This window comes from Mus musculus, chromosome 16, assembly GCF_000001635.26.
Source record: "Mus musculus strain C57BL/6J chromosome 16, GRCm38.p6 C57BL/6J".
Taxonomy (NCBI): domain Eukaryota; kingdom Metazoa; phylum Chordata; class Mammalia; order Rodentia; family Muridae; genus Mus; species Mus musculus.
Window position 1 is genome coordinate 17,544,051 of NC_000082.6, and position 69,430 is coordinate 17,613,480.

The 69,430-nt window shown below is 47.3% G+C and overlaps 3 protein-coding genes and 1 long non-coding RNA gene across 25 annotated transcripts; 2 read left to right on the forward strand and 2 right to left on the reverse strand.

Moving 5' to 3' along the window:
- Positions 1 to 414: 414 nt before the first annotated feature.
- On the reverse strand, positions 415 to 17,278 carry Lrrc74b (leucine rich repeat containing 74B). Of its 6 annotated transcripts, XM_011246037.2 has the most exons (10): positions 17,029 to 17,278; positions 15,687 to 15,829; positions 15,196 to 15,328; positions 14,119 to 14,325; positions 9,056 to 9,165; positions 8,074 to 8,189; positions 5,728 to 5,806; positions 4,641 to 4,736; positions 3,527 to 3,593; positions 1,552 to 1,592 (listed from the first exon to the last, which is right to left on the reverse strand). In XM_011246037.2, the coding sequence occupies exons 1-9, from the start codon at positions 17,159 to 17,161 to the stop codon at positions 3,555 to 3,557; spliced, it is 1,056 nt and encodes a 351-aa protein (XP_011244339.1). In that variant the 5' UTR covers positions 17,162 to 17,278; the 3' UTR covers positions 1,552 to 1,592; positions 3,527 to 3,554. The 6 variants fall into 6 exon arrangements, 5 of the variants coding, with proteins under 5 accessions (NP_083329.2, NP_001138907.1, XP_006522740.1 ...); NM_029053.3 differs by lacking the exon at positions 3,527 to 3,593 and having other exon boundaries at positions 415 to 1,592; positions 17,029 to 17,197; XM_006522677.3 differs by lacking the exon at positions 3,527 to 3,593 and having other exon boundaries at positions 1,373 to 1,592; positions 4,596 to 4,736; positions 17,029 to 17,275.
- Positions 17,279 to 17,816: 538 nt separating this feature from the next.
- Positions 17,817 to 27,965, forward strand: P2rx6 (purinergic receptor P2X, ligand-gated ion channel, 6). Of its 3 annotated transcripts, NM_011028.2 has the most exons (12): positions 17,835 to 18,133; positions 18,671 to 18,821; positions 20,906 to 20,977; positions 23,388 to 23,463; positions 23,656 to 23,749; positions 23,823 to 23,903; positions 23,983 to 24,124; positions 24,211 to 24,320; positions 26,308 to 26,401; positions 26,483 to 26,548; positions 26,689 to 26,766; positions 26,880 to 27,962. In NM_011028.2, the coding sequence occupies exons 1-12, from the start codon at positions 17,964 to 17,966 to the stop codon at positions 26,913 to 26,915; spliced, it is 1,170 nt and encodes a 389-aa protein (NP_035158.2). In that variant the 5' UTR covers positions 17,835 to 17,963; the 3' UTR covers positions 26,916 to 27,962. The 3 variants fall into 3 exon arrangements, 2 of the variants coding, with proteins under 2 accessions (NP_035158.2, NP_001153033.1); XR_003951768.1 differs by lacking the exon at positions 24,211 to 24,320 and having other exon boundaries at positions 17,817 to 18,133; positions 26,880 to 27,965; NM_001159561.1 differs by lacking the exon at positions 23,823 to 23,903.
- Positions 27,966 to 27,967: 2 nt separating this feature from the next.
- Slc7a4 (solute carrier family 7 (cationic amino acid transporter, y+ system), member 4) lies at positions 27,968 to 32,840 on the reverse strand. Of its 15 annotated transcripts, none has more exons than NM_001359891.1 (6): positions 32,590 to 32,840; positions 32,031 to 32,153; positions 30,902 to 31,915; positions 29,896 to 30,536; positions 29,506 to 29,614; positions 27,968 to 29,402 (listed from the first exon to the last, which is right to left on the reverse strand). In NM_001359891.1, exons 3-6 carry the CDS (start codon positions 31,881 to 31,883, stop codon positions 29,227 to 29,229), a joined length of 1,908 nt encoding a protein of 635 aa, NP_001346820.1. In that variant the 5' UTR covers positions 31,884 to 31,915; positions 32,031 to 32,153; positions 32,590 to 32,840; the 3' UTR covers positions 27,968 to 29,226. The 15 variants fall into 15 exon arrangements, 8 of the variants coding, with proteins under 8 accessions (NP_001346820.1, NP_001346822.1, NP_659101.2 ...); XM_030249071.1 differs by lacking the exon at positions 32,031 to 32,153 and having other exon boundaries at positions 28,896 to 29,402; positions 30,902 to 30,951; positions 31,567 to 31,915; positions 32,590 to 32,695; XM_030249072.1 differs by lacking the exon at positions 32,031 to 32,153 and having other exon boundaries at positions 28,896 to 29,402; positions 30,902 to 30,951; positions 31,567 to 31,918; positions 32,590 to 32,694.
- On the forward strand, positions 31,829 to 32,707 carry LOC115488657. Its single transcript, XR_003951946.1, has 2 exons — positions 31,829 to 32,164; positions 32,364 to 32,707. It is a non-coding gene; the product is annotated as an uncharacterized LOC115488657 (long non-coding RNA).
- Positions 32,841 to 69,430: the final 36,590 nt, after the last annotated feature.

Below are 69,430 nucleotides of genomic sequence, written 5' to 3' on the forward strand. Positions count from 1 at the left end.
TTTGGTTTTCTCATTATGTCCTGGATTTCCTGGATGTTTTGGGTTAGGAGCTTTTTGCATTTTGCATTTTTTGACAGTTGTGTCAATGTTTTCTATGGTATCATCTGCCCCTGAGATTCTCTCTTCTATCTCTTGTATTCTGGTGGTGATGCTTGCGTCTATGACCCCTGATCTCTTTCCTAAGTTTTCTATCTCCAGGGTTGTCTCCCTTTGTGATTTTTTTTTTCGAGACAGGGTTTCTCTGTGTAGTCCTGGCTCTCCTGGAACTCACTTTGTAGACCAGGCTGGCCTTGAACTCAGAAATCCGCCTGCCTCTGCTTCCCATGTGCTGGGATTAAAGGTGTGCGCCACCACTGCCTGCCCTCTCCTGTATTTCTTTAAGGGAGTTATTTATGTCCTTTTTTTTTTTTTTTAGATTTATTCATTTATTTTATGTATATAAGTACACTGTGGTTATCTTCAGACACACCAGAAGAGGGCATTGGATCCCATTACATATGGTTGTGGGCCACCATGTGGTTGCTGGAAATTGAACTCAGGACCTCTGAAAGAACAGTCAGTGCTCTTAACCACTGAGCTATCTCTTCAGCCCTATTTATGTCCTTCTTAAAGTCCTCTATTATCATCATGAGATGTTATTTTAAATTAGAATCTTGCTTTTCCAGTGTATTGGGGTATCCAGGGCTAGCTGTGGTGGGAGAACTGGGTTCTGATGATGCCAAGTAGCCGTGTTTTCTGTTGCTTACGTTATTGCCCTTGACTCTCAAAATCTGGTTATCTGTAGTGTTAGCTGGTTTTGCTGTCTCTGACTGTGACTTGTTCCTCCTATAAGCCTGTGTGTCAGCACTCCTGGGAGACCAGTTCTCTCCCGGTGGGATTTGGGTATGAGGAGCTGTGGCACAGGCTCAGCTCTGGATGTAGACGGAAACTGGAAGGATCTGTTCACTGGCTGTTCCTTGGTCCCTCTTCAACCAGGAATTTGAGCAGAAGTGGTGGTTTCACCTATGCTCTCAGGTGTGTCAGCACTCCTGGGAGACCAGCTCTCTCCCAGCGGGATTTGGGTATGGAGAGCTATGGCACAGAGTCAGCTCTGGGGCACAGATGGAAACCAGAAGCACATGGGTGATTTTATAATTCAGAATGTAATGATCAGTTGCCTTCCAATGAGTTATGACTGTCTTCTTGCAAGAGAGCTTGGGAGATCCATTTGCATATCTCCTTTATGTTTTGTTGAACTGAGTCACCAGAACATGAAGATCTGGATGACAAGAATGTCATGGACCTTGTGTTCAGTGTTGTTCATGGGCAGCTTTTTGGTTGAATGAATGAACCACAGCAAATGAAGCCAGATTATGGAAGATGCCAGAGAGCAGAAAGGAAGATACACATGTTGTGTATTAAATGGCCAGCACTGTGAATGTTAAAGTAGCATATTAGAGACCAGAGTCACTTGGTGCAGATGCTGGCTGGGATGGTGTAGAGGCTTGTGGCCAGTCTTTTCTTCTAGAAGTATAACGCTTTATACAGAGTCCTGGAAGAATTTCACTCATGGAGCTAGCGAGGTCCTCACATTCTCTGCTTACTTGGATATCCTAAGAGACCATTGAAACATGGTTATAGTCCTTCTGAGGATTTGATTGTTCTCATTTGCATTCCCAGGGCTCAGAGAAGCTCTTTCAGGTATTTTCTCTCTTGTGGATGATAATCTCATGACCCCCCTCCCCCAACTATTAAAATAGGAAAGTTAAGAGTGACCCTTGGAGGCTCATATACTTGCATATTTGATCCCCAGTTGGTTGAATTGTTTGGTAAAGGATTAGGAAGGTCTAGCTTTTTTGGAGGAGTTGTATCACTAGGGGATGGGGAGTTGGGTTTTCAAAATCCCACACTATAACCAGTTAGCTCTCTCCATGCTTCACACTTATGCACAAGGATGTGAGCTCTCAGCAACTGCTCCAGCATCATGCCTGCCTACCTGCTGCCATGCTCCCTGCCATGGCGGTCATGGACTCACTGTCTCTCACTGTCTGAAGCCATGAGTCCAAAATTAAATGTTTGCTTTTTATAAGTTGCCTTGGTCATTATGTTTTTAAGCAATACAAAAATAATTAAGACAGGTGTGTTCGACTTCTTGATCTGGCTTACTCACATGAGGGTATGCTTTTTGATAACTCTATTTAATCTATGTGTAGCTTTTGATTCAATTTTGTTGTTTGTTTTCATTTGTTTGCATTTGGAGACAAGGTCTCGAGTAGTGTAGTCAGGCCTCATGCTCGCTATATGGTTGATGACAGCCTTGAACTCATTCTGAACTGTGCACTTTTATACCTGCCTCCAAGTGCTGGAATTGAACCATTAAGTTATTAAAGCAATGCGTTGAAGAGAACAGTGCTGATGCAGTCTCATGTAAGCATGTTCCTCTTCCTTATTTTATTATTATGTATGCATGAGTTTTTTCATTGCATGTATATCTGTTCACCACATCCATGTCTGGAAAATGGCATTAGACTCCCTGGGATTAGAGTTATGGATGGTTGTGAACCACCGTGTAGGTGCTAGGGATTGAACTTGGGTCCTCTGTAAGACCAATAAGTGCTCTCATCTGCTGAGCCATCTCTCCAGCCTCATGTAAGCCCTTCCTACAGTTTTATCAGCTCATCCCAGGCTTCCAATTTTAAGTGTTTTTTGTTTGTATGTTTATTAAGACAAGGTTGAAAATCCTTTAAAGTATAAAATAAGGGAAGACTAGGGATGGCTGAGCAGGTAAGAGTGCTTGCTGCTGCCAGGCATGGTAGCGCATGCCTTTAATCCCAGCACTTGGGAGGCAGAGGCAGGCAGATCTCTGAGTTCGAGGCCAGCCTGGTCTACAGAGTGAGTTCCAGGACAGCCAGGGCTATACAGAGAAACCCTGTCTCGATAAACAAAACAAAACAAAACAAAACAAAACAGTGCTTGCTGCTTTTGCTGAGGACATAAATTTGATTCTCAGCACCACATAGCAGCTTACAAGAGTTGGTAACTCCAGTATATGGTGCCTTCTTCTGGCCTCTGGGCTCCAGGCATGCAGACAGTGAACCTACATACATACATGCAGGAAAAATACTCATAATAAAAACAGATAAACCTAAAAAATTATATAATTATTTTGGCTATAGGATGTCACTATGTTGCCAAGAATTCTCTGGAGCAATCCCCTGCCTCATTTGTGCCCTTCCCCCAGCCGTGAACTAGCTAAACCAGACCTTGTTTTGCCACAGTTGCCTAGCCCAAAATGTTTATGCTTAAACATTCTTACAGCTACAGTTAGGTTGTCTCCACTATACCAGAAATGCAGATATCAGGGATTGTTCCCCGACATGTGCGCTAACAAATAGTTCTATCTTAAAGATCCCATGTCATCATAATGTCACTTGCACTGTGGCCTTGTACCCTTTGTGAGCTTTGGTGTCTTAGTTGCTTCTCTATTGCTGTGAAATAGCACCATGATCATGGCAACTTATAAAGAAAACATTTAATTGGAACTCACGGTTCTGGAGGCTTAGAGTTCATGACCATCACGCGGAGATCATAGCAGCAGACAGGCAGGAATGGTGCTAAGCACCACAAGTATGGGGTGCAGAGAAGAGGGCAGGGAGAGGGAGAGGGAAAGAAAGAAGAGGAAAAGAGAGGGAGAAGGATGAGAAAAGGGGAGTGGAAGAGGGAGAGAGAGCATGCTAACTGGGATAGTGTGAGTTTTTGAAATTTCAAAGCCCAGCCCCAGTGACACACCTCAGCCACACCTCCTAATCCTTCCCAAACAATTCTACCAGCTGGAGACTAAGCATTTGAACATATGAGCCTATGGGGACTGTTCTCATTCAAACTACCACATTCCACTCCCTGGCCTCTATAGGCTTTTGGCCATATCAGGACACAAAATGCATTTAGTTCAACTTCAAAGGTTCCCATAATCTTTCAGTCTCAAGACTGTTTAAAAGCTAGGTGTGTTAGTCTGCCTTTAATCCCAGAACTTGGAGACAGAGGAAGACAGATCTATATGAGTATACAAAAAAGTATATAAGACTAGCCTGGTATACATAGTGACTTCCAGGACAGCCAGGGCTACATAGAGAGATTGCATCTCAAAATAAAACAAAACACTCAAGCAGGGTGTGGTGGCACACGCCTTTAATCCCAGCACTTGGGAGGCAGAGGCAGGCGGATTTCTGAGTTCGAGGTCAGCCTGGTCTACAAAGTGAGTTCCAGGACAGCCAGGGCTATACAGAGAAACCCTGTCTTGAAAAAAAAACAAAAACAAAAACAAAAACAAAAAACAAAAACAAAAACAAAAACAAAAAAAAAAACAAAAACAAAAAAAAAAAAAAAACCCCAAAACACTCTTTCAAAATCTGAAGTCTTTCAGAGACTCAAGGCAATCTCTTACTTGTAACACCCTGTAAAATAAAATTTTAAATTGTATATTTCTAACATACAATGGCACGGAGTTGGAGTGGCTTTCTGACACACATGCCGGAGTTGGAATTCAGTGCATCTGGGCAGAGCACTGTAACTAACTCCCACTTCATCCCTCTAATATGGACATGTCAGTAGCTCACAGAGCCTCTGGCAGCTCCCGGATGAGGCTAGCAAGAAGCTCTTACAGACACATCCAGCAGTTCTAGGGCAGATGATTTGTTGTTCCGGACAGACTTAAGGAGGCCAACACAGCCGTCACTGCGAATAGGATTCTTGGAAATCTAAGGAAGATGCACACAATATATCACTTGACCTTTTATGACAGCACCCACAGTCCCAGCACTCAGGAGGTAAGAACAGGAGGATTAACAGTTCCACACTAATTACCAAGTTAAGAGGCCAGTCTAGGGGTTGGAGATGGTTCGGTGGCTAGGAACACTGGCTTCTCTTCCAGAGAACCTGAATTCAGTTCTCAGCATCTACAAAGTGGGTTTCAACTGCCTGTAACACAAGTCTCAGGGGATCTGACACCTTCTTCTTGCCCCCAAGGGTACCGGGCATACATGCAAGCAATCCATGTAGGATTCTGGGACTCACTGTGACTTGGTGATTGTCTAGCAGATGTCTGAAAAATGTGGACCCAAGCTAAAAATAGGTCTTGGTTCCAGTGTCACAGGAGGTGAAATTGCTAATGAGGAAAGCTAGGAGTGGGAAGCGAAGGACCATGCAGAGCCAGGTGCACCCATCCCCAATGCTGGAGATACCCCGTTCTTTTCAGCTCCTTGCCCCACACATGTTGGTATAGCTGAGACCTGCTCCGACTCATTTGGCTCTTTCCTTTCAGTCTCTGCTATTACTGTGTCTAGGGTCCCCTCTCATCACCAGCAAACCTGAAGAAAGGAACCTCTGGATACAAAAGGCATGTCTGAACTGTGCTCAGTAAGTACCACCCAATCCCCCTCCCCCGGTTGATGCTGGGTTCTAGCAAGGACAGGAGTGTTACAGGGGAGAAGATGAAAGTAAACCAAGGGGCTGTGCTGCCTGCCTTCCCCACAATGCAACTTCTGAGAGTAAGGACTGCAAGGCGTTGGCACAACAGCTGGAAAAGAGTGGAACAGAGGAGTTGGAGGTAGAAAGTGGTCATAAGAAGCCAGGAGGCCCCTCCCAGAGAGCCTCATCTGGACACAGGAGCCCATCTGTGGGTGAAAAGACTGTATGAAGAGACACAGGGCCAGTCTGTACTGGAGCCTCCCCTACCAGGCTTGAACTTACAATAAGAATCCGCAGCGTCTGATTGACTTGCAGACCCAATCCCAACTTCAGGGCTCCTGACACGGAGATTCGGTTGTTCCTGCAACAAGAGAGACATATGTATCATAGTTAAAACATGAGGCCATGGGCTGGAGAGGTGGCTCAGTGGTTAAGAGCACTGACTGCTCTTCCACAGGTCCTGAGTTCAAATCCCAGCAACCACATGGTGGCTCACAATCATATGTAATGCTATCCAGTGCCCTCTTCTGGCATGTCTGAAGACAGCTACAGTGTACTTAAATATAATAAAATAAATCTTAAAAACAAACAAACAAACAAACAAACATGAGGCCAGCCAAAGTGCCCAGTGATAGACGGATGGATGAATCAATATACAGTGTACACTCAACAGTGTCTATTCAGTCATGAAGGAGAGAACACTGTGTCATTTGAAGTGAATGGATGGGGTGGGGGCATTTTGTTAAGTGAAATAAGCCAGACAGAGAATGTGGAGAACAAGTCAAGTTTTCTCTCATATACAAACACTAACAGCCTGGAAAATGTGCTCTTAGCAGTTCTTAGAAACTTGTGCTTGGAAAGGACACAAAGAGGAGAAAAGGAAAATCAATCAATCAGTCAATCAATGGAGACTGGATGGGGTCAGTGCTCTCTGCAGGCATGTATGGAGCTATTGCATCTAAGCCTATTGACAATGTTAGACCTGAAAATATGTCCGTATTACAGCTTACCAGTTCACGAGCTCAATGCCTCAGAGCTCCTGCCTGAGTTGCTACACATCTGGCAGCCCAGGTTTCTGAGCACAACCCTCCACTCATGCCCAGGCCCCCGTCGACAGCTACAGGCTGTGTGTGCTGCCCCATGTGGAGTGCCCTCCCCACAGTGGAGATGAGGGGTTGCGCCTAGGCTTCTTGCGTTCAGAAGATCTCCCATGCATTTTGTGCCAGCCGGCATCACCACAATAGTGTATGCTCTGGAGCCTGCTTCTCCCTCCCCTTCAAAGTTTTGTTTCTAGAGCCAGGCCATTGGGACAGTAGGGTGCTGATCCCTGGGGGTAAAAAAATCAACGGTAGTGATAGATAGATCAGCTGGACATAGTGGTGCATGCCTCTAATCCCAGCACTTGGGAGGCAGAGGCAGGTGAATCTCTCTCTGTGAGTTCGAGGCTAGCCTGGTTTACATAGCAAGTTCCAGGATAGCTAAGACTACACAAAAACTTGTCCCCCCAAAAAACCCCAACCAACCAACAAAACAAAAACAAATAAGTAAACAAACAAACAAACAAAAAGATTAGCATGGCTGAGATAAGACCTTCTGTGCTTCAGAGACAAAAGGGAAATATTCTCTCAGGGTCAGCACCAGAAGCTGATCTCAGTAGGCCAGGCTACACCTCAAGTGGCAGAACTTGGCAGTATCAGAAGCAGGGTCCATGTAGTACTGGTTTTTGAAGGCGTGGTAGATGCTTGATTGAAAATGTCCTACAGCGCAGCTGAGACTTTGCACCTTGTGTTCAGAGTCCCTGTAGTGAGGCTCACAGAGACCACTGATGAAGGTGAGGCCTCAGTTGCAATGGAGACCTCAGGCTATTTGAAATGTCTGGACTGTGGTGTCTACAAGGAGAGATGCGGGTTTTGTGTGGAGTCAGCCTAGGAAGAGCTGTGTTTGCTGCAGATGCCAAAGCTGCAGAGACTGCAGGGCTGCCCAAGCCCACTGGAGTCTAGCAGATTGTGAGTCTCAGATGCTGGGTATGACCACAGGCTGGCCTTTACACCACTGGACATTACTTTTGCTTGGCTGTGATTGTTTTTAATTCCCCAGTTGTTCCCACTTGGAATATGAATGTTTAAGTATGTAGCTTGCTTTTGATTTTTATAGGAATCTAGTTACAGACTCTGAATTTTTAAAGGTTTTTTTTTCATTTTTAAAATTATGTTTGAGTGCAAGTACCTTGGAGCAGCCCTGCGCTTGACTGTGCATGTGATGAGATTCTCTGAAATGCCCACCATAACTGGTACTGCAAGCTGAATAAACCAGTCCTCTAAAGCTGCGTTCGATCAGACTGTTTCACCACAGCAACAGAAATGAAACCAGGAGTAAGATACCAGTCCGAATCCATATGATGCTGGGACATGAACCCACATCCTTCACACATGCTAGACAACACTCAGCCAACTGAGCTGCATCCCAAGCCCCCAAGCAACAACCTTGAAAGAGAAGGACAGAGTGCTGTAGGATTGCAGCTCAAGCCACAGGACACATTGTGAACAGCAGCCAGACCACTGCATGTGGCCCTAAGAGCCCCTGCGCATGTGCATGCGAATGTACACAGGAAGAACCCGTGTTTCTCACCTCATATTCAGTTCTTCTAAAACATTGTTGACCCTGAGGGCATCACCAATCGCACTGGCACCAGAGTCTCCAAAGCCATTATGAGAGATGTCTAGGACTTTCAAGAATATATTTGCCTAGGACACAAAGAGCAAAGACATAAGCTCGCATCTGATGGTGCAGAGAGCAACAGGGCCAGGGCTACAACGTCAGAGCCCAGGAGAGTCTGAGCAGTGACTAAGTACAGAGATCAGAGGTCTTGAGGCAGAGTTAGTAAGAACTCTCAGGCCAAACAACCCAAAGATCAGCAGAGGATGATGGGCTGGCTGTGGATACTTCTCAGAGATGAGGTGCAGTGACCAGATCCTCACCTAAGGGAAAATGCTCAAGGCAGGCATCCTGGGTCACAGAGACAGCACGTGCCCATTGACTTGGTGGTGGGGTGTTATATGAAGCCTGTGATGGGGTCAAGAGTGAGTGTTCTGGCCAGAGGTGGGTGCGGAGCGAGCTGGGACAGAGCAAGAGGGAGAGAGTGCTCGGACTTGCCACCTTGACCAGTAGGTCAGGAACCCCAGCAGTTAGGCTCTGTAAGAGGGGAAAGTAGTGACTGTTATTTCCTAAGGCCCTTGTCAAACCCTGGCAGGGCTTGATCAATACATTTTCAAGGTCTGTAAACTTACAGGGAAGCAATGAGAGGGGTGTGGAAAAGCATCAGCATGTGCAAACAGTGATGCCACCAGATGGCATGGGTGTCCCCTACAGTTGACTGTGATTTCTGGAGGAGGCAGCTGATATTTATCTGTGGACCCCTTAGGAAATGAGATGAGAGTCAGTGCAGTGTATTATCACTAGATGGGGGCAGGAAAACAGGTCATCAAAGATGCACATGTACATCGTGCTGAAAAGGGCTGAAGTTCATTTCTGAAGAGTTACAACACCAAGAACTGGCTCAGGGAAAACTTTCCAAAGGACAGGCAGGGCTGACTGGGCGAGCGTCTCACACCTCCAGGCCTCGGGCAAACGCGGTGGCTCCCAGACCTCGCAGGTGATTCCAACTGAGGTTAAGCTCTGTGAGTCCTGTGTTTTCTGCCACAGCAGGTCCAAGTATCTCTCCTGAGGAGCACCAAGAGAATTTATAGCAACAAACAAACAAACAAACAACCTAGCACCATCACAACAAGTTCAAAAAGTGATGTAATGCTCACCGTGCGCCAGAACTTCAGTAGTGTAGGTGGATCACAATATCCAGTGTGTACCTGGATCACCTCCAAGGAGTGTGTATGTGTGTGTGTGTGTTTAGGGTCATGTCCTACAACACAGACAGGTCTAGAACTCACTCTGCACCCAGACTGGCCTTAAACTCCAGATTGTCTTATTGTTACCTCCATTGTGCTGACAATGCACACAAGAGACACTATGCCCAGCAAAGAATCCAGGTGTGATTGGGAAGGTATAAATTTTTTTTAAGATTAATTGATTGATTGATTGATTGATTTATATGTATGAATACGCTGTTGCTGTCTTTAGACACACCAGAAGAGGGCATCAGATCCCATTACAAATGGTTTGTGAGTCACCATGTGGTTGCTGGGAATTGAACTCAGGACCTCTGGAAGTGAGTGCTCTTAACCACTGAGCCACCTCTCAGCCTGGAAGGTATGGATTTTAAACTAATGAGATTCCAGCTATTCTAATCTACAAACAAAAAAGGGTAGCGATGCAGTGGTCAGGTTGGTGGGATCTGGAAGTGAGGATAGAACAGGTAACCTAGAATCAAGAGATCCACATGTCTGCACACATGGTGAAGAGAGAGGGAAAAGCAGCTCAGCTGATGCTGGAGTTGGAGAGAGGCGGGAGTAAGCAGGCGCAGGAAGAAAGGAACGCCCCAGGGAGCAGTTGGTGCTAAGCCAGGAGCTCAGGTGTTGCTCTCTGTGCAGTTGAGGGCCTGGAGGCTGGCTGAGTACCCCGGCAAGATTCCTATTGGCTGGGGAGTACCAGCAGAGACCGAGCCCTCCAAGTCACGAGTTGCTAAAGGAAGTGGGTGGAGCCATGACAGATCCCTAGCTGTCTCAAGGGCAGAGGTGCACCTTACAGCCAGCCTGCTTTCCATTCCGTTAGCACTGGTGGGCGTGACTTGCTGCCAGTTCTCCACAGCCGCAGCTCCATCTATGTCCCACTCTGGTTCTCCATGCTGGTACCCTGAGGGGCCGTGGGTGTAGGGGAAGAGTGGGGAGGGTGAGAGCCCGCGTCTGGCTGGAGTTCCTGTGCTCTGGGTGGGCAGACACGGGAAGACTGCCGGACACTTTCCACGAGGCCCCGGGTGGGCATCTGGCTGTGTGATGCCACTGACCCCACACGGTGGGGGGTGGACAAGGGGCAGTCCCTGTTACCAGGTTCTCAGTCTCTGGCATCCCATGCTACAGCAGAAGAGCTGAGAACAGAATAGGGGCCTCAGGGAGGCACTAGGCCCTGGAGGGCACTGGGTGGTTCCCACACAGGCGAGAGTCTTTAGTCTGGGCCTTGAAAAACAGAGACAGTCTATGGTTTTAGAGCTTTATTGTAGAAAGGCAGGGGGAAAGAGAGAGACCGGCCATGGCCAAGAGGAGAGAAGGGGGAAGGGAAAGAAAGAAAGAGAGAGTAAGAAAGGTGAAGGCTTAGAGAGAGAGAAGTTAAAAACCTAGAGACAGTAAGGAAAGTAAAAGCTTAAGAGAGCGAGGCGGGGCCAAACAGCCCCTCTTATAGTGGGCTTGTTATCTTGCTGTTGCTAGGTAACTGTGGGGAGGAGTCTAGCCAGAGGGCCAGAAGCCTGGGACATTGTCTACTTGTCTGAACTCCACGAGCCTCTCCTGTGGGGGCTGTGGGGTTGGTAACTTCAACAGGAGCCAGGGGTCCATGAGACATGAGGGAACGCCTTCTGTCCCATGTAGGTGAAAATTACCACCACTGGGCACCACTGGGGTTCAAGACCTCAGCTCAACTGGAAACCAGGCTGTCTGTGCATAGCCCATTTCCCCACAGTATCCTGTTCTCCGCCTGGCCAGCCAGGGCTCAGCCTCATAACCTGGGTTTGCAGACTTTGTCCTAGCTAGGTGGGCTCCCTCAGAAGCCATGTTTACTGTCATTCTATCTTCCCACACTAATCTAGCCTTGTGACCCCTAAGGCCTCCCCTTACGCTGCCTGGCTGATCTCTGTGGCCAGAATGGAGTCCCTTGGGAATAAAGTTTGGCCTCTTCTCATTTTCTTGGCTGCTAGAGAAGAGAAGCTGGTTTGAAGTGCTCAGAGGGGTTGTTGTAGTGGTCCATTCCTGTTATCCGAGCATACAGAAGACTGAAGTCAGTCTGAATGCTATAGTGAATTCCAAGCTATTCTGGGCAGCATAGTGAGACCTGGCTTCAAAAACTAATCCAAATTAAACTAGATCAAACTAAGGCAAATGTGTGTGCATTTGCACGTGTGTAGACAGAGTGTGTCCAGCTACCTGCTTGGCTAGCACCTGCAGCAGCAGACATATTAGCACCTCAGCTGACACCCCTAGGCTCTCAGATACAGGAGCCCCCCACCTTTCCTGGACACTGCTAAAGCTGGGCAAGGACAGCAAGTGTCTTCTAGTCCCTCTTCTATTGAACAGCTGGAGGGTGAGGCTCACTCTTCTACTGGTCTGTAACGGCAACACTATCTCTGTGACCCACCCATTTACCATCCTGTGAGGCCCACACCTGAGTTAGATTCTCCACTGGCACAGACCGTGGGTGATTGAGGCTCAAGCTCCTTCACTGCTCAGCAACAGCCTCAGATCCCCACTTGGAGAAACTAAATAGTCTGCCCTTTCTTCCCTGCATACCGTCATAGGACTTCAGATTCCCGCCCTCTGTTCCCACCACCTCTGTGTCACTTGCCTGCTCTAGTCTGTAACTTATATAATAAGCCACCCCAAAGATCTTCCAGTGCTGTAAAGGCTTGCTCCCTGTGGCTGCAGAGATGACTCTTGCTCCCTGGGATGCCCAGGTGACACAGCACTGGCCTCTTGTAGAGGATCCAGGCTTCATTCCCAGCACCTGCATGCAGGCTAGTGGCTGACTGACAGCTGACTGACTTCAGTTTCAGGAGGCTTTCTTCTGGCCTCCATGTGAACTGACACATGTACACAGATAAAATATGCACATATGCACAGGATAAAATAAAGTCTTTTCTAAAAAACTTGGTTCTCAATATTGGGATGTGGAGATGAAAATATCTAAAGTCTTAGGGCACTAGGGGTTCCCCTCAGGAGATCACGTGACCCCTTTCGACAGCTGAATGACTCTTCTCTAATGTTGGCTCAGCCACAGGCCAAACTATCAAAAGTTGAACTCTCCAAATCTATAAGCCAAAAGTGCATTATTTCCCTTTATAAGATGCTTGCCTGCAGCCGGGCAGTGGTGGTGCACACCTTTAATCCCAGCACTTGGGTTTCTGAGTTCGAGGCCAGCCTGGTCTACAGAGTGAGTTCCAGGACAGCCAGGGCTACACAGAGAAACTCCGTCTCAAAAGAAGAAGAAGAAGAAGAAGAAGGAGGAGGAGGAGGAGGAGGAGAAGGAAGAAGAAGGAGGAGGAGGAGGAGGAGGAAGGAGAAGAGGAAGAGGAGGAGGAAGAAGAAGAAGAAGAAGAAGAAGAAGAAGATGCTTGCCTGCAACATTCATTAAAGTAGCAGCAAGCTGGCTACTCAGTTCTCAAGTCCCAGAGACACAGCCACGGTTTGTCGGAAGTGATGTGAGATGCTCCTTTACTTCCACAGAGCTCTCACAATGACTTTCTTAGAAGACACTCGGCTTTAGCAGGTAAACTCCAGAGCCAAGGTTAGCACCACTCCACCACTCCACTGTCTAAGCAGCTTGGGGCAGACCAGAAATTCCAAAACTCCTGTTAGACAGTTGTTCTGGCATATCCATTGCAATGATCTAAGAATTCCTTTCAGATGCTGGAGAAGCTGGAGAAGTGTCTGAGCAGCTAAGAGCACCAGCTGTTCCTCACGAGGATCTGAGTTCATTTCCCAGCACCCACATTTGATGTCTCGTGACCATCTGCTACTCCTAATGCAGAGGATGAGATGTCCTAGCCTCCACAGGCACCCACACATCTCTCTCTCTCTCTCTCTCTCTCTCTCTCTCTCTCTCACACACACACACACACGTTTAGAAAGAATTTGCTTCAGCTGAGCAGGGCCTGAGTGGCCCTTTTATGTCACCAGATCATCCCCAAGTCTAGGCTCAACTGATCTTCCACATAGTTGAGCTTACAGGTATGCCTAGGTCTGATTTTTATAGCTGATTGACACATTTAGACATGAGTGACATAGGTGGGTATTTATATTCCTAGCACAGCAGTCCGGCCCGTGCAGAGGCACTGGGAGACAATGACTGGATCAAGGTTGCCTTCCCATGTCTTCCCTAGCACTTAGCTTCTCCCCAGCCCAAGATCTCACACACACTGGACAAGTACCTTACCACTGAGATATACTACAAGCCCTTTTGCAAAAGCACTTGGGATGAAACCTCCATACCTTCTTCCATGATCTATGGGCATATAGTCTCTGCTTCCCTTGCAAAGCATTGCCTGGTCATTCTCCCCTAGACCACCAGTCCAATCACACTGGTGTCTACCAGTGGAGGAAACAGGCCTGCATGATGAGAGTTCATCAGCTTCATGATCTTGCCATGGCTGACTCCTTTTTACCCAAGGCACAGATTTCTGCTTAAACTTCTGCCCCTTTATAGCAGGTGGATCCATTATTTTCTAGACTTATACGTTGCTTCTTTATGAAGGTCAGAATGGTCTTGAGAGTGTATGTTCCTTGAGGTCAGGAACTTTGTTTTGTTCATAGATAGATTCCTCACAGCAGAGGGCAGTGAGCTATGCCTGGAACTCATTGAATTCCGTGGCTGGAGTGGAAGGACAGCCAGAGGAGATATCATGAGCAGAAACCAGCACATTGATATTTTCAGGCAGAAGCTGGGTGCCGTCCTGCCCATTCCCCTTCCCTGCCACCAGGGGGCGATAAGTACCCATGACTGCCCAGACTTTGTTACCTGCCAGGTCATTGAGCTGATTATAGCTGAGGTCTAGAGATTTCAGGCCCCTGTGATGCAGCAGAAGAGCAGCGAGGTGCTGGGCTGCTTGTTCCTCCAGCCTGTTCCCTTGCAGCTGCATCTTCTCAACAGTTGGGTTTAAGGCAAGGGCAGTGCAGATCGCCTGGAGCCCTGCAGCTCCAATCTGATTCTCTGACAGGTCCACATCTGAGGGCAGCAATACTGCCTGGTCAGAGGGACCTGCAGCCAGGTGCCACACTCTGCCAGGTCAGAGGGACCCACAGCCAGGCACCACACACTCTCCCTGGTTGGAGGGACCCGCAGCCAGGCGCCACACATTCTGCCTGGTCAGTGGGACCCCCAGCCAGTCGCCACCCTCTTTCACTTCTCTGTATCTCACAAACCTCCGAGCCTGAGGGAAAGGAGGGGCTTTGCAATCTGATTTATCTGGGGGCAGCATGGTGACAGCCTTGCCACTGTTGGCTGAGTCACCTTGGGTCTATGGTCTCCCCACTCCATGACTGTCTGTGAAGAATGCTGTGGTAGCATGTCAGCTACTCTGTGATGGTTGATGTAACAGCATAACCCCACTGTCCTATTGCTAGGGACTGGCGATGTAAGCTTAGATGTCCACTTCTGTCGTTTCCTTTGAAGTTTGCCACAGCCCAGAGAGCAAAGTAGTGCTGTGGTGGTCACTTTACAAGCTGAAAACAGGCTCAGTGATTGCCTGCCTGGGTCAGCTTGTGCTTCATCGGCAGAGCTGGAAGCAGCCTCACCCAGCCCCCACCTTGCCCTTCCGGTTCTCCCTCCCTCGGTGCCTGCTTCTCTGTGCTCTCCTGCCCTGCACTCAGGCACTGGGAGTCTACTGCAAGGGGGGAGGCTGCTCACCAGGGAGAGGCCAGTGAGAGCAATGGAGAGGGTCAGACAAAGAGCAGCTCAGCATGGGTTAACCCGGCACTTCCCTCCTCATCTCCTAGCAACATCTCAAGATCGAAGGCCTGGGGAGGGAGCCACTTCCCTGGGAAAGAGGGGCCCCAAGCTTGCCTACTTCTCAGACGGAAGTCCTGCACTACCTACCAGAGATAATGCTGTTCTTACGCAGGACATCAGCCAGAGCCTCTGCTCCAGCACCACAGAGCCCATTGTCCCGAAGATCCAGACGCTTGATGTAGGGATTAGAGGTCAATACGGAAGCCAATGCCCGGACCCCCTGGAACAGAGCAGAGAGGTACAAGGGGCGAGGAACATAGTGGCCTGGGGGGCCTGGTCCTTCCCTGAACTGAGATACAGATGGTCATAATTTCAGTTTAAATCCCCAGAGCTCCCACCTCCTCCAGAGAACATCAGCTTCTACCTTTAGGTGCCGCCCAATCTCACTTCCTGGAGTCCTTCCTACAATTCCACCCTCATCTCTGTCACACAGTCTCCACCCTGTCTCGCAGGCATGGGAGATGGGACTTGTGTGGCACAGACAGCTTTGAGTGTCTGAGATAGAATCAAGGACAAGATGGCCACTACCTCCTACATCCTCCCAGCCAAGTGTGGTTCCAGTGTCCCCCAACAGATACCTGGGGCCCCAGGCCACGGTGCCGAAGGTTCAATTCAGAGGCACCCTCTTGGCGCAGAAGACAAGAAACTGGCACAACACTATTGGCCCGGCAAGACTTCAGATAGAGGGTAGCCATGACCCGTTCTCCAAGCCCATGGGTGCCTAGCAGTAGATGGGAGATGAAGAAGGAACGAATCACTGGCATAGCCTGGACCCTTTCCTGCCCCTGCCATTTCTTCTTGTTCTGGTGGCTACTGTGCCCATATTCTAGATGAGGACCTCCACACTAAAAATTAATTAAGTCTTTTCTCAAAGCCACCAAACTAGTGAACCAAAGGGAGCATTTGCCTAATGCTGACATGTTTGCTGTCCTTGCCCCACTGCGTCCAGGTATCACAGATCACCTTCCCAAACATACACACACACACACACACACAGAGACACACACAGAGAGACACACACAGAGACACACACACACACACATACACAGAGACACACATACACAGACACACAGACACACACACAGAGACACACACACACAGAGACACACATACACACAGACACACAGATACACACAGACACACACACAGAGACACACACAGAGACACACACACAGAGACACACATACAGACACACACACAAAGACACACACACAGACACACACACACAGAGACAGACACACACACAGACAGACACACATACACAGACACACAGACACACAGACACAGACACACACACACAGACACAGACAGGCAGACAGACATACACAGACACACACACACAGAGACACAGACACACATACAGAAAGACACACACACAGACACACAGACACACACACACAGAGACACAGACACACACAGAGAGACACACATACACAGACACACTGACACACACCACCTCCACCACCACCACCAAAGCTGGCCTCCAGCTTGCTGGTTAAGTTCAGCCTTGAGCTCAATGCTTCAACCATGCTAGGCAAGCACTACACTGAGCTACATTCTCAGTCCACGGGTCATAAGGTCTATATAAACACCCTGGGAGCAGAGGGCTGGAAACAATCTTAAATCCAATATATCCATTAGCTAGGTTTTTCCTATAGGTTGGAACGCCCAGCCCCGAACTCTTTGGGACACAACTGCTTGTCAGGGTATTTCATTTGCAGGTTTTCCAGAAGACAGTTCTAAATGTTAGGCCTCCTCATTCCTCCAGGAGGGCAAGGACTTGAGGGGTATCAGCTGCTGATACTGGGAAATGTGCCCCCACAGAGGGTGCCGGTCGGTTCTAGCTGCCCTCCCACCACTTTTGCGGGAATATCCTCAAGTGAGGATTCCAACTAGGACCCCACGCGGAGGATGAGGCACCTTCTGCTTCCAGAGCAGAGTGTGAATCTGCAGTCCAGGACCTTTCGGCCTCCAGGGTCTCTGCCTGAGGCCCAGTGGCCGCAGCTTCTCCCTCTTGATCTTCATTCTTCTGAACTTCGCAGGGACCCTTCATGTTTACTCTCACTACCCAGTCCGGGACGCAGACTCTAACCACACAGCTCACCGCCTGGAACTCTTCCCAGGGATGTGGGCGGTCCCTCTGGCCTCCTTGACCAATCGAATCTGATCTACGGACAACAGGTGGTCTCTGGGGCCAGTAACGGTGCCCGCCCTCCCACCCCGCCGTCGTCCTGGGAACCGGGTCTTGTTTGCAAAAGAAAACACAACCTTGGCACGCTCTTTCCCAGGGCTGACTACCGCTGCCATGCACGGGGGTAGTCACTCCTTCATGTTCTTTTCACAAACATTTCCAGTCTGACCCCAGAACTAGTGTTTTAGTTACGGCGCTTGGAGTAGACAGCGGCTCTACAGAAGATCTGTAGCCTAGCAATAGTTTTTCTCTGGGGCCACAGCTATGCGGTCACTGCCTAAGGGTCTCAGCTTTCTCTCAAGATCTAGAGGTTGCTATGCTGCTGCGCCAGCAGGGGTATCTCAAACCCAATTTATACTCTTTGGAATGTGCAAGTTTGAGTTCAGAGCCCCTTCTCTGGGCTTCTGTTACCCCGTGTTGACTGCCCACCATATAAGAAAACAAAGTGAGTGGGTAGGGACAGGTCTATTCCTCTCTCTATGCATAGGGTCCAACCCAGGGACTCTGGACAAAAGGGGGCGGGGCTACACCAGCTGGGGTTTGGGAATGAGGCAGGAGCCAGCTCCTACTGAATTTGAGATGTCCCTTTAACAACACTGGCCTGAATCCCATGCATGGCTTCTTGGCCTCCAGTTCAGCTGCGGCTAAAGTTGCCTGCTGACTCATGCAGTTGCAGCCAGCAGGAACTGGGAACATGGCTTCTGCAGCCGCAGCAGCACTCGTGAGCTGGGGGTTTCTGGATTACAAGACGGAGAAATATGTGCTAACCAGGAACTGTCGGGTGGGCGTCTCCCAGAGGCTGCTGCAGCTGGCAGTGGTAGTCTACGTGATAGGGTAAGAACCGCTCCTGGCCAGACTGCAGAGTCTGCTGTGGGGGGTCTTGCTTGCCGAGGGATAAAAGTTGGCTTTTTAGAACCCCAGCTGGTGGGAAAGTGGGAATGGGGGTGAGAGGTAGTCAGAAGGGATTTTAGTCCATTCAGAGAACAGTGGAAGATCCATTCGCCCACGTAAGGGGCTTTGTCTCCAGCGTCTTCTCGGTCTCTGTTAGCGTCTGCAGTTCTCCTGCCCTAAGGTACCCTGATGCAGCAGGAGGCAGTAATTCTCTGAGCAACACAGCACTAAGCCTCTCAGAGAGACCACCAGCTGGATGTCCGAAAAGTCTTTGAGAAGGGAGCTGGGTTTGCTGAGTGTGTGAAGGCACTGGCTGTGAAAAGTGACCATCGTCATCTGAGAGCTCCACCTACTCAGGGGTATAGAGCAAGAGGCGCAGCTAGACAGAAGGTGGAGGCCTCCATGCTGGTCTGGGAGCCTAGTGTGTGAGCACTGCTACTCCTTATCTAGACATTACACTATCCATCATCCTTTCCCTAGGTGGGCCCTCTTGGCCAAAAAAGGCTACCAGGAACGGGACTTGGCCCCTCAGACTTCTGTCATCACCAAACTCAAGGGGGTTTCTGTAACCCAGGTTAAGGAGCTGGAGAACCGGCTGTGGGACGTGGCTGACTTTGTGAAGCCATCACAGGTAGGTCCCCAGCGCTGCTGCAGGAAGTCAGAATTCTTCAGCCACCACCACCAACCACACCTGCCGTGCATGAGAGACATAGGATGCAGGAGGAAGGGTTCTGAGTCAGTGTGAGAAAACAGCTTTCAGGGATGTGGAGCTTCCCAAGCCAAGAAGCCAGGGCCTGCGGAACTTCCTTTAAAGGAAGGTTATCGATGCAACTCAGTGGCAGAGAGCTTGCCTGGCATTCATAGCTTCCGAGCTTCAATGCTAGAACCACCAAACAAACAAGCAAAAACAAAAATACCATCCACCCCACCCATCCAGCACCCATGTGGTGGAGAGATACATGTGAGAAGGAATGAAATATCTTCGGTTCATGATTTATGCTTGGAAGTGAAATGTAGGGGATGGGAACCCAGGGCTTGAGCTTGCTGAAGTCCCCTTGCTATCATTTAGGGATCTTGGATCAAGTTCATTTTTTTTTCTTCCCAATGATGAAAGAATTAAAAGGCAGAGGCTGGAGAGATGGCTCAGTTGTTGAGAACACTGGCTGTTCTTGCAGAAAATACAGCTTCTGTTCCTAGAACCCACATAGTAGCTCATAGCTTTCTGTCATTTCAGTTCCAGGGGATTCTATGCTGTCTTCTGGCCTCTGAGGGCCTCAGGCAGGCACACACACACACACACACACACACACACACACACACACTAATTAAATAAAACAACTCGGCTGGATGCTCAGCATATGCCTGTAATCCCAGCACTCTAGAGGCAGATGCAAGTAGAGCTCTGAGTTTCAAGACCAGGCTGGGTCTACACAGCAAGTTCCAGGATAGCCAAGGCTACACAGAGAAAGCCTGTCTTGAAATAAAACAAAGCCAAAAAAAAAAAATACCCTGCTCAAAAATAGAGTGAAAAGGCAAGAAATAAGTCACAGTCACAGCAAATACATGTCTCATTAAAAGTGAGAGTGCACACATCCCACACACAAAAGAGACAGGCTTCCCACCAGAGGGAAGGGAATTTAGAAACCAAAATCCATTCTCCCATGGAGGGCTGCTGGTTTTAAATATCTGTGGTGGGATAGGATGGGTGCCTCTGTCCTGAATTTTGGATTATCAACTTGAAAGAAGAAGCTGATAAGTCCAGAGGTTCATGCAAGCTGAGACATGCCCAGGACCAGCCTTGAATATAGCTGGACTAGTCTAGACCATTCATCCAGAAGGGGGTCCTTCTGGCAGGGAAAAAAAAAAAAGTTCACCAAGCCTTTGTCTTGGAAGGAGGTGGTGAGGAAGAGTCTGGGAGTTGACGGATCTGTGATGTATACACCACCCCTTCCCCATCCTTGCCTGTCACAGTACAGTCTGACTCCTTTCATGTCACTCACATGCCCCTCTTTGTCTCTTTTAGGGAACATCTTCTCTTCTCCCTCCACCTAGCCCCAGTTACCAGCTGTTACGGGACATTTCCTGAGGAGACATAAACAAATGTCTGTATACCTCAGATAGGGCACCAACGATGAACCAATTCCATTCCAAATAAGTTCTGTGAACCAGTGACTAATTGTGGTTCCCTGTAGGCATAAGTGAGGGGTACTTACAGGAGCACCAGTGACTCAGGCAGCTATCATCTGTTGGCTCCAGGTGGTAGTAGCTTTCTATATGGGAGCATGCTCTCTCTCTCTCTCTCTCTCTCTCTCTCTCTCTCTCTCTCCCTCTCACACACACCCACACACACACATCAGCAGGCTCCCTCTGTCCCCACTTTGGGTGAGTGCATGAGAATTTGAAATGACACTTGTATGGAAGATACGGATAGAGGCATGACACTTTCTGAGCTCAGGGGAGGCCGTAAACCTAGTCAGCTTCACCTGCTTCACTGGACGCCATTTTCTGCAGGACAAATTGGCAACTAGATGGGACCAAAAACTATTCCCACAAAATCCAGGCTACCCAGGCTGGGCTCTACCTCAGAGGGTGCTGGCCTAGCCTGTCTGAGATCCGGAGTTCCATTCCCAGCACTGAGAGCAACAAAAAGCAAACAAACCAGGCTGTCAGCTTCTATCTTCTCAGTTGAGACCAACCTTCAGCCTTGCCTTCTAGGGAGAGAACGTGTTCTTCCTGGTAACCAACTTCCTCGTGACACCAGCTCAAGTCCAGGGCAGATGTCCAGAGGTAAGCTTGTCCAGAGCCTCTAACACACACCCACCCCTTTTTTTCTCATCAGCCCTGTCTCCTTTCTCCTTCACTCATGGCTCAAAGCTCAGTCCCAGCTTGGTATGTCTATCCCAGGCAAAGGGCTACACTTTTCTAGAAGTCATTTCACCAAGTCTTTACATCTGCTGTTCACGAGGAATACTTTAATTCCCATTAAACAGGTGATTAGGGCTCCATATGTCCAATCACTTTTCCAAGGGTACCCCAAGTATGGGTTACCGGCACAGTATCTGAGGACACCCCTTGGGGTCTCCAACCTTTACAACACCAGACCTTGATGTGGGACAGTTTCATTGAGATGTCCAGCGTTTTTTCCATGCTGGTCCTGCCTCTGGGTTACAGCCAGGCACACACTCACCTGAGCATTAATGGCAAGAAGCAGGCTAGAAGATCACCTCTTCTCTTGGCCAGCTTTTATTAGTGTACTCAGAGTCCGATGTCATCTGGGGGACTGGCTAGCACACTCTGCTTTGCCTTCTGGTAATATGTGATCTCTGGGTGTTTTTCAGCCCAACTGTGTTCCTGTTTCAGCTTTCTCCCCCATTCTTAGATTCTGACACAGCCATGGGGGCATCCACACACCCACTCCCAATCTCACCTTTTCCCCTTGTTTGGGAATATTCCAGAAAATCTTTCAAAGAGCATATTAGCTCTCACCAACCAAGGCTTCTGTGTGAACAGTCAGGATCCATCCCATATATATGCACCACATTCAAAGCCAACTTCTGCTCAGCAGGACTCCAGGCTCTGGTATTTGGTCACATTACAGTTCCAGGGGCTGTCACATGTCTATGGTTGACACCTATCCACAAAGGAGGTGACATATGTGTACAAAGGATGATTCTCCCTCAGGGAACCTAGACAATATTCACACCTCTAGATGCTAAGAAGACATCGATTTCAGGTTCAGCATGTAGACAGCTCCAAAACGTCATCAAGCCTATGTGTCAACTTCTTAAAAAGCACATGGTCCTTCCTCTTTCCCTGTCTGAGGCTCTTGATTCTTCTTGTGAACTTCTAGTGACTGAGCAGTTGTTCACCAGACCTGATGACCAGGTTTCCTGAGAATAACCAGAGTTCTTGCAGGATTTTTCTTGGAAGATTAGTGACCGGGTTCCTCCAAGCACATGCTCAATGATCCCAAGTGTCATATCCCTCTGCAAACCTTTCTTGACACTCCCCCTCCCCTGCACGACATCTAGGATAGGCCCTGTGCTGGGCTGGCAGAGAGCTCCAAACCCCTGTACTTCAAGTTGCAGTTACTGTCCAGCCAAGGCAGCAGGTTCCACGATGCTCACACAAGGCAGAGGCCACAGTGTGGAAACTCAGGGAAGTGCACGGGCTAAATCTTAAAGGAGCTGGCGATGTGGATCAGTGTGGCTGCAGCAGAATGCCAAGGCAGAAGGAGCCTCATGGGCAGAGACCATGTTTAAGAGGATGAAGTGTCTCAGGATACATTCCTGCTGCTCAGTGTGACTGGAGCATAGATCTGGGTTAGGTTACAGAAAGGACAGCCCAAGATAACATGGGCCCTCTGAATTCTGCTAAGAATCTGGACTTAATGTATGAGCAGAATGAGTGCGTGGAAGAGACTCTCAGCCTCTCATCTTTCAGGCTGCTGGGTAGAGGCGCCCACCTCTCATCTCAGAGTCTGAAGGATTTGGAGACATAGACACAGGTTGGGACAGCAGAACAGAGAAGGTACCTGTCCTCTGACCTTGGATCCTAGGCCACCCTTCACAAAAGTCCTAAGTCTCCTGGCTTTTCAATCCCTCAGCCATTCTTGCTTCCATGGTATTGTGGTCCTCCTGGAGTTCCCTATGAACTGAACCCCCATAAGGGTCCTGAAACTCAAGGCTGCTTCCTCTCTTAGGTCAGGGACCCCCAGGAAGCTCACCCACATTTTCCTTGACGTGCTCCCCCCATGACTCTTTGACCTTATGTAGACATAATGTCCATCCATGTATGGCAGAAAAGATTGGCCCTGGGGGGAGGGGGCTTTCCACCCTGTATAGGTCCCTCTTTGATAGCTACACCTACCACATACTGAGCATCACCAGTTTGTCCTTCTGTGGTTCTTTAGCACCCCACCCCCACTCTGTTATCCCAGCTAGACTGGACAGAAGAGCTGAGCCTCAGGAACAGAGCTGAACAGAGAGCTCTGGGCACACAGCCCTGTACCAGCATTTCACCATGTTGCTGATGGCTTTTCCCTCCTAGGTTGTAGTTTTCATCTTCCCTGTGCTTCCAGACCCAGGCTGCCTGGGAGGAAGCTGGGGTTCTTGTCTTTGCAGTCTGTGATGCTGAGTCACAAACTGGAGGCATCCTCTGCGCTATTGGTGACTAGGGTCTCTCTTACCTACCTCAGCATCCTTCCGTTCCTCTGGCTAACTGCTGGGCTGATGAAGACTGCCCCGAAGGGGAGACGGGGACATACAGCCATGGTAACTGTGGCCTTGGACCTCTCCTGTCTCTGCTAGAATAAGGGAAGGGGAGGGAATACTTGGGGGTCCCTGAATGCAGGCCCCGCTGAGCTTGTCTGTGCAGCATCCCATTCTGCCAACAAGCCCATACTCCACAGCCTCCTCAGGATCCATGGAGATGAGAGGACTTGGAGCTCATTTTGTGTTTTCAAGGCATAAAAACTGGTCAGTGTGTGGTGTTCAACGGAACCCACAGGACCTGTGAGATCTGGAGCTGGTGCCCAGTGGAGAGTGGTGCTGTGCCCAGGTAAGCTTCCTCTCTCTCCCAGGGCAGGGTCCCAGAATAAGCAAAATGATGCCAGCATACTGTCTATCTTCAGGAAGCCCCTGCTAGCTCAGGCCAAGAACTTCACACTCTTCATCAAAAATACTGTAACCTTCAGCAAGTTCAACTTCTCCAGGTAGCTTGGGCAGGTCTTGGCTGAGCCCATATCCTTCATGCTTCTTGAGTCATCTGATCGCTATCAATCTCCTTTCTAGATCCAATGCCTTATTAACCTGGGACAACACATATTTCAAGCATTGTCTCTATGATCCACTCTCCAGTCCGTACTGCCCAGTGTTCCGCATCGGGGACCTTGTGGCCATGGCTGGAGGGGACTTTGAGGACCTGGCCTTGCTGGTAAGTTATTTGGGGCAGTGTCCTGTGCAGCTCAGGGGCAGGTTCTCAGGACCATACACCAGTGGAACAGGCTGTGTTGTGTGCAGGGTGGTGCTGTGGGCATCAGCATTCACTGGGATTGCAACCTGGACACGAAAGGCTCTGACTGCTGTCCCCAGTACTCCTTCCAGCTGCAGCAGAAAGGGTACAACTTCAGGTATGGCCCTAACTGCTCGAATGCTGGCTGCTGTTCCTGGTTCAGGGCCTCCTCCACCTAGTTCCGTAGGAGCACACCCAGCTTGGACTCAGGGTCTCTGCTGTGTGTACAAGGATTCTGGGTGTTCCCGGTCCCCGGGCTCCACCTTGCTTCCCTCACTTGCCTGCCCCCCACCTGCAGATCTTCTCATGGCCTCTCCCAGGTGACCCTGTGTCCCTAGAGCAAAGACACTTTTCATTTTTAAAAAAGTTTTATTTATCTATTATTTATATGAGTACACTGTAGCTGTCTTCAGACACACCAAAAGAGGGCATCGGATTCCATTACAGATGGTTATGAGCCACCGTGTGGTTGCTGGAAATTGAACTCAGGACCTCTGTAAGAGTAGTCACTACTCTTAACCATTGAGCCAACTTTCCAGCCCAACACTTTACATTTTTAATTCCCCTGTAGGACTTTATCTTAAAATTTTCCCCAAAAATTCTGTGGGAAAATTCAGACTAGTAAAACAAATATTCATGTACTTCTGACCTGGTTTCTTCCTTGCTGTGAAGGGGCATAATGACCATGGCAGCTCTTAAAAGGAAACATTTCATAGGGGCTGGCTTCAGTTTCAGAGATTTAGCCTATTATTATCATCATGGAAGGAAGCATGGTGGAGTGCAGGCAGACATGGTACTGGAGGAGCCTAAAGTTCTACATCTCTGTGTTCCACACTGGGCATAGCTTGAACATAGGAGACCTCAAAGTCCCACCTCCACAGTGACACACTTCATCCAACAAAGCTACACCCACTCCAGCAAGGCCATACCTCTTAATAAGTAGTGCCAGTCCTTATGGGCCAAGCATTCACACACATGAGTCTATGGGGCCTTTCCTAGTCAAACCACCATACCTGGTTTGCTAGTGTTGCCTTTTCTTTCCTTGGCAGCACTAGGGATTAGACCTGTGGCCTCAGAACTATTTGAGAGTAAATATTAGATAGTGTGTGCTCACCCTTCTCAATACTGTCATGGAATGCTTCCACTACTGTCCCATTGTCACAGACAACTCTGGACTTGGATAGGCAGTCATAGTACATGCTATGATCCCTAATCCCAGCCCTCAGGAGGCAGAGAAGGATTAGGAGCTCAGAGTCATCCTTTGCTTTGTAGCCAGTCTGAGGCAACCTGGTGAAGGAGAGGAGGAGGAGGGAGGGAAGAATGGAGGAAGGGAGGGAGGAAGGGGACAACAGAGGCGGGAGGAGAAAGAAGGAAGTAGGGAAAGGCTATTGGTAGATTAAGTCTAACATTTTATATTTACCCCACTGTGTTATTAGTGTTCCTGAGTTTTTTTATTTTCTGACCCCAGAAGCACCCAGAAATCTTAAATTACAAATATTGTCATATCTTTTAGTTTCCTAAGAGAATCTTGGGCTCCTCCTGCCATGTAATATCATTTTATTACACGTAGTAGCAGGTGTGCACAGGTGGCCATAGGTCTAATGGCGGTGACTCATTGTGCTTGGCTCCCCACCTTGTACAACCTTCTGCGGGAGGCTTCTCGGCCTTAGGGCCCTTGCTGGCACCTCTCTGTTGGGATGCCTCTTCTGAAGCCTGCCACAGCACCCACATCAGCACCTGCATCGGTACCCTCATCAGCACCCTCATCAGCACCCTCATCAGCACCCGCGTCAGCACCCGCATCGCTTTCTTCCCTGGTTCTGTGCTGCAGGACTTCCTTGCCTCAGAGTTCCTCCAGCCCTCACGGCTATTCCCCTTCCTTCTCTCAGACCTGTGCTGCCAAGATCTAGATCAGCATGCTTCCTGCCTCTCTGACTCTCAGAGCAGGGCTCTCCCTTCAGTCAGGCCCTGCTCAGGTTCTGATTTGCTTCCGCTGTCCTTAAAAACCTATGTGGAGCCTTAGGACTCAGGACCAGGTAGAGTCCATGGATAAGCTTGCCTGGAACACAGTATGCAAGCACTGGAGTCTTCTCTGCTATCCCCAGGACAGCCAATCACTGGTGGGCAGCCTCAGGCGTGGAGACCCGGAGCCTGCTCAAGCTCTATGGAATCCGTTTTGACATTCTTGTCACTGGGCAGGTAAAGTTCAGACCAGGGGAAGGATTTGTGGAGGTTTGGGAGGACAACCACAGTCCGAGAGCTTCATCCCAGGTCTCTTAGGCAGGGAAGTTCGCGCTCATCCCTACGGCCATCACAGTGGGCACAGGAGCGGCTTGGCTGGGCATGGTGAGTTTAATCACCTAAGGTTCTCTTGGGCTGCAGTAACCACCAGCCAGGGCCTGCTGGCACCTGCTGGATCTGCATGTTGTTTCCGGAGGGTGGGCAAGTTGAGAACTCTGGAACATGGTAGGTCCTGCCTCTTCCAGGTCACCTTCCTCTGTGACCTGCTGCTACTGTATGTGGATAGAGAGGCCGGTTTCTACTGGAGAACCAAATATGAAGAGGTGAGTTGTGGGCCTGCTTGTGTCCCAGAGCTGAGGTCACTTTGCTGAGAACACTGGGTTCTGCCTCACTCAGGGGGAATGTTAGCTTGATTCCTAATCTGTTTCTTTTTTAGGCAAGAGCCCCAAAGACGACTACCAACAGTTCATAGACCGAGCCAGCCTTCTCACCCGCTAACCCTGTTACCCAAGTGTCCTAGGAGTGGTTTGCACCTGCCCCATGTCTGCTGCTGCTGGGATCCAGGCATCCACGCACCGCACCGCACCGATGGCCTGTCTGGATGGCTGCCACCCACTGGCCTATTCATTCCTGAGGCTTACACCCTCTCCCTGCTGGTTAAAGTTTAGGGCTTGGGAAGGAAGAGGGTTCTGGCTTGGGAAAATGGAGGACAAAGCTTCAGCGGGACTAGAGGGGAGTTGGGATAATTCCGACAGACTCCGAATGCAGATTCCCTCCTGGGTTCAGTCAGAGGGGTGGGGTGGGGGGCGATGTGGCTGAATAAGTGGTGGCTGGTATCCTTGGAACTTTCTATATGTCTGCTGGGGGACTCTGCCATCCAGTTCATGCCCTCCATCCCTGCCCTGGCCCTGGTTACCAAGGTTTCTCAGGAGCCTAAGGTGTGAGAAATTGCATGTCTGGGATTCACTGCCATCAAGTCAGTCCTGGAAGCCTCAACCTACTCTGAAACACCTGCCTGCCAGAACCTTAACTCTGGCTCCAGCCAGAGCGCCATAGTTTCAAGGTATAATCTCTAATGAAGCGCACTAAGGTTCCTTAGGACTGGCTGGTTCTGGATCTATAACCATGTGAGGCCTCGATCCTTCCCTCAGTGAGACTTTCCCCACGCACCAGAGCCCATAGAAAGGATAGCAAGGACGGGCTGCAGAGACGATCCTGGTCCAAGTGTAGGGCATAGTTTAGGAAGTACAGAGGCAGTTTTGTTGTGCATGTGTGGTCACCGAGAGAGAACCAAGGCTGAGGTGAAAACAGCAGCAACAGCTGGGATCTCCAGGCTTCCACAGCCTCCAAAAACCCTTGGAGTTCCTGGTGCCACTCAGCTCTCAGGACTGTGGCCTGCAAAGGGCTATGATGGGAAGGCGCGGCTCCTGGAGGTGGTTCATGTGGACACTGTAGTCCTGGGGGTAGGGGGACCCAAAGAACCCTGATATCACTGCTGAAGTAAAGCTTGCCAAAGCCAGAAGTAGTAGTAGTCCTGTGTAGTCCTTAAAGGGAGAAACAAGGAAAGGGAGATGGTCCAGCCATGGGAACCCCAGCAGGAGGTTCAGAGTAGACCTAGGGCTTTCTCCTTCTCTGAACTGTAGCCGTAGGCTAGAAGTAGTGGCTGCAAGTCCAAGTACCTGTGCATACCCAAGTGTATCACTCATGCACTAATCCAAGCCCACCTTCCAGGGACACTGTTGCCCTGGAGATTACTAGGTAGCAGAGAACCCAAGGGATCCATCTGAAAACATTTCCAGGGGATACGGAGGCAATAAGAGCTGTGGCCAGGAGCCTGAATTTGGAAACATCAGTCAATTCACTCTGTACATAGTGTGTACTGCAAGGGTGGCTGCCCTGAGCGTGCAAGAATGTGCTGGGGAGAGTGTCTTGGGGGCATTGCTTGTTCAGTGCATTTCAGTGGCCCTAAGCAGACCTTGGGCACATGTTTCCTGGAAGCCCAGGAAAATCAAAAGATCCTGACATCCAATGTCTTTTTGAGTTACCCATTTTAAATCCAGATTGTGATAGATATTCCCTGCTAGAGAACATGTCAGGGATCTGGGGGAGGGGGGTGTATATGTCAGTAGTGGAATGCTTGTCTAACAATCTCAAGGCCCTGGCTCCCACCTCAAGTACCACATGTGCATATGCGTGTGCGCACACCACACACGTACTCACACACTCACATATGAACATACATGTGTGCACACACGCATGCACATGCACACGCTGCTGAGAACATGTCAGAAATCTGTTCCTGTCTTGTCATATAACCCTCTTCACATCATGCATGGAACTTTCCTCCTCAGAAAGTCTTTGACAGGCCTTCTGTGTCTCTGCTGTGGACTAGGAACAACTGCTTGGTTCTCCAGGCAGGTGAGAACTCAGAGCTATGAAGAATACCACAGTGTACATGACAGCTGGTCACAACACTAGCTGATTAGTTATTATTCTGGGTCTCAGGGGCTGAAGCCACTTCCCTGCCCACTCTGCCCCACCTGCCCAGGTATCCAGAGTTAATCATAAACAGGAAGACAGTGGGCAACGAGTCCACACCAGCACTAGCCTCAGCCTAGTCCATGATAGCCGAAGACTCCGTTCCTGTGTTGAGACTCTGAGAACACTCCCAGCCCAGTCTGGGCAGGCTTCAAACCCAAGCTTCCTTAAGTAGGCAGCTGCCAATTCTTCTGGCCTCTGGATGTTGGGGATGGAGACCTCCATGAGCAAGCCTCCGTGGCCAGCTACTCAGTACAACCTGACTCCCGGACTGGTGATTGACTAGAGGGCTGCACAGCTTGCACAGTTTCCTCCAGGCTACCGCTGGGGAATACCACGTAGTGTGCTGTAGTCAGCTCCAATGGCTCCCTCTGGTTCTCCTTGCTGTGCCAGATGCCATAGCCAAAATACACGACAAGTCCTGCAGGAGTGGGTGAGAGTGTGAGGGCCAGGTTCCAACCCCACCTGACCTCTTTGATCTTCCCATTGTAATACACTTGAGTCCAAGCCCAGGCCCCACTCACCGACCAGCAGCCAGAAGATAAAGCGTAGCCAGGTCAGGTAGCTCAGCTTCAGCATGAGGCAAGTGTTGAGAAGGATGCTCAGGGCTGGAGTCAGGGGCACCAAAGGGATCTGGGGGTATAAGGGTGAGTCTGAGCGTGGCTATAGGATCTATACACCAGCCCAGAGCCTGACTGTGGAAATTCCACAGAACCCTTCCTCACCTCTGGAGAGTTGGAGCCATGTGTACCCACACCACGCAGAAAGCTGGAGCAAGTAAGAACGGACAAACCTATCTCCCCAGCCCCATGAGCCCTGTGCATTCTCAGGTAGGCTAAGAGGCTAGGCAGAGGGAACAGGGAGGACTGAGAAGGAACAGGATCAATGAGGCATGGGGGAGGAGGGAGGTGTACCTGGAAAGTGTCTTGCTTCTTTTGCTGCTGATGAGCCCCCAGGACCAGGAGGCTGGACAGAAAGACAGCACCACTGATGACCAGCAGCAAGACATAGCCCCACTGTGGGAGGTGCAGGTCTGAGTTCCCGAAGACCAGCACACACGCCAGAGAGATAGCCGAGGCTACCAAGATGCCAAGCGCCCAGGCCACGGCGGTTCCAGGGCTGCATCCATCCAGGAAGCCCAGGAAGGGCTTCAGGGCTGGCCGCAGCTGCCCAGGCTCAGACATTGAGGTCTGCTCAGCACCCACTAGCTGTATATGGTCCGAAAAGGAGTCATATTTCTTAGCTGTGGGGCCAGGGCTGGCTAGGCAAGGGGAGCTGGGTGGAGAAGCTTTTTGGAAACGCAGCACAATGATGCTGGTGGCTACAAAGGTATAGGCCAGCAGGGTGCCGATGGATAGGAACTGGACCAGTGCCTCAAGGTCCAGCAGCAGTGCCAGGAGGGCCATGAGGACCCCAAACACCAGGATTCCTACCACAGGCACCTGTGTCCGGGGGTGTACACGGGCAAACACCTGGAAGAAGAGCCCATCGGCAGCCATGGCGTAGACAATGCGCGGCAGGGAGAAGAGGTTGCTGAGCAGGACGGTGTTCATGGCTGCAGCAGAGCACAGGGAGCAGTCAGCACAGCAGATAAGCTCAGAGCGGGCCACTGCTAGGCTCACAGATAGAATGTGTACTGAGGGTGTCAGCTTCTCACCTCCCACCCAGGACTGGGGCACTTCTGTTCAGGCCAATTAATGAACCTTTTGAAAGCTCGCCGTCTGCCTGTAAGCAGAACCTGTGCCACCAGACTGATATTCTGTGTACAATTTGTGGGGAGAGGGTCTGCCAGCAAGTCTGTGTTTTCATGAACTCATTATACAAGTAGTAAAGCTGGAGCATGGATAGAAGTATTTTGAGAGGTTTGGGGCAGGGCCCTCTACCTTGTCCCCTCCCACCCTGCCCAGAAGGGACCCTTACCACAGATAGAGCCAACTGCCACAATGAAGCCAGCCCAGCTGTAACCCCGCCTGTAGAAAGCATCAGCAAGCGCCGAGTCAGGGTCTAGGCTGTGCCAAGGTACCATGAGGGTTAACACAGTGGAGACCAGAATATAGGCACCAGCTGCCAGGCTGAGGGAGATGGCGATGGCCATGGGCACCGCCCACCGTGGGTTTTTGGCCTCCTCACTGGAGGCAGCAATAACATCAAATCCCACGAAGGCATAGAAACAGGTGGCTGTGCCAGCCAGGATGCCAGAGAAGCCGAAGGGTGCGAAACCACCTTCTTCTGCACTCCAGTTGTGAGGACGGGCCAGGATGAAACCCAGGACAATGATGAAGAGGATCACAATCAGACTGATGGCTGAGAACGTGTGATTAAGCCAGGAGGAGACTCGGGCTCCGCAGGAGACAAAGGCAGAAGCCACGAGTAAAATGCCAGCGGCCAGAAAATCTGGATAGTGAGCTAGGAAGGGCACCTGCCAGACGCCCAGGTGAGACTCCGTGAAGTTGCGAATGCTGTGGTTAAAGATGGCATCCAAATAGCCACTCCAGGCACGGGCTACAGCGGCACCTCCAATGAGGTATTCTAGAAGCACATTCCAGCCTATGAGGAATGCCCATATCTCCCCCATGGACACGTACGTGAATAGGTATGCTGAGCCAGTACGGGGCACACGGGCTCCAAACTCTGCATAGCATAGGGCCGCCAGCAGGGAGGCTACAGCGGCCACCAAAAAGGACAAGAGCACAGCGGGGCCAGCCATGTCCTTGGCCACTGTGCCTGTGAGCACATAGAGCCCAGATCCCACCATGCCACCCACACCCAGTAGAGTCAAGTCCAGTGTGGACAGGCAGCGCCGCAGTGATGTCTCCATGCTAGACTCTTCCAGTGGCTTCAGACGGTTCAGTTTCTGGCAGAAGCGTGCCAAACAGGCAGTACTGGGCAGTCCCCGGGCCATGGCAGACGGAGTACTGAACCAGTTTCTGGAACCTACTGGGGACAGACAGCGGGAATAACCAACCATCCTCCATTCTTTCATAGACAGCCCACCCCAGTCCTCGCCTCCTCTCCTTAGGAGCCCAGGTCAGCTGCACCATGGACCTACTTTAGAAGGCTTGAATGGGACGCGTGTCAGGGACTGTGGGCAGAGGGATAGAACGCATGGAAGTCCTTCCTGTCAGCTTTCAGGGCAGTGGAACTGGCAGAGAGAAGCAGACCTGCAGCGGACCTGCGAACCAGGTAGGTGGTTCTGTGAGTGAGTGGGAGGTTGCTTAAGAACAGGCTTGGAACAGGCTGCACCACGAGCAAGAAGAAATGGGAGGCTTCCCTGGAGCAGTGCCAGGTTGTCAGGACCCGGAACAGGAGCCGCTCCTGCAGCCGGGAACGTGGCCAAAGGGACATGGCCTCAGAGAAAAGCGATCACCCCCTCTTCTGCCAGGTTGGAGGAACAGCTCACCTGAAGCCAGGAGGCCAGAGCTGCAAGGGCCCCGATTCCCGATTCCCGGATGTGAAAGCTGTGGTGCACCTCCCCTCGCCATATGCTCCGCAGCCACAGCTGCTGAGGCTAGCTGCCTCCGCCATGTCCCTGTGCCCCTAGACGCCCAAGCCTTCTCTTGCATTTACGTTCCCGCAGCAGCGGTCCCTCCAGACCCGCTATGACCCACCTGCTGTCGCCGTCGCTGCCACCGTGCGCACTGCGCCTGCCCCACTAGTTTACAACGCCTGCGTGCAGGGCCCGCCCCTCGCTGCCAGGCGCCAGATAAACCCGAGCCTCACGACTCACATCACTGGTTGGGTTCTGTACAGGGTCCCCGCACCGCACCACGTCACGTATCAGAATAACCCTCTAAGCGAGTAAACTTCCAACATCGAGACTAGAGCTGACCTGGGTCCTAGGGCTTACTCCACATTTCATCCACCTCCCTAGGTGAGGAAGCCTGCTCGACTAACCTGCTGAGCCCCTTCTCTGGGTCCAGGTTGGGGGTAGAGCCAAGCCTGATACCGCCCCAGAGCAATTACTCTCCTTGATCTCCCTCCACCCCAACACAACTACAATTGGAAAACGTCCAGGTCCCCACCACGGAGCCTGCAAATGTCCAGCACAGTGAGATGAAGACAGGGGTCTGGCAGAGTGACCCTGGCACTCTAAACCTCAGTGGAGTGGCAGTAAGCACCTTGCACACTAGGCTAGAGAGGGCAGCCTTCCGGACGTGTTCTGTGAATTGGCAGAATTTACAAAGCTATTGTCTGTCTGGTAGTGTCCCATAAAAGGACAGTAGCCAGCATCAGAAGACAGCTTGCAACTCTACAGCAGGACTGCCACTTAGGCCCTCAAATATCAGTGACAGCCTCAGAGCACCTGACAGGACCTGGACATTCTTAAAGGACTCTCCATTCATGATAGCCAGCAGCTCTCCGCATTTGTCACCAGCGTTCCCGCCATCAGGGTGCCTGGGTCAGCTACGGCATAAAATCTCCAGAGTCCGCTTATGCTTAGCTCTGAGGAATCTTTTCTCTCTCTCTTCTTCTCAGATTGAAAACAAAGGTGGCAGCTAGGTAGGGTGACCTATGCCTGTAATTCTGGCACTTGGAGGATCAAAAGATTGAAGACCATGTATAAGTATGTATACATAGTTTTCATATATGTATGTGTGGCAATACATATGTGGTGAGGTGCTGACTTGTTGACAGCAAGACAATAGCCCAGCAAAGCCAAGTCGGGCAAAACCGAGGTAGGCATGTTTCTCCCAGAACTTTATATATTTGACCTACAATACATATCTAATGTAGTTAGTATGTATATGCAATAAAATAAACATACAACTATATAATATATACTTGATTATATATGATGATAGAGTGATATAAATACACCACTAAAAATCTATATTTCATACACACAAATATTCAAATTTATGGATGATTACTGGAAACTTAGGATGCAGTCTGCATGACTCATTCAGATGAGGACAAAGCGGTTGGGTGACATTCCAGATACACAGGGACACTTGGAACACTGTGACCTCCTGATAGCCAACATCATCTGAAGGTGCTGCTGCTGTTTAGCGCACTCCCCCATCTCCTCGCCCTCACTTCCTGGACTTAACCAAGCCAGTGCTCCTCATCATGAGACACTTCCACAAAAGCCTAGAAAGAAGCAAGCAGACCGAGAGACCTGGGCGTTTCTGTAGTGCTAACCTCATCTCACCGCCACCATAAGCACCAGCATACAACTGGCATTTGATGCTAACGCTGGGCGATGCAGCAATGTGTTCTACTTTCTAGTTATGAGGTTGAGCAAGTGCTGGACCTCAGTGAGCAAGGCCATGACACGGAGTAGCCTTCTAAGGATGCCGTGAAGAGGAAGCACCAGGGAAGACAGGAAGACGCATTTCCCACTGACTCTGAAAGGCCTGGAGTACCTGACACTAAAATGAACAGCACATGAGAAACTGAGCTCCCAGCCAGTAATATTTGGGTAGATCCAGGACTCCTCAGCAAAATGCTAGCAAAGAGCCAGAGAGACCGCTCAGCAGGCAGACACCTGCTGCCTACCATGAACATTTGAGTTCCACTCCCTAAGCTTGATGGAGAGACCTGACTGCAGTCAGTTGTCCTCTGACCTCTACATGTGTACTGTGGCATGTGCACATGCATGCATGCACACACATACTTGTACACATATTACCTAACAAGTCGTATTTTTTAAGATTTTATTTGTATTATTCTAATTATGTGTTTATGTGTGGGCAAGAGACATGTGCAACTCATACAGTGCCCACATATGCCATAAGAGGACACCTGATCCCCTGGAGCTGGAGTTATAGGTAGTTGTAGCACCTGATGTGGGTGATGGGAACTGAACTTGGGTCCTATACAAGAGCAACATGTACTCTTTACCACTGAGTCATCTCTCCAGACCCTAGTTTATTTATTTTTATTTTATGTACATTGATGTTTTAGCTGCAGGTATTGGCTGTATTAGGGTACTGGATTCCCAAAAGCAGGAGTTACAGACAGCTGTGGGTTGCCATGTGAGTACTGGGAATCAAACACAGGTTTTCTGGAAGAACAGCCACTGAGAAATCTCTCTAGCCCTAAAATCTTTTCAAAAGAAAAAATGCTAACAAATTACACACACACACACACACACACACACACACACACACGAGAGTCACACGGGATATATCCCAAGAATGCAAAGTTGACTTGATATATAAAAGGCAATCTATGTAATATAGCATACTGATAAAATAAATAATCAAACCCACAAAATCATTTCAATTGACACAGGAAAAATATTCAACGAGTCCAGTATTGGTTTGAATGAGAATCCCACCCACCCACCCACCTCCCGCTCATATACTTGAATGCTTCATCACCAGATAGTGGCACTATTAGAGACTGATTAAAAGGTTCAGGAGGTGTGGCCTTATTGAAGGTATGTCTCTGAGCAGGGACTGGGGGTTTCAAATATTCAGTCTCCGGCTCTCTGCCTGTGTGTCAGAGTGTAGCTCTCAGCTACTGTCCCAGCACCATGCTTGCCACCATGTTTCCTCTGAACCTGTAAGCCAGACACCAAGGAAGTGTGTTCTTTCATAATACAAGAGTTGCCTTGGTCATGATGTTTTTCACAATAACAGAACAGTGGCTAAGACTAACTCTTTAACCATGTATATAAAAAAAAAATCTACAGCCGGGCGTGGTGGCGCACACCTTTAATCCCAGTACTTGAGGGGCAGAAGCAGGCAGATTTCTGAGTTCGAGGCCAGCCTGGTCTACAGAGTGAGTTCCAGGACATCCAGGGCTACAGAGAAACCCTGTCTTGAAAAACACCAAAAAAAAAAAAAAAAAAAAAAAATCTACAGCTACTGTAGTAAAGTAGTCAGAAGACTACATGTCCTCGCCTAAGGTTAGTGACAGCATTAAGGACATTCATTAACCACACTTGTCCTAAGGCTACAGTGGTGGCTCCAGCCAAGGCAAGGAGGAAAAGAAAATCAGTAAAAGAAGCCTGGAATAGAAAGAAATAAAACTATCTCTTATGTATATAAAGACCCAAGCAATCTGTAATTTCAGAAAAGGCTGTTGTGCACAAACCTTTAGTCCAGCACTCTGGAGGCAGAGACAGGCGGATCTCTGAGTATACAAAGTGAGTTCCAGGACAGGCAGAACTCTACATAAAGAAACCCTATTTCAAAAAAAACAAAAACAAAATCAAAAACAAGAAAAAAGCATTAGAATTTATAAGTTCAGCAAAGATTAATACACAACAATCAATTGTATTTCTATACACTAATCATGTGTTAACATGGAATGGAATTAGGGAAACAAATCTGTTCATATAACATAAAACAAGACACTTAGAATATATTCTAATTAATGTATTGATTGTGTGTGCACATGCGTGTACACATGCACATGCCCTGGCATGCATATGGAGGCTAGACAACTTTGGGAAGTCAGCTCTTGCCTCCACCTTGTGAAGGTCAAGTACATGTGGTTGTACACACTTGTGATCCAGCATTTGGGAGGTTAAGGTAGGAGGAGCAGGAGTTCAAGTTCATCCTGCACAGTGAGCTCAAGGCCAACCTGGGTTGCCTGAGACCCTTTCTCAGCAAGCCAGAGAGAGAGAGAGAGAGAGAGAGAGAGAGAGAGAGAGAGAGAGAGAGTTAAAAATATATGTATTGCAAATCATTAAACATTATTTTTTTGTTGCTGTTGTTTTTGTTTTTCGAGACAGGGTTTCTCTGTATAGCCCTGGCTGTCCTGGAACTCACTCTGTAGAACAGGCTAGCCTTGAACTCAGAAATCCGCCTGCCTCTGCCTCCTGAGTGCTGGGATTAAAGGCATGCGCCACCACCGCCCAGCAGCATTAAACATTATTAAAGATTTAAACCAACCTCTAAGATGGAAATACGTGCAGCTTATGGCCTTGAATGTTACTTTTCCTTTTAGTGATACTGGGGGTCAACCCAGGATCTCCTACATGGCTCTCAAGCTGCATCGGCAGCCAAGCTACAAGGCTTGCATTGCTAAGGCGCAACACCCCAGACTGCCATGCATACTCAGTGCAGTTCTCAGAAAGCCCAAACTATCCAGCTTGCAAAAATTGCCAGGCAGATGCCAAAGTTAATCTAAAGTGACAAGGGACATAGAATAGCCAGAATACTCTTGGGAAATAACAGAATCCCCAATTCCTCATTTCTGTGAGTCAGATAATGTAGCTCAGTGGTAGAGTGCTTGCCTAACGCAAACAAGGCCTTGGGTTTGATCCCAGCACAAAACCTAGAAAACGATGTCTAATTTCCTTCCTTCCTTCCTTCCTTCCTTCCTTCCTTCCTTCCTTCCTTCCTTCCTTCCTTCTTCCCTTCCTTCCTTCCTTCCTTCCTTCCTTCCTTCCTTCCTCTCTTTCTCTTTCTCTTCTCTTTCCCATCTTCCTTTCTTCTTTCTTTTCTTGTTTAATGCGTGTATGGGGGAAGGGAAACCCTGTCTTAAAAAATTTTTCAGAATTCAATCCTTAGACTTAGGATCAGTTGGTTCTTAAAAATAGACTTTAATTATGGGAGAAATCTCATACAGAATCTCACTCTGTAGTCCAGGCAGACATGAAACATAGACCAGGCTGGCCTTGGAAGGCGGGACAATCTGCCTGTCTCCGGTGGTTGTGAGTTGTCATTCAGGTGCTGGGAACTGAACCTAGGGCCTCTGCAAAGGCAGCCAGTGCTCTTAACCACAGAGCCCTCTCCACAGCCCCGGTTTCTGTTACTTATTTATTTAGAGACGGGCTCTCACAGTTTAGCCCTGGTTAGCCTGGAACTTGTTATACAGTACAGTTTGGCCTCAGACTCGGGTGACCTGCCTGCATTGCATTCTGAGCGCTGGAATTAAAGGTGTGCACCACCACACCTGGCCAAGGTCCCCAGTTTTCATTTTATTTTTAGAAAGATTTATATATTTTATGTTTATGTGTATGAGTGTTTTGCCTGCATGTATATATGTATGTCCGCACATGCATGTCTGCTGAGGACAGCAGAGGGCATTGGATCTTCTGGAACTGGAGTTACGGATGGCCAAGAGTCACCATGTGGGTGCTAGGAACCAAACCTCAGTCCTCTGAAAGCACTTATGTATTCTATATCACTCCTGTCCCTAAGCTCCTGATTTTTAAACTGGCTTCAAAGTAACAGTACTTAGGACGAGTATTAATGTATGACTAGGCATAGACTTAAACTGACTAGAGTTAAAAATCTAGAAATCAGGCTGGACCTGGTAGTATATTCATGACTTTTAACCCAGTACTTGGGAGGCAGAGGCAAGCAGATTTCTGAGTTCAAGGCCAGCCTGGTCTACAGAGTGAGTTCCAGGACAGTCAGAGCTGCACAGAGAAACCCTGTCTCAAAATTTTTTCAGAATTCAATTCTTAGACTTAGGATCAGTTGGTTTTAAAAAATAGACTTTAATTATGAGAGAAACTTTAAGTTCACAGCAATATTGGACAGAAAGTACAGTGAGTTCCCAAAATGCCCTGCCCCAAGTACACAGCCTTTTCTTACTGCTGATATCAGGCACCAGAAAGGACACATTTCTTATAACCAATAACTCCCAGGGACACTGTCATCCCCAGTCTGTGGTTTATATTAGGTTCCCAGCCCCCTCCCCCTCCCATGCTGCACATCCCAGGAGCTCCAGCAGATGTGTTTGCACACACAACTACAGCATCACACAGAATACTTTCTGCTCTAAAATCGTTCTTTATTCATCTACTCTGCTTCTCCCTAAAGTCCCTGAAAGACATTCATTTTCACTATCATAACTAGTTCTAGTTTGTTCTCTCTCTCTCTCTCTCTCTCTCTCTCTCTCTCTCTCTCTCTCTCTCTCTCTCTCTCTCTCTCTCTCGGAGTGTACATGATCTACCACCGAGTTACATTCTTAGCACTTAGATGATGATGATTTTATTTGTTTACTAAACATGGTCTCACTCTCTGGAAATCGCAGGATTGAACCTTTCCTCATCTTCCTGCCTCAGCCACTCAGGTCCAGGGATTTTTAGATAAGAGCCACCATGCCCAGCACAGTGAATGTTTAAGACCTGGAACCCATCGCTCTCCTGCCTCCGCCTTCTGAGGGGTGGACCGCACTATACGCAGCTTACCTTTCTTAGACTATCAAATGGTTGAAGATCGCTCCGCGGTGTAGAGGGTGAACTACTTTTGTAGGGGATTCCCGTTCAGTTCCCAGGATCCAGGTGGGTGGTGCACAATGGCCTGCTGCTCCAGCTGCAGGGGAAATACTGCCCTCTCATGGTCTCCTTATGTACTGCAGTCACATGCACCACTCCTACAGTGACACCCACACAAAAATGTATTCTATTCTGGTCTCTTCTTATTTAATTTTTCCTGACAAGGGCTTCTCTGTGTAGACCTGGGTGTTCTGGAACTTGATCTGTAGACCAGGTTGTTCTTGAACTCAGAGCTCCACCTGCCTCTGCCTCCTGAGTGTTGTGATTAAAGGAGTGCACCACTGCTGTCTGGCAATACAAACAATTTTAAAAGAAAAATAATTACACATTATGGAGTCCTTTAGATTAGTTTTTCTGACTTAAACATGATGCTTCTGTGTCTCCATGTTTTGACAGCTCATCTATTGGTCACTTGCTGAAAGGTGACTTCTTTGGTGACTTCCAAGTTTTAGAAATTATGAATAATGCTTTTATAAATATTTATAAAAGGGGTTTTGTCATTGCCTTATCAAAATAGAAGGCTTTTGTGCCACTTGCCACTGAGAAAGTATAAAGACTTAGCATGTGTCCTGTGCCTTTGCTACCAGCACTTGGAAGGCAGAGGCAGGCAGATCTCTGTGAGTTTGAGGCTGGCCCAGTCTACATAGTGAGTTCCAGAACAACCAGGGCTGCATAGTGAGACCCTGTCTCATGAAAGAAAAGAAGAAAAAAAAAAAAAAGAAAGAGAGAAAGAAAGAGGGGGAAGGAGGGAGGGAGGAAAGGAAAGTCTGACAGGGAAAAAAGGCAGCACATGAGAGGCCTTGTGCTCCAGTCCCCACCCCACAGAGAACAAATGATTTCAACAATTAAGGCTGGCTTCATGCTTCCTTTACAACTGAAAATGGACTAGAACTCCTGATCCTCCTGCTTCTACCTGAAAAGATGTAAGTTAAAAACCATTAGAAGAAGGGGCTGGGGCTGGTGAGATGGCTCAGTGGGTAAGAGCACCCGTCTGCTCTTCCGGAGGTCCAAAGTTCAAATCCCAGCAACCACATGGTGGCTCACAACCACCCGTAATGAGATCTGATGCCCTCTTCTGGTGCGTCTGAAGACAGCTACAGTGTACTTACATATAATAAATAAATAAATAAATAAATCTTTAAAAAAAAAGAAGAAGAAGAAGAAGAAGAAGGGGCTGGAGACAAGGCCCAGTGGCTGGAGACATGGCCCAGTGGCTGGAGACAAGGCCCAGTGTTTATAAGCTCTTGCTGCTCTTGCAAAGAACCAGGTTTGGTTCCTAGCACCCATGCCAGGAAGCCCACAATTGCTTATAATTCCAGAATCAGGGGATCCAACACCTGCTTCTGGCCCCTGGGGAAACACACACACACTAAATTTTAAGAAATTTAAGATGGTCAAAGAGAGATGTTTTCTAGAGTGCTTGCCCAGTGTGGAGGTGGCCTTGGGGTCAATCCTCACCACAGCATAACTGGGCACAGCAGTGCGTCTCTATGGCCACAGCACGTGGGAGTGAGGAACAAGAGGATCAGAACTTCAAGGTTATCCTTGACTACATAGTGAGCGCATGGCATGTCAGCGGAGCCTGAAATACACAAGACTGTCTCAAAAACAAAGGCAAGCACTGCCCCACAGCCTTGACCATCTGAATTGGATACCCAGATCCCACGGTGGAGAAAGAAGCAGTCACCACATAATTCAGTTGCTTCTTTACAACTTCCTATTCCTTATCGAACGGAATAAATAAGTAGCTGTCCCTTGGGGTCTTTTTTTGCTTGAAATCGTCCCTATAACATGTAAACTGGTGTCTTTTTCCTATTAGTCTGCTGCACATTGGTTTAAGTCTCAGACTAGGCGGTGGCCCTTAGAGGGTGAAAGGAGGGCTTCCCCCCCGCCTTCATTTTCTACTGCGGATGATGGGACCCCCATTTTCTCTGGGGATGAGATCCTGAGAGGATGAGCCTGAGTCAGAAGAAGACCAAAGTCAACCCTGTTGGATTCTGTCTTGTTGATTGAGAGATGAGTAAAATGGCCCCTCATAACAATCAGCCCTTTGCAGTTTTGGTTTTCGTGCTGTATTTATGCTCACGATCCACAGGCCGCAGGCTGTACTCAGTATTTTCTTATCTCTATTTTGTGTAGGCTGATCTTAAACTTCCTAATGTAGCTGAAAAAGGCCTCGAACTCTTGACCCTCTTGTCTTGACCTACATAGCAAGTTCTAGGCAGCCAGAGCTGCATAGTGAGACCCTATTCAAAACAAACTAATGGAGCTCATGGCTTACATACATCTGTGTCCATGGCCAGGGAAGCAGTAACTCCAGCATTCCCACAGGCTCACACCCCCGTCCCCCGTCCCCAATGCCAACTACAGAGACAAGAGATGCTGCAGAGAGAGGTGACTTAATCACTCACTGCTTGTTGGAAAGAAGACAAAAGGGTCTTGGTGATGGGGGGCAGGAGGAGCAGATGGGAACTTCTTTACATTCTATGTTGTAAGAGTACATGTGGACTCCGTAGTATAGAGAGTTGTGTGCACAGTGAGGCATTCAGGAACACCACACTGTTAACAGTGTGTATCCTGAGTAACGCTTCACCCTGGATGCAGGAACATTAGATTCAGAGTCCTTCCCAAACTTGGAACACTCAAGCCCTCTGCTAAAGCCCCCTGCTTCTCTCTATTTAGCTATATTATCCATAAACATTAGATGGTTAAACCTGGCTAAGCAAGATGGCACACACCTTTAATTCCAGCACTCAGGAGGCAGAGGCAGGCAGATTTGAGTTCAAGGCCAGCCTGATCTACATAGCAAGTTCCAAGCCAGCCAGGGCTATATAGTGAGATGCTGTCTCAAAAAAAAAAAAAGAAAGAGAGAGAGAGAGAGAGAGAAAGAGAGAAAGAGAGAAAGAGAGAAAAGAAAGAAACAGGGGCTCGGTGGTTAAGAGCACTGACTGTTCTTCCAGAGGTCCTTAGCTCAATTCCCAGCAACCACATGGTGACTCACATCTGTAATGGGATCTGATGCCCTCTTCTGGTGTGTCTGAGGACAGCTACAGTGTGCTCATATACATAAAATAAATTTTAAAAATCTTTTTTAAAAAGAGAGAGAGAAGCAATAAGATTAAAAAGGTAAATGTAGGTGCATTTTTTGAGTCACTTTATTGGGTTCTTGTATCTACCACCCTTCCAATCCTTATTCCACTTCAATCCATTCCAACTCCCAACACTAGGTAGAAGAGAAAGAAGGTTAGAGGGGAAAGGGGATGTAGACCTATTTAGACTGCTTCCTGTTGATTATGGTCATTCAGTTCCCTGGGGCAGGTCCATTCTTTCTTGTCAGAATATCCAGCAATACAGCAAAGTAGCCAGTGCAGCGAGCAGGGGGAGCTGCCGCCACCACAGGCCCTCTAGGGCTCTTGTATTTATATTCTCTCAAGCGTCTCCAGAATTCCAAATATAAACTATCTGCAGCTGGCAAAAATCTCACTCCTCCTAGAGCATGAGACAAATCATAGTTCGTGGCTGTGGACAATCTGAGCAGCCCCATGTCCCACACTTGAGCTTAAAACCAAAACATAGTCACATAACAGAACTAGGTTTTTAAAGAAACCAAAATTCTCACTCTAGGGGGAAGTGAAATCTAAGAGACAAGCCTAACCTTTGGAATGGTTGACAGATTACCTTCATTAATACTCCCTGTGTAACCGGCTAGTTGCAGAGAGCTTGTAAGAAACATTAAATCCAGCCGGGCAGCGGGGCGTGGTGGCACATACCTTTAATCCCAGCACTTGGGAGGCAGAGGCAGAGGCAGATGGATTTCTGAGTTTGGGGCCAGCCTGGTGTACAGAGTGAGTTCCAGGACAGCCAGGGCTATACAGAGAAACCCTGTCTCGAAAAACCAAAAAAATAAAAAATAATAATAAAAAAGAAATAAAGAAAAAAAGGAAAAAGAGCTGGTGAGATGGCTCAGCAGGTAAGAGCACAAACTGCTCTTCCGGAGGTCCTGAGTTCAAGTCCCAGCAACCACTTGATTCCTCTTCTGGAGTGTCTGAAGATAGCTACAGTATATTTACATATAATTAATAAATAAATAAAGCTTAAGAAAAACAAAAAAAATTTTTCCAGGACAGCCAGGGCTACACAGAGAAACCCTGTCTCGAACCCACCCCCCCCAAAAAAAAAAGAAAAGAAAAAGAAACATTAAATCCTAGACTACTCTGTTAAACATTGTAAGATTTGTTTCTGAAGAGGCATTCGGGGTTTTTTCTCTTCCCCACCTTGATACAAATGCTTGGATCTCTCCATTTTTGTTTACACTAAGCTTGGGCCCCCCACTCACAGAACTTGTTGTCCTGGGCTGACACCTCCCCCTTTCATTTCCTGTGGGCGGATTCTTTTAAAATTAACCAATCACTTAGGATTGTTAGGCAGGCAGCCCCCAGTCAGGTGCTTGGTTAGAATAAAAAACAAGTGTCTGCCGAGGGCGCCTGCTCTTCAGCTTCTGTGAGCAAGCGATGCACCCTCTTGATCTAGAACGAAGTTTATCTATGTCCATATAGTTTAGTTGGAATGCTGGCTTTTTTCTTAGCAACTCTGAATTTATTTCTAACATATTGAAGGCTGGACAATTCTCAAGTCCTTTCTAGGAACCAATGAATATATTATATTAAAAAAAAAAAAGTCTCACTGGGCGGTGGTGGTGCATGCCTTTAATCCCAGCATTTGGGAGGCAGAGGCAGGCAGATTTCTGAGTTCGAGGCCAGCCTGGTCTACAGAGTGAGTTCCAGGACAGCCAGGGCTATACAGAAAAACCCTGTCTCAAAAAACAAAAGAAAACAAATCAACAACAACAAAAAGTCTCAAAATTAAAACCAAACAAAACAAAAGTAAAAAAGAAAAAAGAAATCCAACATGGAGGTCTGATGGTGCTTCCTTGGTGTGATATAAAAAAGGTGTGGTGATGTTAGAAACAGAAGCAACTGGGCAGGCACATATTTTTTGCAAAAAGGGTGGACCAGAACCCAGACTAGGCCAGCAGAGCATGTAGGGCCTGCATGGCTCCCATCTTTTGTTTTGTTTTCTTTTAGAGACAGGGTTTCTGTGTAAGAACTCTGGCTGTCCTGGACTCCCTTTGTTGACCAGGCTGGCCTTGAACTCACAGAGATCTGCCAGCCTCTGTCTGCAAGAGCTGGCTCTAAAGGCATGTACCACCATCTCTAACTTCAACTGTAAGTCCCCCAAAGCTGGGCCTCCACTCAAGTCCTGGAATGAGCTGGCCAGCACCCCAATGACTCGAGAGAAAACCACACCTGATGCAAATGGCAAGAGGTTTTATTATCAGCTAGCTGAGGACGAACTTCTTCCACTGTGCAGGGCAGGGGAGTTTGACCCCAAGTGGTAACAGTAGGGGGCTTTTAACAGCTAGCTGAGGAATTAGGAGGAGTTGGGAGGAGAGTTGGCTACAGCTCCTTTCTTGCGAGGGGGGGAGTGAGCTGTAGCTCCTCTCTGGCATCTATCTCTGTGTCCTTGTAGGTCTTCCTACAATTATCGCATCTCTGTCTCTAAGGCACAGAAACAAAAAGGCTTTTTGCTGGCTATAGAGAACAAAGAGCTTCTTTCTGGCTGTACTTTTTTTTTTTTTTTAAAGATTTATTTATTTATTATATGTAAGTACACTGTAGCTGTCTTCAGACACTCCAGAAGAGGGCAGATCTTGTTACAGATGGTTGTGAGCCACCATGTGGTTGCTGGGATTTGAACTCCGGACCTTCAGAAGAGCAGTCGGGTGCTCTTACCCACTGAGCCATCTCACCAGCCCCCTGGCTGTACTTTTAGAGATCAGGGAAAACAAGCTTGGGGAACGTCCAGGGGCTTTACCTTCCAGGGAGAAAAAAGTCGGGGTCTCACAATGACTGGCTCTCAGCCATTGGTGAGAGTTCAACTTCACAGTCTCTGAGATCAGCACAGGTGATGAGAGTAATTTAGACATGAGTCTGTGCTGGGCTAACTACCTTTTATTTTTAAAAAAGTTTCTCATAATTACCACATTTTAATTTTACCTCTTTTTTCAAAATTTGCCAGCTATGTTGGCCTTTTGAAGTCCCTACTAAGAGTATGTTATGATCCTGATAAGTGAGACAATGGTCTGAGATGAGCTGCCCCCTTCCTAGGACTTGTTTCTTGACTAAGCAGCCAACCTGGCCCAAGTGGAATATGAAGTTTTCACCCTGGCCAAATATTCTACTTTCTTGATCAGAGTTTTGTCTTGCCAGTCCTTTGCTGATATTGTTCTGTTCTCCTCTTTGAAGGAGTACCTGGGCTCTGCCTGAAAGAAAGAAAATTAAAATTCAAGGTCCATGACTCATGCAGCTTGCTAGTTAGGAGTGCTTTTTGAGCCTAGAGCAAAGAACAAAGGCTGTAAAGTCATCCCAGGAACCAACTAGCCATAAGGATAAGGAAGACATACAAGAATGTTCGGACTGGCCCAGTGCCTCCCTATCTCCTGCCCTTCTGACCTAAGTTAAATGTTAACCAGACACTCTGCTGTTACCTCGATCTGCATGTACAGTCTGCTGATGTTTAAATGAACCAATCATGTGAAACCGCGCCACTTCCTCTCCCAGCCCCAGACCCTTTTCTATAAAAACCACTAGCTTTCGAGCCACGTGACCAACAACCACTCTCTCCTGTGTGAGATACATTTCGGCCCAGAGCTCCGTCATTAAACTACCTCATGTGTTTACATCAAGACGGTCTCTTGTGTTTCTTTGGGTGTACTCCGAATCGGGAATTGAGTGGGGGTTTCCCCAATAGGTTCTTTCATGCCAAGAGGCCTAAGGACATTTTTTACTTTTAGATAAGGAAAAAACATGATTACTTTTTTGGGGGGGAGGTAGGTCTTTGTACCCTAAACTGCCTAGCCAATTTCTACCTTCTTTTCATATTATCCCCCTCCCTCTGAAGAGATAACTCTCACTAGCATTGTGGAATTGGGGTGATGACCCATCCGGCTTCTTCCAGCTAAATCTAGGGTGTTGTATATGTTAGTTTTGGGGTGCCCTTCCAGAGACCCTATCGGCAAGACCCTATCTGTCAGACATAGGGAAGAAAGGAAGTCAGTGACTGTGTGGGAAAAGAGACATGAGGGAAGGAGAAGACACGAGTTATTAGCTTTACAAGTCCTAAGCAGGGACCTAGGAGAACACAACACAGAGGATGTGTCCAATTCCACTGGCTAATTTTTTTTAAGTAGATCTGTCTCTCTGACATAGATAACCATGAAGTAAGACAAGATCTGACATTCTTTATCTGAACAGCATCCTCTTAGCAATAAGATTAGCTGAGTATAGTGGCACTAGCCTTTAGCCCTAGTACTCAGGAGGCAGAAACAGGGGGATCGCTGTGAGTTGAGGCCAGCATACTCTACACAGCACGTTCCAATCTAGCCAGGGCTACACAGTTAGACTCTGTCACAAAACAGAAAGTATTGATGAGAAATGGTTGTCTAAATAACATCTCATTTGTACTTAAGTCTAGTGTCTTGGGACTGGGGTCCCTTAACTGTCAAAAAACACCAATCATTTTAGGGTTGGGTTACAGTCTCTTTGCTGGGTGTTTATAAAAGCATGTAAGTGGTCAGAATTAAACTCGTGTTTTTACTGTCAAGGCCGGTTGAGGAGCTTGACCTCAGGAGTCACTGGGGCTTGAAAGGAAATTTGACTCCTCTCTTGGGGTCCAGAAATCCCAAGCATCCCAAGCAGGCACAAGAGTCCAGCAAAGGAAGCTCTTTATTTGGATTACAGAGCAAAATCTGAGTGGTCAGAGACAACAGCACAGACTGGGGAGTGATTGCAGATGAGAAAAATGTATTCAGGACTGAAGAGCAGACTTAGGAGTTGAACTGAGACCTGCTCTACCCCCAGCCAGAGTGTCACAGTATAGCATGAAAACCATAAACATCTGTGCCAGTTACGGTCGAAATGTTCTTATCAATCAGAATCATTTGTTCTTTTGTGGTTAGGAACAATAATTATGTTCTGAGGAAGACAGAAAGATTAAGGAGGACTTCAGCTAGCCATCTGGAGAGCTCCCCTAGGGCCTGGGAACTTGAACTCTTAATTTCACCTTATGATCAAAATGGAATCTGAAAACAAAATGGCAGCACTTAGGATAAGTCTCATTTGTTTGATCCCAACAGTTGCACAGGTAAACCTTTCTTCTTTTTTTTTTTCCAAGACAGGGTTTCTCTGTATAGCTCTGGCTGTCCTGGAACTCATTTTGTAGACCAGGCTGGCCTCGAATTCAGAAATCCGCCTGCTTCTGCCTCCTGAGTGCTGGGATTAAAGGCGTGCACCACCACACCCGGCTCTAAATCTGTCTTCTCAGTCTTCCCAAGCCTATATATGTTGAAGCCTTTCCCCAGAACCCACAAGGTCATGTACAGATAGGGCAGAGGTGCTGCAGCTGGCTGAGAGGAGAGTCTAGAAAAGAAACGATTCTCAACATTTCCGTTCCCAATTCACGAGTTTCTGGGTTCATCAGGATTCTGCAGACTTTGGGTACCAGGATTCACAGAGATTGCAAAGCCTTCCTGCAAGGCCACTAGGGGACAAGAGAGTACCTTAAACTGGACAAAGCTTTTCATAGGCTCAAGGAAGCACCACTTGAGGCCCCAGCACTTGCCCTGCTATAAGCCTTTCCACTTGAATGTAGATGAAAACAAAGGCATAGCCAAAGGGGTACGGTCTCAGACTCTGGGTCCTTGGAAGAGGCCAGTGGCCTCTCTGTCTAAGAAATTGGACTCTGTTGCACAAGGGTGGCCAGCTTGCTTATACATTGTGGCAGCTGCTGCTTTGCTGGTCAAGGATGCAGATAAGATCACCATGAGACAAGAACTGATGATAACCACCCTTCATGCCATTGAGGGGGTACTCAAACCTCCCAGACTGCTGGGTATCTAATGCCCGGCTGGTACATTATCAGTCCCTGCTCCTAAACCAGTCCCACATTAAACCTAGTTACTCTGCTCCCGAACCTGGACCTGGATGTTAAACAAGACTGCTTGACAGTGCTGAGCTACATCCAGAGCCTGAGCGCAGACCTGACAGACACCCCTTGCCTGGATGGTTCACTGATGGGAGCAGCTTCATGCAAGGTGGGACCAGGTATGCGGTGCGGCAGTGGCGGCTCCTGATTCTATAGTGTGGACTTCAGCCCTACCGCCTAGGACTTCGATTCAAAAAGCTGAATTAATTGCCCTCACTTGGCCCTAAGCCTGGCAAAGGGGAAAATTGCTAACATCTATACAGACTGCCGATACACCATTGCTAGGGCTAATGTTCTTGGACTATATATAAGGAAAGGAAGGCTGCTCACAGCGGAGGGAAAGACTATCAAAAATAAGGATGAGATTTTGGCCCTATTAGAGGCACTAAGGCTGCCCCTCAAGGTAGCCATCGTCCACTGCCCAGGACATCAAAAGGGCATGGATGTGAGGGCAAGAGGAAACAGGCTGCAAGGGAGGCTGCATCAGACTCCAAAGCTAGAGCCATGACAGTTTTAGTCCCACCAGAGCTTCCCCATCCCCACATTACAGACCAGAGGACAAAGAAAATGTCAAGGACTCTATCTAAAAGAAAGATGGCTCCATACCCCAGACTGCTGTGTAATCCTCCACTCAGAATTTGCTGAACAGCTTATACGTCAAATTCATCAGAATACCCACTGGGGTCACAGGAAACTCAAAGAACTGAGGACAGCCAAATATAAAACCTTTTACCTAGGGGGCTGGTGAGATGGCTCAGCGGTTAAGAGCGCTGACTGCTCTTGTAAAGGTCCTGAGTTCAAATCCCAGCAACCACATGGTGGATCACGACCATCCGTAACGAAATCTGATGTTGTCTTCTGGAGTGTCTGAAGACAGCTACAGTGTACTTACATTTGATAAATAAATAAATATTTTTTAAAAAAAACCTTTTGCCTAGGATCCTTAGTAGATGAGGTCATTTCCCACTGCCCAGCCTGCGAGGCAGGAAATCCCCAAAACAAGGAAACCCAGAAACTAGGCTTCAAGGGCAAAGGCCAGGTGCAAACTGGGAAATAGACTACACAGAAATCAAGCCAGGTTCTGTATAGCTATAAATCTTGTAGATACCTTTTCAGGCTGAGTAGAAGCATTCCCTTCCAAAAGGGAGACCACCACTGTAGTAGCCACTATGCTGGAGGACATTATCCCCAAGTATGGACTACCCTCACTGTTAGGGTTTGACAATGTACCCCAACATGGTGACAGTGGACACAAATCTCTCAGGTAACACAGTCACTGTGAAGATATTAGGGACAGATTGGAAATTACATTGTGTTTATTGTCCCCAGAGTTCAGAGCAAGCAGAAAGGATGACTCCGACCCTGAAGGAGACCTTAACCAAATTAACTCTAGAGGCTAGCAGTGACTGGGTAGCTCATCTCCCCTATGCCTTATTTAAAGCTAGGAACACTCCTTATATTTTGGGTTTGATCCCTTTTAAGATACTGTATGGGAGTCCTCCTCCCCTCCTTCCTAACTTCCAGTTTGAAATTCTTGCAGAATATGACCACCAGAAGTTCCCAGAGGCAGTGCAGGCTCTTCACAGGATGCAAAAGCAAATATGGCCAAACATCTGCCAAGTCTATGAGTCTGTACCCTCCCTCCAATCCCCACTGTTTTGAACTAGGTGATGAGGTCTGGATTAAGAGGCATAACCACCTCTTAATCCAATGACCCTTGAGCCTTGTTGGAAGGGCCTACACACAGTGATCCTGACAGCATCCTCTGCAAAAGTTGACAGAATAAAGACCTGGGTTCACCACTCCCCCATCAAGCCTGCCGGACAAGAGACAGCTGAAACACTGAAGAGAATGGCTTCCTGATGACTACACACCTGAGGCCAATGCTGGACTGTGGCGAGCTAAAACCCACCCTTGAGACCCACTCAAGCTAAGGATACAAGAAACTCTTGCCTCACGAACATCCAGCTGTGCCCTAGACAATGATGGGTCTTCATAGATCTTCAAAGGGTTCCATCTACCTGTTCCCCATATTTGGTTTGCTTAAAAATCAGACTTCATTGGACACAAATCCTCACCAAGCTGTCACCAAATGGATACTTCGAGGCCCTGACAGTACCTCACAAGACTTAGGGAGAGAGGTACAAACTTTGACATTTTTTTACCTAGAACTTTGTGCCCTGATCAGACATATATGGAAGGATCCAGGTTCAAGAAGTAAAACCTGTTCCTCATATCAGGAACTGCAAAGTGCTAGGCCGACTTTCAGTAAGGATTGCCACGAACAGCAACTTGCAAACATCCAACTCTATGTGTGCCCAGGGACGAATGACTATCGGATTTGTGGTGGTGATACTGAGAACTTATTTTGAAAAAAATGCGGATGTGAGAGACCAATGCCCAGTGGGTGCCTGATATTTGGGATCTTATCCAGATAGGCAGGCAGCAAGCCCTACACCCAGGGATTGGTAGGGTCAATGTGGGGTAGGAACCCCATCTTCATCTCGATAACAGAGAAGAGACAAAGAGCAGAGGATGGGAGGACAGAAAGGTTTGGGGTTTAATGGGATATCATGGACACAATAGGGGACTCCTCTTTCAGATCCAAAAACAGTTCCACCTGGACCTCTTCCTATAGCCATGGGATCTGTGCCTGTGCCCTAGTAATACCTATCTTAAAAACCACAGCATCAGTCTTAGTTTCAGATCCCTCCTCCCTTACAAGCCTGGTCTCTTCCCTGTTATCACACCCCTCCCTAGGGCCTTTGACTCAACTGTCCTGTTTAAACTACTTAACGTCACCTTCAATTTTATTAACTCCACCACTAACCTAGAGAAGATTGTTGTTTCTGTTTGAACCCTCAGGACCCCATGCTATTCTGGTTGGGCTACCACAAGAAATCTATCGACACCCCTAGAAAGCCCACAAAGGTGTTCTTGGAGAAGGATGCCTGTCCTCACTGTTCAAGCAGTAACCAGAAAGAGACTATGTATAGAAGGAAAAGAGAAAAGACTAAATAGCTTTCCTCATCTTAAACATCTTTGCAATGGAACCTTTACTGTAGAAGTCAGGAACTCCTACCTTGTTCCCCTAATGGAACTTGGTCTGCATGCACCTCGGGCTTAACCCCCGTGTCCATCCACAGATACTTTGAAATTCCAGCTCATGTGTCCTGGTTTCCCTGTCCCCTCAAGTCTACCACCTCCCCTTCAGTACCTATATGGAGATGGCTCTGAACCAGCACTAGGAAAAATGAGATTTTTTGAGGCCTCAGCAATCTTACGATGTTTGTTGGTTCTGGCATAGCTGCGGCTCTTGTCAAAGCAGATGAGACTCTTCAAGTCCTAAATAATGTTACAGACTCAAATTTAGCTCAGTTAAAAAAGCCTATCCATCTCTTAGAACAGTCACTAGACTCATAAGCTGAAGTAGTATCACAAAATAGAAGGGGATTAGACTTACTATCCTAGAACAGGGATGGTCTGCCAAGCCCTAGGAGAGCAATGCTGTTTCTACACCAACTCAGGCATTATCAGAAACAGCCTGGCCCTGGTCAGCCAGAGGCTAGAGGAAAGGGCTAAACTCAGGCAACAGAATTAAAACTGCTATGAATCATTCTTTTCCTGGTCCCCCTGACTAGTCAGTCACTAATATCTACACTAATAGGACTGATTCTCCTCTTCCTAACGTTTCTCACTTGTGGGCCATGTGTGGTAAGTGCTTTAGTCAAATTCATATGAGAATGAATCTCTATGGTCCAATCTATGATTCTTAAGCAGCAGTATCAGCCCTTGGAGACATCTCAAGTATTTGAGACAGGCCTTTCTCAAGTAGGAAATGAAAGGATCACATAAACCCCCTTTGTCTCCATTTAAGGACCTCATTTGTCTCCATTTTGAGGACCAGGCCTGATTTCAAGTCCCAGAAACTAGATCATAAGATGCCAACTCTAGGATCAGACCATAAGATCCAGAACAAGATCATAAAGCCCTCTCCCAAAGGACAGCCTGGGGATAATCACAAAAATGGGGAAATATCTTATCTCAGAATGGGCCATCTGCTCTGGGCAGCCCTAGTTCATCACATGGTTAAATGTTCATGACATAGGAATGCAGACCATTGGTCACCTGTGACCCCCCTAGCACCCAACAGTGAAATTCTAGATAACCTAATCCTTCTAGAGTGTTCTTCCAGTTCCCTATAAGAAGTCCTGAATGCCTGTGTCTGGGATCACCATTTCAAAGAATGGTTGATCCCCGAATGCTGGTTGTTTCTGCAGAATAAACACTCTTCGTCTTTTCAAACTATCTGAATCTGGGGTCTTCCTTCAGTGATTTTCAGACCCTTAGGGACCCAGCATGGCCTGCATCTCCTGCCTCCAGCTGTGATAGCTGCCCACTGGTGGTGATTTGTTGGCACCTGATCATCTACCCTTTGAATCCTGTTTGGATCTGTGTCTTTCCAAGTTCCCTGAGCTACCAGCATTGGAGGCACATGGTGCAAAAACTCTAAAGTCCCCTCTAGACACCAGTAACTATATCCTAAAGCAATGTGCCAACATCAAAATAAAATAACAAAAATCTATCATGGAGGTCTGTTGTTGCCTCCTTTTCTGAAATAAAAAGGGGTGTGGTGTTCATCTGAGGGCTCAGTGGTACCACTGAGGGCTCGGAAGTTTTATGGCACTGCCATTTTGGTTTGCGCCATGTGGTTGAATTAGTTAAGACGGTGGTAACATCACATGACCTTCATATTCCTGGTTTCACAAACAAGATGGCACCATGTGGTATAGCTTTCTCCATCTTGCTATTACTAACCAAAATGGTGGCTTGATGGCATGGTTGCCAACATCTTTTTTTTTTTAATTAGATATTTTCTTTATTTACATTTCAAATGCTATCCCGAAATCCCGAAAGTTCCCTATACCCTCCCCCCGCCCTGCAGACCCCTTCAGCTCCTTGGGTACTTTCTCTAGCTTCTCCATTGGGAGCCCTGTGTTCCATCCAATAGATGACTGTGAGCATCCACTTCTGTATTTTCCAGGCACTGGCATAGCCTCACATGAGACAGCTACATCAGGGTCCTTTCAGCAAAATCTTGCTGGCATATGCAATAGTGACTGGGCTTGGTGGCTGATTATGGGATGGATCTCCGGGTGGGGTAGTCTCTGGATGGTCCATCCTTTCGTCTTAGCTCCAAACTTTGTCTCTGTGAGGTTGCCAACATCTTGATGAGGTCACTAGACAAGATGTCAAGGAAGCATATGGTTACTTGTTACAAATGGTGAGTTCTGCTCCATGATAAAACAAGCCCATCCCCATCAGAGCACACATTTCTGTGGGGTTCGGGTACCTCTCAGATTAAATGTGGACAGTTAGTCTCTGTTCTTTAAAAAAATAAAGACATTGCAGTTAGGTTAGTGTGTTGAACCAAAAATAACAAAGCAAAGAAATAGGAAGGGATTCTGGAATCTCAACACAAGAAAGATGAGTTCATGTATCATAACGTTCAAATTGTAAGCGTGGGTGCAGATAGAGTGCCTGCATTGTAACACAAAATTCCTATGAGGTTACACAGAAGCTCTTGTCTTAAAGGAATAAGATATAGTTTATTCTGGAGCCATTTTGAGTGACCAAGACGCAGGAACACATATTCGGGTTACCCAAAATTCCATGTTCCAGTGTGGAAACAGTTTTATAGTTTTATAGAACAAAGAACATCACAAATCAAGACAAGTTTAAAATGCATTGCTGGATATGCCAGAGAGGCCTTTATAAGAAGATGGAGGAAATTTCCCTACAGGTCACCTACAGGTCGAAGACGCTACAGGATGACATCCTTAGCTTTCAGATTGGTGGAACCTAATCGTCTGATATGCTGATAGATTTCTATTGGCCACATGATGTTGATTCTGACACAGAGGTGGACAAAGACTGACTGTTCTGAAAAGCTAGAATTGGTCCAAAACAAGATAACAAGTCCATCTGGACTTGCAGCACTTTAATTTTCCCTCTGTACTGAAATTCTAATCAATCCATCGGTCTTTGCAGAAACATTCTTTTCAGGAGTCGGTTCTGTAGTAGTCAGTGCCCACAACTAAATAAGACTGTTGATGGCTTCCTCCCACCCCCATCAGCCTGCATATGCCTGCACTAGGAAAGCTAGCCAGCAGGGAAGAAATGTCCATCTAAGTTACAGCTTGATTTCTTTTTGGTCCTATAAAACAAGGAAGGCATGTGATGTTTTCATCCATATATAGATATTGATATAGATAGATACAGCTATGTATTGTGTACTTGTAACAGGGTCTTCGACAGCTGTGATGGTTTGTATATGCTTAGCCCAGAGAGTAGCACTATTAGAGTCTGTGGACCTGGTGGAGTAGGTGTGTCACTGTGGGTATGGGTTTTAAGACCCTCATCCTAACTGCCTGGAAGCCATTATTGTGCTAGCAGCCTTCAGATGAAGATATAGAACTCTCAGCTCCTCCTACACCATGCCTGCCTGGATGCTTCCATGTTCCTAACTTGATGATAATGGACTGAACCTCTGAACCTGTAAGTCAGCCCCAATTAAATGTTGTCCTTTTAAGAGTTGCTTTGGTCATGGTGTCTGTTCACAGTAGTAAAACCCTCACTAAGACAACAGCCTAAGCTGTCCTTAAATTTCTGATCCTCAGCTAAGCATGGCTGTGCACGCCTTTAATCTGAGCACTCAGGAGGCAGAGGCAGGTGGATCTCTGTGAGTTCCAGGTCAGCCTGGCATACAAAGGGAGTTCTGGAACATCCAGGGCTAAACAGAAAAACAAACGAAGGGAAAAAAAAGGAAGAAAGAGAACAATATTTCTGAGCCTCTTGTCCCAGCCTTTCAAGTGACAGGGTATAGACATGGGCCATCATGCCTTGAGTTGGTTATATATTTTAAAGAATGCTACTATAAAAACAGACCACAGTCACCTAAGCTCCTTTCCATTCTTTGGGTATATGAAAATTAATTTGTACTTAAATATCCTACAGAGTGTCTGAGTAAAAGTTAAAGTATGAATTTTTGTGCAGAATATGACATCTTTAGTTCTCTGTTTCACTAGAAATTCTATGCAAAACTTATAAAACCTTCTAGTGATGTTAGAAACAGGGCTGACAGTCCTCTGCTTCTCCTAATATCTAATTACTCAGTGCTTTGGGTGCCATAACTGTGCTGGGTGCCCGTGCTTTGCCTTTTACTCCACATTCTCTGGTTCCCTTCTCATTACTTCTGACAGTACCATTGGAGCAGGTGGGATTCTCATGGTCTCTATCTAAGGCATGATCTTTCCGTTGGAGCCCAGGTGGGTCTCAAATTCATGATTGCCTTGCCCCAGTCTCTTCAGTGCCAGCGTATGACACATTACAGATGTGCATCTCCATACACCAGGGTATGATAAAATTTTTTTTGGTTTTTATTGCTGTTGGGGTTTTTGGTGTCTTGTCTGTTGTCTGGATTTTGATCTGGGATCTCAGAAACTCTAGGTTGGTCTTGAACTCAGTATGTCATCAAGGATGACTGGTGAGTTGAATAAAAATGTTCCACAGCCTCATATATTTGAAGGTTTGTTCCCAGTCTGAAGATTGGGAAGGATTAGGAGGTGTGGCCTTCTTGGAGGAGGTGTGTCTCTGGGGTTGGGCTTTGTGGCAGCAGAAGCCTGTGCCAGGCCCAGTCTTGCTTTCTTTGCCTCCATCTTGTGGGTCAGAAGTTAGCTCTCAGCTATGGCTCCAGTGCTATGTCTGTTGCCTCCATGTTCCCCACTATGACTGTCATGGACTCATCTCTGAAACCTTAAGCAAGCCCCCAGATGACTTCCTTCCTTCATCCATTGTTTTGGTCATGGTGTCTCTTCACAGTAACAGGACAGTGACTAAGACAATTACTTTAAACTCCTGTAGGTGTGTACCTCCACGCCTGACTGCCACCAAGTCCTTTTTGTTTCCTTTCCTTCCTTCCTTCCTTCCTTCCTTCCTTCCTTCCTTCCTTCCTTCCTTCCTTCCTTCCTCTTTTGTGCTAGTACTGTTTGCTTGCTTGTCTGATTGGTTGACTGACGGGGTCTCTTTGTGAAACCCTGGACAGCCTGGAACTTATTATACAAATCAAGCTATCTTCAAACTTGCAGTAATCCTTCTGCCTCTGGAGGCTTCCACAGGCTGTAAGTATAGGCCCATGTCACCAAGCCTGTCTTGTCTGGCCTTGCCATACATTCTTAATGAAGATTTTTTTTTTTTTCTGAAACAGGATCTTACTCTACAACCCAGGCCTGGAACTCACAGAGGTCTGCCCGTAGCTGCCTCCTGAGTGCTGGGACTAAAGGAAGTATATGCCAGTGTGTGTTTTGGCAGTACATTAGCAGAGTTTAGCAGTTGTGACAAGTCTATAAAGCTTGGGACTTTTAGTGAGCCATCCTTTGAGAACCATTTGCTGGTCCCTGCCCCATTTGATCCTATGCACTGCTGCTGACACCTCTGGTCAAAGTAATTTCTTGGTTCTGAAATGCATGGCACCTTCCCTTGGCTTCAGAATGTTATCTTCTTTCACCATTTGAGTACTGTAGTGACAACAGACAACAGGACCTCTGGCCTTGGGTATGCCATTTGTGCATATGCTTGTCTGCTTACAGGACTGTGGTTGGTGGGTTAGCAGGGGGCTGATCTCAGGCTCATCACAGCTGTACACAGCACTGAACATTCTACAGCAATCATCTTGCTGAAGCCCATGGAGAAAAAGGTCCCTCTCCTGTTCTCCTATCTCATATTGCAGTTGCAGGGAGACCGACTTTCTGGCCTGTGGGTGTAGAGAAATGGCATAAGGAGACTGCTTCCAGCTTGCTAGCTTTGAGGCAATCTAGGATCTTTGTCACTCTCAGCCGACTGAGACTGGTGAAGTCTCAAGCAGAGAATCCTGGAGTTTTGCCAAGTAAGCTGCAAACCTGAGGAAGCGACCTGAACTTTGTGTTCCCTCTCTCATGAGAAAGGAACTGTTTTTAATTGTAAGAAGCAACAGAGCTGGAGAGATGGCTCAGAAGTTAAGAGCACTGGGTGCTCTTCTTGAGGTCCTGAGTTGCAACCACATGGTGGCTCACAACCATCTATAATGGGATGTGGTGCCCCCTTCTGTCCTGCAGGCATACATGCAGACTGGGTGCTGTATACATAATAAACAAACCTAGAAGAAGGAAGAGGAGGAGGAGGAAGAGGAGGAGGAGGAGGAGGAAGAAGAGATAAGAGTTGAACTAATGGCAGATGTCTCAGTCTGCAGGGAGTTCTGGGTCACTTTGAACCAGGATAAGCTATTGCTAGGGGAACAGCACGTGGTGTAAACTGGAAACTGTGGGAAATCATTATTCTGCTTTGCCCTTAAAAGAAGCTGAAACTTGTTTGAATAAAGTGCACACTGGCTGATTATGGCTATGTACCCACTGTGTCCTGTTAATGCGGCTGTCTCTATCCTTGGGACCATAACCACTAGACATTGACCAGTGGCACCTGAATTCAGGGGGAGTTTTGCAGGAGAGCCAGAAACTTTGGTGAGTAAACCTTGTTATAAAGGAGTACTCTTCTTAAAAACCCACTGTGCAAAACGCTTACCAAAACCCCTCTCTATTACAGGGAAATGGGGCAAACTAAATCTATTCCTTGTATTTTTCTTCTACAACATTTGCTTAAAACTCATGGTGCTCCGGTTATGCTCGGAGATCTGTAAACTCGTCGTAACGGAGCTAATGTGGATAAGCCATGGTTTCCAGATGAAGGGACATGAGATAGTGACAGCTGGCACAGAATAAAAAAGAATGTAGAAAAGACTGTTAGACAGGGAGAGAAAATTCCTGAAATGTTTTGGTCAGTCTGGTCTTGTATTTCAGTAGTATTAAAAGGTATGCAGGAAAAGTGATTAGTTCTGACAAAGGAGCAACTCTGTCCATAATTTCGATTTAGATGACAACTTAAAAGAGAAAATTGTAGAGGAAAATGATAAATATATTATTAAAAAGGAAGAAAACCAGGAGGCAACCTTGGAGAAGCAGATAGAAAATTTGGAAGTGGAACTAAATAAGATATTGTAAATGACAAAGGTTAAAAAGAAAGTAAAGGGCTGGAGAGATGGCTCAGCGGTTAAGAGCACTGACTGCTCTTCCAAAGGTCCTGAGTTCAAATCCCAGCAACCACATGGTGGCTTACAACCATCTGTAATGAGATCTGACGCCCTCTTCTGGAGTGTCTGAAGACAGCTACGGTGTACTTACATATAACAATAAATAAATCTTAAAAAAAAAAAAAAACAAACCCAAGCACTTAGTTGTTTTCTTCTTTTCCATTAAATACTAGCGAGACTCTTAACAAGGCAGTCTCCACTGGAATCGCAAATGTTAGCTGACTTCTCAGTTCTTCTGAGTCAGAGGAGGCAGATGATCCTATTCTTTTTCTTTTCCTGTGTTTTGGCCTCCTCCACAAGGTGCTGTAGCTCAGCGGAGCTATTATTGTGTTAATATTGATGATGTTGGATGATTAAGAAAGGAAGTAACTCTGTATGGTCCACAGTTACACTATATGAAAGAAATTCTTAATGGATTGTGAAGGCATTATAACAATTGGGCTCCTGAGGACTGGAAAACAATTTGTTGAGCGTTCCGGTCCAGATATGCAAGCTAATATACCTCCCGAGACATGTGAACAACTGAGGGAGAGCCTGTGGAAGCCTGGGAATGACTAAGACCCACTGGAGAACAGTAATCATGTTCTGGAGTCCACTGGAAGACAAAAATAATACAAAAACTGAATGAACCTTATGTTGGTTTTTAGCTCATTTAAAACAGACAATTGAAAGGACTGTTACAGGAGAGGAAGCTAGAAATCAATTGTTAAAGATGTTGGCTTTTGGAAATGCCAACATGAAGATTTTACCTATAAAAGAAGCATGAGATATTAATCAGTGTCTGAAAGTTGCAAGGATATTGTGTCCTGAAAGTAAAAGGGATTTAATGTTAGAAATAAAACAAGATTACAAATAGTTTCTGATGGGGCTGGAGAGATGAGATGGCTCAGCAGTTAAGAGCACTGACTTCTCTTCCAAAGGTCCTGAGTTCAATTCCCAGCACGCACATGGTGGATCACAACCATCTGTGATAGAATCTGATGCCCTCTTCTGGTGTGTCTGAAAACAGACACAGTGCACTCATATAAATAAATGAATCTTTTAAAAAAGTGAATGATCATATCAAGAATGCCCTGATTTTAAATATATTGGTTTGAAATACCATTCTTTTAAATGGCAATCTTGTATAAGTAAATTTGGAAAAAATATACAATCGAAAAAGGCAACCTGGATTAATTGGGGGCCTTATGGAATGTTTATACATATTTGTTCTTAATGGAATCAGATGGCTTGTAATCTTTCTAATGTTACCAGGATGAATGAGATGACGAAAGGTGCTTCATTGATGGACTGGGAGATGGAGGAATCACTAATGGCTTATTCGCTTTCAAGGATCAGCCAGCTGCTAGACGGTCACATTTTTGGAACATTGCAGCCGCACTGAAGCCCATGATTTTGTCTAATGGCTCATTTACTGCTCAATCGGGTTCTAATTATAGTTTTACAACCTATAATAAATATAACACTTCTGCTTGTGCACCTTTACCTTACTTAATGCTTATTGAAGAATTTAATTTTTCATATCAAGAAGTTACATGTGTTAACTGTAGATTGTATTCTTGTGTTAATAATAGCATATTGTTTATCTTTACTTCATCGTCAGTAATGCTTGTGAAATGACACAGTCACGTATGGTTACCTGTACACATGGGCAGGCTTTGAGAGAAGAATCCTACTGACTTGTTACTACTAGAATTCTTTGGTAAAAGTTCTTAAAAAGAACAAAGCGTAGGTCAGGGATCGTTGTTGCTGTAATTTCAAGTCTTCTCGCTGTGGCTACTACAGCCCCAGTAGCTGGCGTTGCTTTGCATGCTTCTTTGTGAACTAAGCATTTTGTAGAACAACGGCATCAGGATTCCCATGAATGTGGATTTGTCAGGTAGACATTGCCGAGAGGCTGCAGACAGAGGCATCAAAGTATATACAGATGCATTGAAGCAATTTGTATCCTAGTTAGGTTCAAAGCATTTGAGTGTGCAACAGCAGCTGCAGTTGAATTGTGATTGGAATTCTACTACAATTTGTGTTACTAATTTTCAATATAATGCCAGTCTTCAAGATGGGGAAAAGATTCAACTCCATTTGAAGGGAAATTCTACTGATAGAAATAATATCGAAGCCGGGCGTGGTGGCGCACGCCTTTAATCCCAGCACTCAGGAGGCAGAAGCAGGTGGATTTCTGAGTTTGAGGCCAGCCTGGTCTACAAAGTGAGTTCCAGGACAGCCAGGGGTATACAGAGAAACCCTGTCTCGAAAAACAAACAAACAAAAAAACCCAAAGAAAGAAAGAAAGAAAGAAAGAGAGAGAGAAAGAAAGAAAGAAAGAAAGAAAGAAAGAAAGAAAGAAAGAAAGAAAGAAAGAAAGAAGGAAGGAAGGAAGGAAGGAAGGAAGGAAGGAAGGAAGGAAGGAAGGAAGGAAGGAAGGAAGGAAGGAAGGAAGGAAGGAAGAAAGAACATTGAACAATTACAATTCCAAGTGCTGGACACGTTAAAAAACCAACTTCCATCTGGCATGCACCTAATATTGCTAAAATCTTAGCTGATTAAACTGTTTGGCATGGACTCTAGAACGCTACTACACAGTGTGACTCATGCAGCTGAGGAGCCAGTGTTGTGTTACTTATTAGCATTATTTTAATTGGCATTTTAGGATTGGCCATCTATTTACAAGTGTTGCTTTTGTAAACACACTTTGCAAATACATACCTCATGGCAAAATCTTTTAGAAGCTAAATTAAAAAAAAAATGGAAATTGTAGAGAAATGGCACGAGGCGACTGCTCCCAGCTTGCTAGCTGCTAGGCAACCGAGGGGCTTTGTCTCTCTCAGCAGACTGAGCTACTGAGGAGGAAAACTTCCTCAAGCAAAGAACCCTGGTGTTCTGCTAAGTAAGTTGCAAACCTGAGTAAGTGGCCTTCATGATCATTTTCTGAGGGTAAAGTCACTTTGTTTATAGTTTAATGAGACACCATATCTAAGAGTGGGACTGCAGACAGATGTCTCAGACTGCATGGAGGTCTGGGTTATTGTCAGGGGAACAGCAGCGGGTGAGAACTAGAAACTGTGGGAGACCTTTATTCTGCTTTGCCTTTAGAAGAAGCTGACCCTTTGAATACAGGGTGCATTGGCTGACTCGGCTATGTACCCTCTGTGTCCTGGTTAATGTGGCTCTACACTTGGGACCACAGCATACTAGACGTGGGGACCCAGCCAGTGAGACCAACTCCAAAGTTCTTTGTTTCCTACTCTTCCCTTGAACGAGACAGTCTTCTTGCTGTCCCAGCACTGTGCTTGGGGGAGGTAGAGATAACAATTTCCCCAGAGTGTAGGCAGAAGGGAGTCCTGGGAGGGCTAGCTGGCCAAGGTACAGGGTCTGTGTGGCTGTTTAGCAGCAGCACCATCCTGGCAGATGTGTGGGCTCACTTGTTCAGATATGCCAAGAAGCCACTGCTATGTGGGAGAAGCCATGAAGAGAGAGATGTCTCTAAGGCCCACATAACTCTGGACGACTGTGGAGAGCTGAGCACGGAAGCCACAGAAACAGAAACTGGAGAGGCGTAGGTGTGGCTGGCAGGCATCTCCACCAGCTTCTCCTGTAGTCCTGTGAGACCCCGACTTAAAGCATTTCTCCCTGAAAGGTAAAGCCCCTGGACGTTCCCCAAGCTTGTTTTCCCTGATCTCTAAAAATACAGCCAGAAAGAAGCTCTTTGTTCTCTATAGCCAGCAAAAAGCCTTTTTGTTTCTATACCTTACAACCAGAGATGCAATAATTGTAAAAAGACCTAGCCAGGTGCTTACCTGGCTCCCTGTGCTAAGGACAGAGATAAACTCCACAACTCACTCCCCACTCCTCATGCCTTGTAATTTTACCAAGGACACCCACCAGAGAAGAGCTGTAGCCAAACTCCTCCCAACTCCTCCCAATTCCTCACTTTTTCCTTTAAAAGCCCCCTACTGTTATTGCTCAGGGTCGAACTCCCCTGCCCTGCGCAGCAGAAGGAGTTCCTCCTCAGCTAGCTGACAATAAAGCCTCTTGCAGTTTGCATCAGGTGTGGTTTTCTCTCGAGTTATTGGGGTGCCAGCCAGCTCATCCCGGGACTTGAGCGGAGGTCTCCCCAGTTTCGGGGTCTTACAGTTCCTTTGTATGCCCACCTTTGCATCACTTGCAATTGCAGTGTTTGCAGAAGCACACCTCTACAGCGCTGCCTGTGTCTGCTATGAGTGAACAGACTTGACGCATTTGTGAAGGCCAGTCCAGGCTCCAGTGTAGGCTTACATTTTCCAAAACCTACTTTAATAAGTATAACTTAAATACTTTAACCTCCCTTGTAGCCCACCGCCCACCAGAGGTAGTGGAGAGGAAGGTTAATAGGGCAAAGGAGGATGTGGACCTGTTTAGAAATAGTTCTTTGGGGCATTTTCAATCTTTGTCAGGAGGGCAGCAGTTCAGTTCACAGGAATCAGCACGGTAGCTCCATCCATCACGAACACCATTCACAATTCAGCAATGGCAGTTCATCCAGGAGAAACTCTGAGGTTCTGCCAATTGGCCTGAGGCTGTGGAAGCAGCAAGAAACCACCAGAACACAAGAGTGGCAAGGTGAGCCAACAGGTTCTGTTTTGAGCTATATTTATATCCTTCCCAAACATCCTGTGTTCTCTCAAGCGCCTGCTCTAGCATGCCCTTTTTCCAGGCTGTTTCCAGAAAAACACCACGTGTCTCTTCTCAGCAAAACATTCTCCCAGGGCCAGGCGTGGTGGCACACGTGGAGGCAGAGGCAGGCGGATTTCTGAGTTCGAGGCCAGCCTGGTCTACAAAGTGAATTCCAGGACAGCCAGGGCTACACAGAGAAACCCTGTCTCAAAAAGACCAAAAACAAACAAACAAACAAACAAAAACAAAAAACAAAACAAAACAAAACCAAAAAACCTCCCAATGTGTCTCTTCAGCAAAAACATAAGACAGTTTCCAGAAAAAATATCACATGACATAACTGAGTCTCCAAACAAACCAGAAATTTCCACTTCTCTCCAGTCTGCTCTATTACATGGGCAGCAAGGACAGCACTGCTGTATATATTTTGATTTCTAGATTTCACATGGTAAAAAGAGAGATCCAACTTCCAGAAGATATTCTTTGACTTTGACTTCATGTACTGCCACCATCCCCCCCCCCCCCCCACTACTTGGGAGACCTCTCCATCGATGGGGCATGCTGACTACTGCGAAGACCCTTAGAAATGGAAGGCTTAGTGAGTATGGTAGTGTATGCCTTCAGTTCAACCATGCAGAAGGCTAGGGGTTTATGAGTTCTAGACCCTGTGTCAAAAAAAAAAAAAAATGAAAGGAAGGGAGGGAGGGAGGGGCTGGGGAGATGGCACAGTGGTTAAGAGCATTTCCAGAGGAACTAGGTCTGATTCCCAGCACCAATGAGTTGACTCACAAACTGAAACTCTATTCCCAGGTGATCCAAAGCCCTCTTCTGGTCTCTGCCAGCATCAGGCATGAATATGGTGCACAGACACAAATGCTGACAAAACACTTGTACACATTAAAGAAATAAATCTTAAAAAAATAAATTAATTAAAAGGACAGGTTCAAAGGCTCAGCTGACAGAATCATCCACTGCTGAGCCCGATAGTCCGAGTTTGACTTTTGAGGAGCCACAGGGTGGAAGGAAAGGAATGTAATTTTTTTTTTTAAGTTGTAGTTTTAGAGATGGTTTTTAAACCTTTTAATCTTTTTTGTAACCCACTACCCACCAGAGGTAGTGGAAAAGAAAGGTTATGGTGGTGTGGTGAGGACATGGACCTGTTTAGACAGGTTATTTGGAGCAACTCCTGTCTGTGTTGTCTGGAAATCAGCAGTTCAGTTCACAGTTTAGCAGTGGCAGTTGAAAACACCTCATGGACACACCAGCAGTCCAGTTCGGTAGAGTCGGGTTAGCAACAGCAGTGACATGACCTAGCAAAGACAGCCAGGCCTCAGCCTGTGCTCGAGTCAGCAGGAGGGACCAGCAGGAACTCCAGGAGACGTTCTCAGCTGTGCCTCTCTCAGAGAAGCAAAGATCAGCAAAGACTGGAGACCAACAAGCACTGCACAGCTAGCTGTACCAGCAAGCCAAGCTCTGTCTCTGTCACTCCATGGAGTCCTATTTATACTCTCCAAACATCATGTGTCCTCCACGTGCCTTGCCTCAGCATGTGCATCCAGTCAGCCCGAGTCCTTGGGAGTGGCAACAAACTGCAGCACAGCACCAGAAGTGTTTTGGTGCATTTCTGTCTATGGCGACCTAACAAATGCAGCTCAACTACGCAGTATAAGGTGGAACAATATGTGCATGTCATTAGCAAAGAATCCTTCATCCTGTGTCCTTTCCCATGCTTGCTTTAGCAGAACATCTTTTCTCCTGTGTCTGCTTCAGCAAAACATTCCTTCATGAGTCTGCCTTAGCCTTTCACACCTATGTCCACTTTAACAAAATGTTCCTTCACATGTTTGCCCCAGCAAAACACCATCCAACCGACTTTCCAAAGAACCCTTAAGTTTCCACTTCAAGGAAGGACTCCAGCAAGCTGTCCTCTGACATCTACAGGCATGACATGGCACACATGTGCACAAGCACAAATTTTTTAAAAAAGGAAAGAAAATCGTATATTACTATTTTTTTAATAAGCAGATCAACATATCCCCTAGCATGAGAGCTTCCCTCAGATACCAACCCAGCAGTGCTAGCAGGCTGGGGCAGAAGTATGACTTAACAGTGAGCCCAAGACCAGATAGGATGTGTTGTGAATCATGCTTGCTATAGTGAATATAGTAACACACCTTTACTGCCAACATCTTGACCTTTCACATTTTGTCTAGCTTTAGAAAGTTCATGAACATTCCTCACCTAGAGATCTGATTTAAATGATTTTATTACAATTTATTTAATTGTTTGTTTTTGTTTTTGCCTACACAGGGTCCCACTATATAGCTCTGGAACTCACTTAACGGTGGACTACGACTGTAAACAGACACAACCCCTTTCTTCCTTGTGTGGTTTGAATGAGAATGGCCCCCATAGACTCATATATCTGCATCCTAGTCCTCAGCTGAACCGTTTGAGAAGGATTAGGAGGTGTGGCTTTTGTGGGAATAGGTTCCACAACAAGGTTGCCCTTGTGGGAGGATGTGTGTTGCTGAGGGTGGGCTTTGAGGTTTTAAAAGCCCAGGCAGGCCCAGTGTATCTCTTTCTGCTGCCTGTAGATCAGGATGTTAAGCTTTCAGGTACTGCTCCAGCACCATGCCAGAGTGCTTTCAGCTGTGGTGACAATGGGCCAACCCTCTGAAGCACTAAGCAAGCCCCAGTTAAGTGCTGTGTTTATAAGAGTGGCCTTGGCCATGGAGTCCTGTCACAGCTCTAGAACACTAACTAAGACACTCCCCAAGCTGCTTTTGGTCATGGTATTTATCACACCAATAGAAAGCAAACTAGGAGAGGAATTGTGAGACCCATACTTAGAGCGTTTCTCCCTGGGAGGTAAAGCCCCTAAAACATTCCCCCAAGCTTGTTTTCCCTGATCTCTAAAAATACAGCTAGAAAGAAGCTCTTTGTTTTCTATAGTCAGCAAAAAGCCTTTTTGTTTCTATACCTTACAACCAGAGATGTGATAATTGTAATTTTACCAAGGATACCCGGCAGAGAAGAGCTGTAGCCCAGCTCCTCCCAACTCCTCCCAATTCCTTAGCTAGCTGTTAAAAGCCCCCTACTGTTACCACTCAGGGTCGAACTCCCCTAGCTGATAATAAAGCCTCTTGCAGTTTGCATCAGGTGTGGTTTTCTCTTGAGTCATTGAGGTGCCAGCCAGCTCATCCCGGGACTTGAGTGGAGGCCCAGCTTCGGAGGTCTTACAGAATCATCAGTGGGCACTCTATGCACTCACTAAGAAGCAAAAAGCATGGTTTGTTTCCAGGGTAGTGTGACTGTAGCAAAACCAGGACCTCACATAACAGGGCCAGAAAGAGGCCTGTGCACTGCACGTGCATGAAGGTGTGCGTGCGTGCGTGCGTGCGTGTGTGCGTGTGCGTGCATATGTGTGTGCATGTGTGTGCATATGTGTGTGCGCGCGTGTGTGTGTATGTGTGTGTGTGTGTGTGTGTAGTTACGCTTCTTGCAGGGGATCTGAATTCAGTTCTTAGCATCCACAGCAAGCAGCTGACAACCACTTCAATGCCAGCTTCTGGGGATCCAACCCCCTCTTCTGACCTCTTTGGGCAACCTGTATACATAACACACAGGATTAAGATAGCATAAAAGCTCTTAATAAGTGGTAGAGAAGCTGGACATGGAGACTGATACCTTTAATCCCAGAAGTTGGGGCAAAGGCAGGAGAATCTCTGAGTTTGAGGCCAGCCTCTTCTACAGAGCAAGATCCAAGACAGCCAGGGTTACACAGAGAAACCCTGTTTTGAAAAACAAACAAACATAAAAGTGGGAGAGCGGGCTGGTGAGATGGCTCAGTGGGTAAGAGCACCCGACTGCTCTTCTGAAGGTCCGGAGTTCAAATCCCAGCAACCCCATGGTGGCTCACAACCATCCGTAACGAGATCTGACTCCGTCTTCTGGTGTGTCTGAAGATAGCTACAGTGTACTTACATATAATAAATAAATAAAATCTTAAAAAAAAATATTTAAAAAAAAAGTGGGAGAGCTTCTCAAAGTGGCTTAAGGGAGAAAGAGCGGTTCAAAGCCAGCCTTGCTGTGTGTCAAGTTCAAAGTTAGTCTGATCTATAATGAGATTTGTTTGTTTGTTTTGCTTTTTTTTTTAATTAAAAATTTTTTTTTGGTTTTTTGAGACAGGGTTTCTATGTATAGCCCTTGCTGTCCTAGAACTCACTTTGTAGACCAGGCTGGCCTCGAACTCAGAAATCCGCCTGCCTCTGCCTCTCGAGTGCTGGGATTAAAGGTGTGTGCCACCATGCCCGGCTTTAACTTTCTTTCTTCCTTTCTTTCTTCCTTCCTTTCTTTCTTTCTTTCTTTTCTTTTCTTTTCTTTTTTTTTTTTTTTAAAGAAAGTGTTAGGTTGGGGCTGGAGAGATGACTCAGCAGCTAAACACACTTGCTGTTACTGAATAACTGTGTGCCCACACGGTGGCTCACAACCATCTGTTACTCCAGTCCCAGGGGATCTGATCCATACTTCTAGCCCTCTCAGGCACTGCATACACGTGGTACATACATGTACATACAGGCAAAATACCCATACATGTACAGTAAAAATAAACAAATCTTTAAAAAGTTAAAAAGAAGGGCTGAGCCAGGCAGTGGTGGCACACGCCTTTAATCCCAGCACTTGGGAGGCATAGGTAGGCAGATTTCTGAGTTGGAGGCCAGCCTGGTCTACAAAGTGAGTTTCAGGACAGCTAGGGCTATTCATCTTGCGCGCGCTCAACTGGCCAGGAAGAACGACGCTGCTACAGGATCCTTCTGCACACATTTATTCAGTCCTGTTTCTTCTTTCTCCATATATCTCCCTTGTTTATATCTCCCTTGTTTTTATATCGCCCCCGAACCCTGGGCCTCTCCTTTTATACACTCTCTCATCCACGCACAGCAGGCCACGCCACCTCACCAGGCACGCAGCTTCAGCTAATCAGGGCAGCAGGGGCAAATCTCCACCAAATTGGATTCACCTGTATCCTGGTACACCTGCGCAGCTCTCAAGATGTTTGTGGTTTATATGAGGAAGTCAGGTGCAAGTCATATGACTTAGCTGCAGTCCCTGGCGCCTTTGGGACTGCCGCCACACCCGCTCCCCACAATTCCCCCTTTTTTCTTTTTTGGCAGAGAGAATGTCTGTAGATAGCCCCCAGCAGCCATGCCCCTTACCCGTCCTTGGGTGACAAACAGCATTGGTTTGATCCCTGTCTTAGGTTGGTGACATGCCCAGGGAGTCTTATCACTGACTACCTCTCTATCATGCCAAGCCACACCTGGGGAGATTGTGTTTTGCTTGCGGCAGGTGCATCAAAAGGCCAGGATGTTACTTAACCTATGGCCAGATCTTAATTGCTGCAAGCAAGCCTCATGGGTGAAGGTAGAGGTCTGATCCCCAGTGTGCAAGCATAGGGGCCCTACACAAAACCATCCCTTAGGCTCATCACCCAGAGAGGTCTTGGCCAGCTCCCGTGTCGTTTTTCCTGGGGGAAGGGAACTAGGACACTGAACCTTCATGCAATCAGACGTGCCTTCCACAGGATGCCAACAGCAAGCTATCCTCTGTGCAGTGCTTAGCCTCGCAACCCATGGCATAAAGCAGCATTATTTTTTTAGAGCGGCAAACCGAATCTGAGGAGATTGTCCTGCCTCCACTGCAGCAAAAGCCTACGCTACCATGGCGAAAGTGCGGGCCGCACACTCTGCACCTAACACATGTGCCAAACACAAAAAACACACACACTATAACAAGCATACATCCCAGGGCTCTCATCCCCGCTCATCTTCCCTGAAGCAAGGGATAGATAGCCAGAGGGGCTATCTCTTTAAGGGGAATTCAGGGATCAAAAAGCGTGGAAAAATTTGAATGTCATGTCGAGCTGGTATCGGCTTCTGGAACACCGAAAGGATCTCTCATCTCGGCTCCATCCTTTGTGCTTGTGGGATCATCCACCACATCCACAGGGGCAACTGGATCAGGAGCCTCATTCTTGCAGCGTCTCACCAACCTCTCAGCACCCAAAGAGGTTCCATCTGGTCCTGTGGGAACACACAAACAGACCCTCTCGCCCACGTCAACACCTGATCTACTCGATCCTCTCCAAATCTCCGGACAGAAGGTCCACCTACAGGTGGCTGCTGAGGAGGCATAGGGAGAGGACGCAGAAGCTAATTCGCCTTCCTCCTCCGCCTCAGCTCTTTTATTTTGTCCTTTCTGTCTACCTGATAACACTGTGTCTCCTTTCTTTTTCCTTTTTCTTTTTAAGCCCTTCTCCTCTTCCGACATACTTTCTTGTTGCTCTGTAAGGATTTTCTGACCTGTCTTGACTGCCTCTACACAC

Bases quoted from the DNA above. Each gene is read 5' to 3' on its own strand.
- Lrrc74b (NM_029053.3), bottom strand. From the start codon at position 17,161: ATGAAGGGTCCCTGCGAAGTTCAGAAGAATGAAGATCAAGAGGGAGAA. The intron at 14,326-15,195 runs GTAGGTAGTGCA...TGCTGCCCTCAG, and splicing joins TAAGAACAGCATTATCTCTG to ATGTGGACCTGTCAGAGAAT. The intron at 4,737-5,727 runs GTAAGTTCAAGC...CATCTTCCTTAG, and splicing joins AGACGCTGCGGATTCTTATT to ATTTCCAAGAATCCTATTCG.
- P2rx6 (NM_011028.2), top strand. From the start codon at position 17,964: ATGCAGTTGCAGCCAGCAGGAACTGGGAACATGGCTTCTGCAGCCGCA. The intron at 20,978-23,387 runs GTAAGCTTGTCC...TACCTACCTCAG, and splicing joins TCCAGGGCAGATGTCCAGAG to CATCCTTCCGTTCCTCTGGC. The intron at 26,549-26,688 runs GTGAGTTTAATC...TGCCTCTTCCAG, and splicing joins GAGCGGCTTGGCTGGGCATG to GTCACCTTCCTCTGTGACCT.
- Slc7a4 (NM_001359892.1), bottom strand. From the start codon at position 32,544: ATGCAAGAGAAGGCTTGGGCGTCTAGGGGCACAGGGACATGGCGGAGG. The intron at 31,916-32,381 runs GTGAGCTGTTCC...TGTCCCCAGTAG, and splicing joins CTCTGGCCTCCTGGCTTCAG to GTTCCAGAAACTGGTTCAGT. The intron at 30,537-30,901 runs GTAAGGGTCCCT...GCTCTGCTGCAG, and splicing joins GGCAGTTGGCTCTATCTGTG to CCATGAACACCGTCCTGCTC.